Source organism: Nymphaea colorata, chromosome 12 (assembly GCF_008831285.2).
Source record: "Nymphaea colorata isolate Beijing-Zhang1983 chromosome 12, ASM883128v2, whole genome shotgun sequence".
NCBI lineage: Eukaryota > Viridiplantae > Streptophyta > Magnoliopsida > Nymphaeales > Nymphaeaceae > Nymphaea > Nymphaea colorata.
The window spans coordinates 7,482,171-7,553,942 of NC_045149.1; the positions used below are offsets into that span (position 1 = coordinate 7,482,171).

Sequence of the window (71,772 nt, forward strand, 5' to 3'; positions counted from 1 at the left end):
CCGCAGTTATACAACACCATGGACGACCAATTCTTCCGTGGATAAAGAGTCTGAATGGCTCCATCCATCTTCGTCTTCTCTTTAGGAGCATAATCGTGATGAACGCACATGACGGCGTACTTGTCATCGATCAAGTCCACCAGCTCCTTAATGTCAGTCGTGTAGAGGAAATCACAGTCGACGAACATCGCCCAGCCTTCGAAGCCAGCGAGGAAAGGAGTCAGGAACCTGCTGAAGGAGAACTCCGTGCTCTCCGTCGCGCCCCTTTCGCGCCAATACAGATTCTTCTTCCGAAGCTCCGACTGAACTATCGGGTGGATCTCTACAGGAATCGAAGCATGCTTCAAGATCGAGTGCTTGCATACATTGTAGGCCTGATCCTCGCGGGGATCGTACCCGATGAAGATCCTGAACTTCTCACTCCCCAAACTCTTGGCGACGCCATTTACCTCAACTCTTCCGTTCTCCGCCATTTCTCCTGGATCCTTCGACTTCTCGCAAGATCGGCACTCGTTTCCCTCCAAATTTCGCTAGCCCGAGAACGACAGGCACATTGGCCGACACGAGATCCGGCGAGTCCGTTACCGACAAGATCTGCAGATTTCGAGCGAAAACACAGCGAATAAGAGATCAGATCTAGAGTCAAATAGTCGACAAGACGACGAGTCAAGGTGAAGGAAGAACAAAGAAAATATATAGAGATGAGGCGTAGACCGCGGCCTCGCAAGGACATGGAGGAGCGAGCTCCAGTAACTACCTTGCCTTCTGCACCGGTCTCAGGGGGCCGAGAAAAAGGAAAATCCAACCAAAAACGAGAAGTATTCAGGACCTCACCGCAACCCTTGGGATCTTGTGGGTTCCTATTTTTGGGAGGGAAAGCTATTTATAGGCGAGAGTCCCGGGGATTAAACAGAGCCACCAGCTTAATTTGTGATTAAAGCTTCACTAATCGGTGGATTAATGGCGTCCGAATTCCTTCCGTGTTGTGGGAAGAGCAACCATTCGGTGGGCGCCGCGCTCACTTACGGTGGATGAGCGAGCAAACTTCAATAAATGTGGAAAATATCTGTTCCTGAACCGAATCGGTCTGCCGATTCACCATTGCACCTATTAAAAGATTTTTTCCCCAATATTTCGAAAAAAAAAAAATAATTTTAACTACGAAAATTGTAAGATATTTAAGAAACAGTTCACATAGATCTGAGTGGCCAACAATAATTTATGGCAGTAAATTTTTGCTTGCATCAATGTGAAATGCATCAATTTATGATCCTTTTTGAATGCAAATAATGAGAATAATTAGTGCTATTAAGGGGTTGTTTGGCAAAAAAAAAAAGTTTGTTGTGGTTTTATGAATTTATCTTGAACATTTGAACAAATTTACAAAACTAACACAATATTTTATGAATCTAAAAGAAAAAAATGAAAATAGTTGGCGATGTTAAGGGGTTGTTTAGCAATGAAAATAGTTTGCTACAGTTACATGAATTTGTCTCGAAGATTTGAACAAATTCATAGACAATATAATGCAATATTTCATGAATCTACCCAAAACTTTTATGACATTTATGTAATACTACCAAACTATAATAGTACTATGCATTTTTTCTAAAAAGTGGGGTAGATTTATAAAGTATTTTTTTAAAGTGTCCAATAAATTTAACTAATTTTTTGGTTAGATTCATCAAACAATAACATGTTGTTACTGTTTCTAGAGAGCCCATAAAGTTGTGCATAGATTATACTTTTAGAAAATGACATTTTGTGAAAGGTCATATGACAACATAGTTTTTAAACAGTTTTTATAACTTGATTTTGTATGTTTGGAAGACAAAACAAAAATCAACTTTACGTGGAAAACTTAAGAGGGAGGGTTAGATTAATTAAACCTTTTTGAAAATGTTGTTTTGTCAAAATTAGGTTTTACAAAAAAATTTAATTTTAGCTATTGCCCAAACAAATACTATTTTAGAAGCAAAACAATGTTTTGGATTCAAGAGTGTCGCCTAAACTAGATTCTACGTGAAGTACGTCACGTGCTTTTCCGATCATTGGGGACTAAGCTAAGGCTGAATACAAGAGCGAATTTTCGAGTTAGAAGGTTAAAATAATTTGAGGTGACTCTAATAACTGTTAAGCCTAGATATTAGGCTGACCCCACACTCGAAACCTAGATTAGGTTTGATAATTAAAATATTAGTTTGAGCTTGGTCCGATTAAATAAAAAATATATATTTTTAATATAAAATAATATATAAATACAATTAATCATAATAAAATATAATATTTTTATATAAAAATTAATAAAATAAATATTAAAAAAATTATCGAGCCCACGGAGGTGACCCGATAAATGATGGGGCCAATCAACAGGCTCGATCCGGTGGGCACGTCCGTTCACGTGCATTACTCAGCCAGGAACTCGGAAAGCGAAGTTGGGGACAGCACCAGAAAGCTGGAGCAGAGAGAAGCCATAGCGTACGCACGGCACTCACGTACTGAGGGTGACAACTCAACGCTCGGTGGGCCCCGACCGCGTGATCAGCTCTTTTCGACGGCCTATAAGCGCGCTCACCGAGTTCAGGTGAGGGCAACCGCAGCAAAAGGATCCCCAGGACAAAGTTCACCGACAGTGCCAGGTCCACCCGATCTTGGCCGTACAAAACTGGGTCCAATCAACGGCTCTTGGCGAGAGAAAATCTCGCTCTTGATTGCGCGCGTCCCGCGGGGAAGGGGAATTGCCAACCACTGCCCTTATTCTCTATAAATTAACGTTAACATCAAAAGGGGTGTATTTCACGTTAAGTTTTAAATGTCTTTCTATAGTTTTCTTTTGGGCCCTTGGTTTTCGTGCGAATGAGAAATTAAATTTGAGCCGATTTTTTGCAACGCTTCACGTGCCGCAAAGCCGAGGCCAGCTTTTAAATAGATTCATAAAACCATGGGAAGACGCAGAATTGGGATAACCATGTGCTTCTTTTGATTTGGTTTGTGTTCACTATTTAATTTTTTTATTAACAAGAAAAGGGGTTCGAAGGCTGTATTATTCAAGGTTTTGATGTCCATCAGGACCTAGTTAAAGATGGTATATTCATCCACTTAGAGTGTCATGATCTCATTATTTAACACTCACGAGAATCAAACACTTTTTATACAACATGATATATGATGATGATATGCAAATGGTCTAGAAAGGTATTTTTTATGATAACCCAAAGGAGGTTTTCACCTGTTTTTACAAAAATAGATTCACTTGAAATATGTGATGCTAAGAATAAAAGTAGCCAAATTTGTCTAAGCTCATTTTATCTTAATAAGCTAAAGCAAGGTTTTTTTTTTTTTTAATAAATTGAAGAGTGCTCAAGTCTCCCTTTCTCAGAGTGTCAGTGCGCCTTTAACTTGATGTCACACTCTATTTCTACAAAGCAGAGGTGAGTAGCACATATGAAAATAGAACGGAAAACATGCTCTTAAAATGCCACCAACCTCACTCGAACCTGAATTCCACACACGAGGATACATGTGCCTTAAAGGTGGTCGACTGTAACACTCTAAAACTTTAGTTAAGTACTGAAAGATCTTCAAAAGCTTATAAAGAACATTGTTAAAATGGTTGGTTGTTATGTTTTCTAGGATTTTTCAAGTTGAAACAAGAACTACAAGGAAGCAGATTAAGATCCGTCAGACCATAGACCCGAGTAGGTCGAGTTGTTACAGTTTTACATGATTCCATATGATATAATAAATTTAAAATACAAATGAATTAATATGGCTCATACAAGAATGTCCAATTGCTATCTAGGCATACTCTTTGATCTCACTTTTGCGAGCTTTTCTTAGATAGGATAGGGGGAAACTCAATTGTAAATCCCTGTGTGACTCAAATTAAGAAGCTCTAAGCGGCTGGCGTAGCCTCGTGGTTGATAGATAGATGGTTGGTAGTTCGAGTAGTATGGAGGCAGACCTAAAGGTTAGGGATGTCAACAAATCCGATTTAAATCCGACATTTAACCGAACCACATAAAAAAAAAATCTGACATGAAAAAACAAATTTATATTCGATTAAGAACTCAAATCAGATTTAGATATAAATAATGACATCCAATTGGATTCATATTCAGATTTTTAAGTTAATATTGACCGAATTCAGATTTAGATCAAATGTAGTTTTAAATAAATATCCTATGCTCAACATCTTTAATATGGTTTAGATTAGTTAGTTTTAAACATCAGTTTCAGATTCGGCTGTTAATCTAAAATTTGGATTCAGATTATAAATTTAGATTTTAAGTTCAAATATGGTACAAAAATATTTCATCCGTATGCACCGAATGTGATTCGTTAACATCTCACAAAAGTTAGGGATTGATGGTAAAAACCGTTTCACTGACGTTGGATGGTGACTGGGTGGGGTGGGCGCGCGTTGTTCACGTGTATTACTCAAACGGAAACGTTCAAGGGACGGACAAGACAGTCCGGACACGGGGACAAGAGCCAGAAGGCGCAGCAGACAAGGCATGGCGACGGTGCCTTGTTAATTATTCATTGGGACCACAAGGACGCCCCTCTGTTGGACGGCCCATGGATCGGCTCACCGGGTCTACGGTGAAGACCACCGCAGCAGAACAGTCCCCCCCCGATGCACTTCCACTCATAGTGAGACCTAGATCGAGCAACAAATATACATCTTAGAAATTTTTTATGATTAAATATATGTTTTAGTATTTTTCTTTTATTTTTTTACAATCTCATTTTTGTTTTTCTTTTTAACTTTTATTTACAAAAGTATTTTTAATGTCGGCAGTCTCATAGTTGGCAAACTCGCCGATCTAAGTCATGAATTGCCCGAGTCGGTTAGGATCATGTACTACTAGGTCATGCATTAGGGTTCACCAAGTCAGCTTGGATCATCAACTAATTACATGTTTTTGTTTTTTGTGTGTCGCTAAATACTGAAGTTTGTTATTTTTTGAGTTGTGCAATATCACTAACTTTACTAAACATACACAAATACTAATATTACATGCTATTTAGCTTTAGTTGATAGAAAAAATTGAACATGAAGTCCTTATAGACTTATCTTCTTAATCTATTTGTAAAAAAAAAAAAAATGCACTATCAAAATTTATTTATAACGTAACTCAACCGAGTAGCCGAGTCAACTTGCTGACCTAATGACTTAGTTTTCCGCCGATTCGACCCCAAGTCATGGGTTTGCCAACCAGAAAGGTAAGTTCAAGTAATAAAGTGTTTCTGAATCTAACCCTTATTGATCTAAATTTTTAGATAAAGAACACCAAAAAGATATGCTTGGCATGTCACTGAATTGGTGTATTTATAATGTATGAAGTTGTATAATGCATCAAACACGATTCATGCAACTAACTTAACACATGCTCATCCAACAACATTCACGTAATTTGATTGCTTTGAAAGGTTTCTTTGCGATTAACTTAAATTCAATCTCTCTTCGAGATGCTCCTTAAATTTCAATATGTTCAACACAACCAAGTTCTGGATGTTTAGCCCGATACTGGTGCATAACTTGATTGAAATCCCAGTGTGGTTTCATAGCGTCTGGATAACTGAATTCAAGTAATCAAATTCATGTTCTTTTGGATACTGAATAACTAGGGACGTCAATATATTCAATTTTGGTCGGGCATCTGGCGGAACAGTTTCGAAAAAAACAGATACGAAAAAAAAAATAACAGATTAAAAAATCAGATTGGATTCGTTTTTAAGAAATGACATCAGATTGAATCTAGATTCGCGTCGGACTTAGTTTTAAATAAATATCCTATAACCAATGCAACTACATTTTGAAAATCGGCTATATTGGGTTCAAAATTCGGGTTTTGGTTATGAATGTAAAAATCAGATTCTGATTGTCAAGTCTGATTTCAGATTTGGATTCAGATATGAATGTAAAAATTAGATACAAATTCTCTATCTGTGTGTGATGGGCAGAGACAAAGTTGAATGACAAAAATATGACTATTTGTCATAAAAATTCTCCATTAATCTAGTCAATTACCACAGATTTGCAGTCATCAAATTCACATCCCTCTAGCTAGATCAGGGGCAGAGTCAGGAGAGGCCAGCAAGGGCCTTGGCCCCCTCTCAGATTTATATAAAAAAAAAACAAACAAATTATATGTAAATTTGAAAATTTTTAGTTTAACGTATATAAAAAATTAAAATATTATGTTTCGGTTTTTGTTAAAATTTTGAATTTATGAATCGGCGCTTGCAAAGAAAAAATCTTAGCTCCGTCCCTGGTTTATTTATGACAATCAGATGTAGTTTTGAGGAGGAACATTCTGTCTCAATTTGGAACTCTCCATTCAAAGAACCAAATCGAGGAGTCCACTGGTCGGTGAATTGGATAAAGTATTTTAAAAATAAAAAATAAATAGAAAATATATAAAGTAAATAAAATAAAAAATCAAAATATAGGTTGCCTGTTTGGTCCACGAAAGGATGGGTGTGTTCAAATGCTCTAAAAACATAAGGTTTTAATTATTTTTGAAAACAATAAATGAAAGTGCTGTCATAGGCAATAGCCAATAAGATGGAATTTTACAACAAAAAAAAATCTCAAAATTAATTAACCATCTATTTTTTACATTTGAAAGAAAAGGAAATGCTCCGGCTCTCTCCCCTCCCCACCAAGAATCTCCCCCTTTGCTCTCTCTTTCAAAATCAAAGAACGATACCTCTCATTAACTAGGTGAAAAATGAACTGGGAAACTGAAGATTACTAGGGATTGAGGAAAATATTTAGTTTCGTAATCCGTTCAGATGTAAATATGACTATTTAAGAAATTATTCAATTTAACATCTAATATCAGCATAAATGGAAACCAGTGGCAGGCCACCCATCACTCATATCATAAAATATGTTCAACTAACCAAGGAAATTTAACCTCCAGTAAGCTTTGTTTCCATTAAAACCATATGAAGATGAAGAAGAAAGAGAGGAAGATATATATGTATATATATATGTATACCTGCTGATGATGCATAGTGTCTCAGTTACAAACCTAATCTTCCTTACGATCACATGTGTAGACATTACCCCTTCCCCTTATCTTCCTTGTGTCCCTGTTATTTCTCACATCTGGCCTTTGCTTCTAAGCTCAAAAGATCACCTGCAGTGGCTGACTATGCCGGTTGGTTGACGGCACAGGCGGAGCCAGAAAATTCTGGCCGGGGTGCTAGTTATATCAAGTTTTAAATTTTTAAAGGGCACCTTTATGTACATGTGAAAATAGTTCAGAAATATCAATATAAAAATAATAACTTTTTTGGGGGTTTTTGCCCACATGTAGTCCACACCTGCCTCCGGACGGCTGGACGACTTGGTATGGAAGTCCTGATGGTGCAAGAAATGGGTGGTACTCTACCACCTGCTTTTGGCCAAAAGCCCAGTCGTCGGCCAACATCATCACCCATATTATTTCATTTATATGTTTTTGCTTATGAGATTATATATATATATATAGCTGGTGCTTGAGCTATAGTTGCTGCCTGAGCAAGACGAGTCGCAAGCGTGGCGTCCATCGGCGGCGTTGAGAGGAAAAGGATTGAGGGAGAAGCGGAGGAGGTTTCATGGATCAATAAATGGAGAGAGAGAGAGAGAGAGAGAGAGGGGGGGAGAGAGAGAGAGAGAGGAAACTATCATTAACATAAGTCAACAAAAAGTTGAACCTGAAAAAGAGATTACATCTAAAAATCAGTTCTTAATTCATGTAAGAAGTTGGAGGTACCAACCATTTCCCCATAGGTTACGGGAAATTAAACATACATCATACAAAATGGAGGATGCCATGTGCTCCTCATTCTTATAAATAATATCGTTTCTGAAGTTCCAAATGACCCACCAATATGTAAACAACCAAATTCTCCAAATGGTACGCCATTTCTTTTTGTTTCTTACTATAGCTGGTCTATGGATCAGGTCCCAAATTGTAGATATGCTTGTGACTTTAATAAGAGAATAGACCAGGTAAGCACGTAAAGATCTTGAGGCATTTGACAAAACCACACCCGGTGAGTGGTAGTTTCCTTGGCACAATAACATAAAAGACACCTATTGACAAGGTGAAAACAAAATCTTTTGAGTTAGAAAGCGGTCCAACAAAATAAGCCATGCAAGAGTTTTGGATTGTCGAGTATGACCCCCACCCAAAGGAGATTATGAGAGAGAGAGAGAGAGAGAGAGAATGTATAGAAAGAGGTCGTCAAACGACTCTTGGACACATTTGAACTGTTGCGATGGTGGCCGACATGCTTACGTCACATCCACCACCTAAGCATGTCGGAGACCATAGCGACAGTTCAAATGTACCCAAGAGTCGTTTGGCAACCTCTTTCTATATATTCTCTCTCTCTCCCTCTCTGTATCCAGGGGGTTTCTTGTCCCCAAATTTTGTTATGCATTCCAATTTTATCGGCTCTCTCTCACTCCCTCTCTCCCTCCATTTGTTGATCTGTGAAACCTCCTCCACCTCACCCTCGATCTTTTTCCTCTCAATGCCGTCGATGGACGTGGATGCTTGCGACTCGTCTTGCTCAAGTAGCAACTGTTGAATATAAAAGCAGCGGAAATGCACATTCGATTAGCTCGTCTTCAATGCAGCATGTTCCCTGGCAGCGACTACCAAGCGACATACTTCAACAACAACAAGAACAAAGAAAAAAGAAGAAAAATAGAGATAGATTAGATTCACGGCTTTGCTTCTGGGAGGTGCAGCTAGGTCAATCGGTGATCAACTCTGAGTATAAGATAAGTTGGGCTTTTATAGACCGCCTCCTAGGGTTTCCTGATGCCCAGCAATCGTTACGACCAGAGGGATTTGTGGGCAGTTATCTTATTTAATCTTGTAACTGCAAGCGGCCTACCTTGCAGTTACAAGATGGAGCGATAGGGCTTAGGGTCACTATCCAACAACAACAACATTCACAAGCAACACTTCGAGCAAGTTAGTTTGACTACTTTGCAAGGTTTCTTTACGATCAACTTGAATTCAATCTCTCTTTGAGATGCTCCTTTATTCGCATCTCCAACATTTTTGTTGGTTTTTGGAGTGCTCCAGAAAAATGAAGTTTTGTTTCGAAAATGAGAGTGAAAGGGACTCACCCGTCAGTATGAGGATCGACCGTTCTCGGCACCTTTACCGGGAGTAATCAATCCAAGGGCTATGTTTATCTTTGATGCATTTCGTTTTGACTTAAACATTCTTGTCATTCTAAATGCGGTGTTGTGTTTGAGAAAATGTTGAAGATTTGATGTTTCAAACTTTTGAAAAGATTCTTGAAGAATTACTTGAGAATGTGAAATATTTTGGAGAAAACTAGAATTGAGAAATATCATTTGAAAAGCTTGAAAAATCATTTTTGAAGTAACTTTAGTGTTCTCTTAGTACCTTAAGCAGGTTTGACATTTTGGTTTAATTCGGTTACTACTTAATTAGAGTTTCATCTCATCTTACTTAAATTCTTTTGGAGAGGTGCTTGTGATCATAAATGATATTAAGTAAGTTTACATGCGTGAATCCATTGATCCTATATGATTGGAAAAGAAAATCATTCATTCCTACCATAACATACATCTAAGATTTTTGTTTCTATAATTATGATATACAAGAAGGAAAAATTTTTTAAAATTGATTGGGATTGTAGACCATCAAGTATATTGGATCATTACTTGATTTTTTGTTTTAGTGAAGTCGGTAAATAAAAAGATGATGAAAGGAAAATGTTAAAAAGAATGGAAAAGATGAAATACTCTGATAAAAAGAAAGAGAGAGAGAAAGGGATAGAAAAAGATATACATATATGTGTACATACAATCACATATGTACATAGATATGAAAGTTTAAAAGAAAAAAGGGTATTGATTTGAAGAGAAATAGAGATTTTAGAGGAAAAGAGAAATATACAGACGTATATGTGGGTATGTAGAAGAAAGTTTGTAAGAGAAGATATTTGTCTTGAAGAGAGAAATAGAAGATTCTAAAAAGAGAAAATCAAACACATGTATATACGCATTCATGTGCATATGAAAATTTGTAAAATAGAATGTAGACGTATAGAAGGAGAAGAATGAAGGGAATCATCACGTGCACATATATGTATATAACATATATATACATACACGTTTTCATGAAATTAGAAATCAAGAAATGACTTAAAATAATCGACTTCAAGTTTGATGTAGGCCGTAGGGGTGCTTGGACTCATGCAAAAGCCTAAACTAAGACTCCAAAGCTACATTAGAGAGGGTATCTGCTTTCGAAAATCTTTTGTAAAATATGATGTATATATAAACATAGAATGTTATTATTTGGTTTGTTACAAGGGATATATTTCTTCCACGTTGGGTATGGAAGAAAATTAAGCAACATAACGAGACACTCGTTAGGGTTTATAATTGGGTGATTAAGAAGGAAACTAAACGTAATGACATAAAAATGTATTTTTAACATGTACGTATTCGTGAAAGTTTTCTCCAGGTTGGACAATTCCCAACCTCAAAAACTTCCATAAAAATAAAAAGTCCCAAACCACACTCTCATTCTTGCTGTGCATCTACATATAAATGAAAAATCAAGCAACTATACACGGATAATATCAAAGCAATATTTAAGAAAAGAGAGAGAGAGTCTGATTCAATCATAAAATGAAATATCATCTCACATTCTCATGCTCTCAGTGCATTTGAGCATAGCTTCTTGACTCTAAAATAGAGATTGAGAGCTATCTCATATGGTCATGGGGAGATGAAGAGGAGAGGAAATGAGGAAACTGAAATAATGCAACATTCAATAAAAGAATATGTTCAAATCGTAAAATGAAATATCAGTTCACATTCTCATGCTCCCGGTGCACTTTAGAATAGCTTCTTGAGTCCGAAAAGGAGATTTTAAAACCACCTTGTATGGCGATGAAGAAGATAGAAAATGATGAAACCAAAACAATGCTACATTTAAGAAAAGAGAGAACATGTTTGAAATATTATTCTCGTCTTCTCATGCTTCCGGTGCATTCGAGCATAACTTCTTGACTCTAAAATAGAGATTTGAGAGCTATGGCCATGGGAAGATGAAGAAGAGGGAAACAATAGAAAGAATGAAGTGGAATGTTGGTTACTTACCTCTAAAGAAAATGATTTGAAGAAAAATGATCACCCTTGTTTCGAATGATCCTAGACTCACTTGAATAGAGCTCCAAGATGATAAAAAGAGGCCTTCAAGAAATCTTTGGTGCTCCCTTGTATCTTGATGAAGCTTGCTCGCTCTAAGTTGGAGAATAAGAGGAAGAAGAATGAAAAGGAAATAAAGAAAGAGAACTAAAAACTCAAAGTCCTCAAGTGAGAATGCACTAGAGCTTCTCCAAGGGCTAGCTCATTGCCTAAGAGGGAGGAAAATGAGGGTATTTGTAAAAAGTTTTGGAGTCAAAACTCAAAATTCAAAATTTTTTAAATTTCACAACATTTTTTCAAGAATTTCAAGTAATTTTGAATTGTTTTCAATTTTTTTGAAAAAAAAAAACGGTTTGAAATGAGTATGATTGGTCATTAGGCCTGTAAACCCATTTTTGAGGTTTAGGCATGGCTAATAACCACTTAAAATGTTTAAAATTGCCCTCCAACGATCGATTTTCGAAGGAAAAATGGAGTTTTTACTCGACAACGTGTGCCAGTGCAAAAAACGCCCTTGAGGGCATGCGTCGCGTGATTGCGCATCGCGGGATGCACACAAACTCAACTTTTTTTAATTTAAATAATATTAAAGTGAAATATAAACTGTTGTTTAAATAGGAAACACATTTTCTTTTATTATTTAAGATGTGTAAAAAAAGTTTTTATTAAAAATGGGTGGCCGACTCCATTTTGGGCCACTCCGGGCTCGTTTTGAATCCAGATTGAGTTTAAGATCTGAAGATTAAATTTGAATAGAGTATTTTAGAAAAATTTGGGGTGATTACGTCCTTAAATTTCAATTTGTTGAATGCAACCAAGTTCTGGATTTTTCGCAGGATTCTGGTGCATAACTTGATTGAAATCTAAATGTGATTTCTATTAGCCTCTGAATTCAAGTAAAAAAATTCAGATTATTTTGGATATTTGACATTGAATAATAGGGATGTCAATATATTCAATTTGGATCAGACATCGGACTGAATCGTTCAGAAAAATTCAGATACAAAAAATTAATAATAATAACAGCTTAAAAAGTAAGATTGGATTCGTTTTTAAGAAATGACATCCGATTGGATCTAGATTCGTGTTGGACTTAGTTTTAAGTAAATATCCCATAACCAATGCTCATACATTTTGAAAATCAACTATATTCAGTTCAAAATTCAGGTTTTGGGTATGAATGTAAAAATCAGATTCAGATTGTTAAGTCGAATTTGAAATTTGGGTTCGGATAAGAATGTAAAAATCAGATAAAAATTCTCTATGTGTGTGTGATGGGCAGAGACAAAATTTTTGAGGAGTCATAAAAATCTTCCATTAATCTATCACATATTTGCAGTCATGAAATTCACATCCCTCTGGCTCAAGGGTGGAGGCAGGGTAGGCCAGCAAGGGCCTTGGCCCCCTCTCAGATTTTAAAAAAATTCAAAAAAATTATATGTAAATTTCAAAAAAAATAGTTTAACATATATAAAAATTTGTTTCAATTCCAGTTAAAATGTTTAATCTATAATTTGGCCCTTGCAATGAAAAAAAATCCTAACTCCACCCCCCTGATTTATTCATGACAATCAGATGCGGTTTTGAGGAGGAACACTTGTCTCAATTTGGAACTCTTCGTTCAAGAACCAAATCCAAGAGTCCGTCGGTCGGTAAATCGCTTGTGAATTGAATAAAGTATTTTAAAAATATGTAAAATATATAACTAAATAAAATAAAAAAAAATCAAAATATAGTTTACTTGTTTGGGCCACGAAAGGAAGGGTGTGTTCAAAAGCTCTAAAAAGATAAGGTCTTCATTATTTTTGAAAACAATAAATGAAAGTGCTGTCATAGGCAATAGCCAATAAGATGGAATTTTACAAAAAAAATCTCAAAATTAATTTAAAAATTAAAAACCATCTATTTTTTACATTTGAAAGAAAAGGAAATGTCCGGCTCTCTCTCCTCCCCACCAAGAATCTCCCCCTTTGCTCTCTCTTTCACAATCAAAGAGCGATACCTCTCATTAACTAGGTGAAAAGTGAGCTAGGAAACTAAAGATTACTAGGGATTGAGCAAAATATTTAGTTCGTTATTCGCTCAGATGTAAATACGACTATTTAAGAAATTATCAATTTAACATCTAATATCAGCATAAATGGAAACCAGTGGCAGGGCACCCATCACACATACCATAAAATATGTTCAACTATTCAAGGAAATTGAACCTTCAGTAAGCTTTCTTGCCATTAAAACCATATGAAGATGAAGAAGAAAGACAGGAAGATACATACATTCATATATATATATATATATATATATATATATATATATATATATATATACCTGCTAACGATGCATAGTGTCTCAGTTTTGTCTATATATACAAACCTAGCCTTCCTAATGGTGCAAGACATGGGTGACAGTCTACCACCTGCTTCTGGCCAAGCCCATTCGTCGGCCAACATCATCACCCATTTTAGTTCATTTATATGTTTTTGCTTTTGAGATTATATATAGCTGGTGCAACCTGTTAGAAGATTTTGGATTTTTTTTTTTTTATTTGGGTCTAAGAACTTCAAATTGAAATAAGCTAGAAAAATTTTATTTCATTAATCATCTCTACTTATTTAGAGTTCAACTAGATCAAAATTTTCATTTAAGTGAGGAATGTCTAGACCATGGCATTCAAGAACTCATCCCAGTAGGATGCAAAAATGTGAAACCTGGGAATTCTTCCGAATGAGAGCTAGAGTTTATTTGCGAAAATTTTGACTAAGAGACATTAGTTATAAAACTTTAAATTTTTAAGGGGCACCAATACGTCAATGGAAAAAATTTCTCTGAAATATCAATATGAAGACATGTTTTTTTTTTTGGGGGTCTATGTGGGCAATTGCCCACACGGTGCCCACACCTGCCTCTGTCCAAGATCAGACCACTTGCACTGAAAAAATTTAATAACAAAGCATGCATGGCACAGAAATTTCTAAGGACATGTTGGCTTTTGCTAAATCTTTCATGTGTCATTTAATAAAAACTTGCAACAGCAGCTCATCTTTTTCTAAGCTGCTCTTGTCACTTTTTCCCAATGTTCTTTTGTCATCTATGTAATTTCTACTTTTACATTGTGGTCTCATGAATCTTTATTCACTGTCTTTTAAGACTGAGATACAAAATTGCAGGAAAATTGCTTAGATGCTTTCAGCCTTCTCATTTCCTCTCGAGTTACTGTTGTTGAATATAGCGATTTAAATTTTTCAGATTTACCTTTCCATGTTTTTTTCATAAGAAGATTTTCTTTATTAGGAAACAAAACTATACAAATTTAGGAATAAAAGCCATACTATTAATATTGGCAGGTGTTGGAATGTAGAGTCTGATCCATACTTAATACACTTCCCTAATTAACCTCAATTTTTTAAAAAAAAAATTACATGTGAATTTTAAAAGATTTTTCTTGCGCTATATAAAATTTTTTAAAGAAGATATTTCGGCCCGTGTCAAAATTTAGAAACTTTAGTTCGGCCTCCTCATGAAAAATTTCTGGTTCTGCCCCTACATAGATCTAATTTTGCGATAATGCCCATGTTTATGAGGGGAACGGTTTCTTCGCAGTAATCCCCATGTTTATGTGTAAGCGCATTCTTGTAATTTTATGTTTTACAGGTTTAACTTAATCCTCATGTTTATGAGAGATGTCATTTTTTTGTATTCTTAGATTCGTTTGTGGTAGTGGAAAACTATAGACGACTGTGAACATAGGAAAACTCTGTCTCCAAACCACCTAAATCCTTAGGTTCTCTTTTTGTTTCTCTTCTTTGGTTTCTTCTCTTGGTGTGTTGAAAGAGAGTGCGAGAGCAAGGGCGGAGCCAAGGGGAGGCCCGCATGGGCCCTGGCCTCATCTTAAAAGAAATTTAAAAAAAAAATTACATGTAAATTTTATAAAATTTTACTTGTCTTGCATAAAAAATTTGAAAAATGATATTTCGGCCCAATCAAAATTTAGAAACTTTAATTCGGCCACCCTCATGAAAAATTTCTGGCTCCGCCCCTATGTGAGAGAGTCTAGTTCCTAACAACAGACCCTGTTGGCATGTAGAGATGAAGGCCATTAATGGAAAATAAGTCTTTTCTTCTTCAGCTCAAGAAGGACTGCGTATCTGCAGAGATAGAAGATATTACAGACCTTTTTCTGCTAATCAGGAATCACTTTTTCTCTGTAGCTTCAAAAATGAGCCTCACTTATCTGAATTATTTGATGTGAACTCAACTTCAAGTGTCAGCTGCAGATGAGGATCACAGGTAGTACTTTGCCAAGTTGAAAAGTATTTGTTCATTTCTTATGAAGAAGAAGGGATATTTTACTCATTTTAGTCAATGGTAGCAGTAATTTTTACTCGTCAGTAAAAATTCAGCTTCAATGCAAAATCCATCTGTAAGAGATGATCATTGCAGGATTCCATTGAACTCGACCTGAGGATACAATTCCATAGAAGATAGATGGGCATTGAACCTTTCCTTTTTCTTTAATATTTTAATTCCCACATGCTACCATTAACATCCTTTCTACATGAAGAGAAAGTATCAAAATAATAAGAGAAAGGATTAAATCCTCTGTTTATCTAGAAAGGATGTTAATGGGAGCACATGGGCATTAAAATATCAAAGAAAAAGGAAAGATTCAATACCCATTCAGCTTTCATGGAATTTTATCCTTAGGTCGAATTTCATTGGAATCCCGCATTCATCTCTTTCACAAATGACGTAAATTAAAGAAACGGAGTTTGCATTTAAGCTCAATTTTTACTGCAAGTACAAATTACTGTTACTGTTGCATGCCCATTAGGAGCGCAATATATATCTGTTCTTCTTCAAAAGAAATGAACAAATACTTTCAACTCGGCAACATACTACCTATGATCAGCTGCCACTTGGAGCTGAGTTCACATTAGATGATTCAGAAAAATGAGGCTCATTTTTGAAGTTACAGACTCAAAGTGATTCCTCCTCAACGGAAAAAGAATTCCACTTTTCAGCTCCACTGTAATATTTTTTAACTGCAAGAGGTTAACAATTCACTGCCCCGAAGGTGATGATGTATGATTACCAAAAATATAAATATATTTAAAAACTGGCAATTGTCTAGCCCACCCAATTCCCTATTTGAAAAATATAATATTTTTCTATAAAATTTAATTTTGGTTTATTAACTAACAAAAACATCTTCGTAGTGTAGAATCTCTCAATTTACAATTTTGTTGTCAGATTTTTTTTTTTTGTCATGACTGAATATGAGGTCACTAACGTTTACTGTAAAGTCTATAACACATAGAATTGTTAATAAGGTACTGTTTTCCTGAAAAGAGGCTTGGATTTTCATGAGCTTGATACCCTAAGCATGTCTTTTAGTATGAACATAGTGAATAATATATGGAAAATGGAAATTGCGTGATTTGAAATGACCTCTTCCACAAGTAGCATAATCACCTAGAAGATTAGTATGCATAAACTTAAACTACTTCATATAGATACGGGTAATATGTCAAATAACAATTGCATATCAATTTCAACAGAAATAAAATTGTTGATTATATTGTCATTCCAACTTCTTCTCTTCCGCCAAAGTTTATAAAACTACTACAAATGACAGAATCTTTTTGATCTATGACATGGAGAACTTGATTAGATGTCTCTTTTAGCAATTGCCCACACATACCCCGCCCCTGACAAGACAGCTAATCAAGTATTGTGTCCATTTTCTAGTAAAAGTTTCATGAGCGTCTCAATCTTTTCAAGTCTATTGAAATCAAAACCTATGTCACCAGAATGCGAGGTGCCGGTGCCGGAGCAGCACATCCCAAAAAATTTAAGTGCGGTGAAGGTATTTTATTATTATTATTATCATTAATTTGTTATATATATATAAAATAAGCATGTGTATATTATTATTACAATTTAGTTATTAATGTATATAACATACTTAAATAATTATATTGTATAGGAAAATACCAGAACAACATATATTATATAAGTAATTTAGTAATATGACATTTTAACTGGGCTTGGGTGTGAGTCGGAGCTGCACTCCTGTCCGGTACGCACCCGACTCGATGCGACTCGGGTGCGACAGTAAAATAGAAGAGTCTGGTGACTTAGATCAAAACGGCTAGAATAGGCATACACCATTTCTTTTATGAGAGATATTGTCTTGACTTCTTATTCATATATATAACTATGCAACATGATTGTAATATAAACATATGAATCAACAACCCTCATAACTTACCATAGTCTAATCCAATAAAATATTATATTATTTTTTCCAATGACATATCTACCTTCAGCCCCACACTTAGCAACATTAAAAAATGTCAGATTTGCAAGAGCCATGTGCAGGTGCTCCATTAATAATAATATAGGGTATCATTTAATGACAATTGTTAGTTGTCCAATATCAGACCGCCTGGGTAAGAGATAAAAGCCAGACCTCTTAATCTAAAAATTAGCGTCAAAAAGTGTTTTGAACAAAATGTATAATGTGTTTATAAACACTGAGTCTACATAAATCATGTTTGAGTTAAATTAGTTTTGTAAAAAAAAGAATTGATCGTTCTAGTATTAAAATTATGATGTTATAAGAGCCATTCATTTTTTTTTTACTAATAACAGACATTATTGAAGTAAAAAAATGATTAACTTAGTATATGTTTTTCACCAAATCACTCTTTTATTTATGCAGTTAAATTGTAGAAAAATACTTTAATAATTAATTTTAGTGGGATTGGTTACTAAAGTGGTTAGGTGTTTACCAACTTCTCTCTCTCTCTCTCTCTCTCTCTCTCTCTCTCTATATATATATATATATATATATATATATATATATATATATATATATATATATATATATATATATATATATATATATATATATATATATATATATATATCAGATACGCATAGCCAATTTTAGGGCATAAGAATACGAACGAAGAAAAGTAACATCTTCATTAGAATCGGAAAATTTTATTTTACAATATGAATGCGATGTAGATCTGATTTTTAAGCTCACATATGAATCTCAACTTAAATTTTAAACTTAGGTCAGCCAACTTGCAAAATATAAAGGCATTGAATATAGAATATTTATTTAAAACTAAATCCGATCTAAAGTTGATTGGATATTTAAGTTTTAAACCTAGTTCGGCCGACTTTCAAAATATAAGGGTATTGGACATAAAATTTTTATTTAAAATTAAATCTGATCCGAATCTGATCAGGTACATATGCATGTCTGATGCAAATCAAATCTGATCAGATGGCATTTCTTAAATCAAAATTGGCCGATTGACAAAAAGTAAGAGCATTAGATATATGGAAAGCATAGTCGCACAAAACGTTTTTTGGGCATTAAACAAAGAGGTTTTTTTCGGGGATAATAGGAAGAGCTTTAAAAAAATAAAAAAATATGGTAAATTTTTAAACTTTAAAAAAATAAAAATGATGGAAAATTAAAGAAGTGAGAAACTAGTAACACAAACATAAAAAGAAAAGTAGATTAGACAAATAAAACTTAGAAAATAAAAAAAAAACAGTTTGGCACTAAAAAACGTGAAAAAAGTTGAATAAAATGAAAAAAAAAACTTTCTTTTTTGCATTTTTTATTTTAACAACTTTTTTAAAAAACAATGGCGTTTTTTAAAGTTTTATATTGCTAAGATACTTATCGCGTTCTTTTTCATGTTTTTTTCCAAGAAAATGTGTTTTTTGTGACTATGAATGTAAGTAACTTTAAAAAATAAGAAACAACAGGTGGCATTAATTACATCCAAGTTGAGGGACTATGCAATCTTAGCATACAGCAGCGATTTTCTTAACATTGCAAATCGATGCACTTACATATTTTCTTTGTTCAGAGCAGATTGAACTTTTTATAATATTAATCCATCATTTCATTCATAATAACTTAGGGTGATATGCAAATTATAAAAGCATTAACATGGAAAGATTAGGGTGGCCTTTTATAATTGTCAATTTTTTGACTCTGTTGAGAGAGAAAGAGAGGGAGAGAAGTTTTAATCAGCTGGTTACTAATGTTGCCCAATAATTTTTTTTATTTATACGGCTGAAATTGTTGCAAACAATGACCAATTGCTTGGTAACAATGTTTAAAGACGGAATATACATTTTCTGATAGTTTTTAGTGACATCATTTGGCCACACAATATATATATATATATATATATATATATTTTTGGGCCGTCTGCCCTTTATATTTTAGCCAAAACCTCGGGCTTTGGCCAGTTGGAATTTTTGGGTACATGCCAACTTTTTGACGGAAGGCATACTTCCCTGAACGATCCGTCCTACCAGACGGCTCCATGATAAGAAGACAGTGAAAAAAGGCGTGCTTGTGAGAATTCTACGAATCTACACATGCCAGGCCTTCGAAAGGGGAAAAAAAATCAACAGTTAGTTGCTCTCCCTTCTTCTCATGCAATAAGAAGATGCAGATGCCTTCCTGGAAGCTTAAAAATAAAGAAATAAGCAAGAATGGGCTTCCATGATTTAGCCACACAAGTAGCTGGCTGATTTCAATATATATATATATATATATATATCTATTACAAATCAACAATTAGTTGCACTCCCTTTTTCTCATGCAATATAAAGATGCAGATGCCTTCCTGGAATCTTAAATATAAAGAAATAAGCAGAGAGTGGGTTTGCAAATAGGAGTTATCAACATGTCCTAAAAACCATCTTAGGCAATTTAACAAACAAGGCATTTTTACACCACATGACCACCATTCTTGCAATTCTTCAAAGTATAGTTCTTGCATGATCCGCATCGGAAGACAATTGCAAGGTGCATAACGAGGTGCATCGTACATTTCTTCTGCATTCTGCACTTGTAAATATTGTCATTGGGAGCATGTTTTCTGCAGTTAGGAGGCATTTTTGAGCCATGGCATACTGCCCCTACCATCATTAGCATTAAAAAATACACACATACGCAATTAAGACACCACTAAATTTTTTTCCTATCAAGCACAATTTGATTAGGAAACGAAAACACATTTTTACATTCCCACAAAAAATAAGGCAACATTAATAATGTTTCCAAGATTCACTCCAAACAGGGACCATGAAGTGAATTCCTTCTGAATTACAAAAAGGAAAAAAAGGCAGAAAGCCATGATTCACCCTCTGCTTCTCCTTCCCGTTCCTATTCTTCATCCTCATCTCCATACCTGCGAAGCCAATAGTTCTTCCCCTCCGAACCATGAAAACTTCTATAGTAAAGCATACCACACCAATCTGTAAATGTTGAAGAATACTGAGCCATAACGAATGAATATCAGAAACCTTTTTGAAATTACGAATGGCCTTAGGAAGAGAAGAAACGACACAGTATAATGTCACAAAATCAGAATAATCAGAAATCTACCGCCAGCCTTTACATAGGCATGTCAAATTTAAAAACAAACAAAGACACACAAGCTGCAGAAAGAACAAAGTTAACGCTTAACACCCATATTCAACCTCTCTTCAACGAGAGCAGCAACACAGTTGTTCGAATCAATCTTCTCCCCTAGACGACACTATCACATACTACAACCAGAAGAAGCAATGGAATAAGAACGCACCCAAAACCATGGAAGAAAATTCCAGGTTGCCAGGAACGTGTAGCACAGTCAAAGATGCTTCAACTGAAAAACACAAATTGAATAGAAAAATGATTCAGGAATCAACCCAAATAAACAACCAGGGATCTTTAAAAGCCTAAAGTGAACTTGCATACTGAGGGATAAGGACCATCTGGGAGGTGGTGGCCAGCCACCTGGATGCCGCTGCTGTGAGCTCATGAGAGGGGAGATGGTGGGGAATGAAAGGGAGCTAGGGCAGGTTCATGATTATTACAATGGAGGCCTTCTGATTAGATAAAATCAGACAGCTGCTATTCATTGTAAGATCCGTTGGTTCAATGTTGCTCTCTCTCTCTCTCTCTCTCTCTCTCTCTATATATATATATATATATATATATATATATATATATATATGTGTGTGTGTGTGTGTGTGTGTGTGTAGAAATGCAGTGTAGCAGATGCTCTACACATCACCATTAAGCAAACACGGCCCCTCCTGGAGATGCATTTTTTCTTCCTTTTCTTGATATTCAAGCAACAGGGTGTTTTGTTCTTGGTGCTTCAAAAACATAATTTGTTATTAAGAAAAAAAATATATTAAAATGTTAAAATTGTTTTTATTTTGATTAAAATTCACTAATTAAATTCGTTGGATAGATGTCAGTGACAAGAAAATCAGTTTTTGAATTGTAACATGTAATATGAGTCAGCTGAATCAAATTGAAATCAGAATCGTCCTTTGAAACAATAAAAAAATATTTTTTTAAGAAATGGAATGCTACAAGCTGAATTCTAACTTAGCTCTGTAGCTAGAGTATCTAACCCTAAATTTGTCATCTTGACAGCAGTTACTTTTAAGTTCCTTCATATTGATTTGCTCTCATTAAGTAAAAGACAGGTTACAGAATTGCCATTTATTGAAGAAAATACATTGTAATAAAGATAAACTCCCTGTTTGTTAACTTCGCCAACAAAACCAGATCTGGTAAGTCACAACTTCTGAGATTAATTTAGCCCCTGAAAAGAATCGTGGTAAAATAGAAAAGAACAGAAATCTGTCAGCCTGGAGGTGCCTAATCAGTTAGTCCAAGACTCCAAACCCATTTTATTTGGCATCAGGTAGCCATGAAAGATGGCGATGGATTGATTTAAAATATATATCTAGTTTCCAGATTATATCAACTATTGAATAATACTAAATGCATCAAATCAGAAATATGCAGCTTAAGATGTACCAAAAAAGAAATCAAAAATAATTTTTTTCTTTCCAGAATTTAGCAATCAGAGGGTAAAGAGAACAGTTGAATAACAATTAAAAAAAAGAGAGAGAGAACAAAGAAAAAATAACCAGATTTAGAATGGGGCTAGTAATCGTGCAAGCTTTCAATAGATATAAGCCGTCAAACCTTTAATTACCAAAAAAATAGACAGAATGTATAGAAGGACTAGATATACTAAAAAGAAAGGAAACCAGCACTAGAAACTAACTAGACACGAAAAAGGCCAACAGGCCACTGGGAAGTCCGACCAGAAAGGGTGAGAGGGGTGATAACTAGTAGAGACAAAATTATTCCAGCTGCAAGAGCAAAATCTACCATACTGATCGAAGTATCCTACAAAGAAAAGTGGGAGACCAAACCCAGTCCCCCAAGCACCATTCTGATTTTGTGCCGGAACTGAATCCTCTAGAAATTCCAACCAACCTCCAGTAAACTGAATGCTCGCAAGGGAAAGACCACCGATTATATTTCTTGTTTCTTGTTTGGACTTTCTCCAGTTATTTTTTTTCGACCTTTTTATCCTATTGCACCTGCTTTGTACTATTTATAACTAATATGCTTCATCTACAAGATTTCCCAAAAGTGTTTGTGCATACATGCCTATCTTCATGGACTTATGTGCTGTGTCCATGTAATTTTACAATTAAAGAGTAAGCCGTGGGGCCATTTCTTAATATGCATGCACCAGCAATAAACACGTATACATATGTGTGTGGCATGTGGATGCTTGGGGCTTGAAATACATTTTCCTTGATGCACATTGATTTTTAATAAGAAAATAGGTAATTATTAATGAGAATCTTTGTTCCTATGAATACAAGTGAGAATACATAGGGGAACACTAACATTTTAACCAAGCCAAGTGCCGTCTAGTGGCTAGCCATGTTTTCTTGTTCAACTCAAAAGCAAGAAAAGGCAGATAGTGTTAACAACACAAGCTACAAACATATGAAACAGTGATCTACTAATATACTGATAAGGAGCATTCAGAAACAAAGGGAGAGTACACATATATAAGGTGGTACCACTTCAACGAAGTTCCCACTGAGAAGATAGTTACAGGCTATCAAAATGCATCTGCAGCCAAGAACCATATGCACTTCATAATTCATATCCAATGCAATCCCAAGTTTGCATCATTTGTGTTGGGAACTTAGTTTGATATATAACACTCATAGCAACAAAAAACCATAAGTATAATTAATCATTGAGAATGAAAATCAAATAAATCCAAAAATTCATATTTTTTTGGGGAAGATATTGCAGAAATTGTGGAACTACTGGGGAAATAATTTACTTTTATTAGGTGATTTCTTGGACTATCAGAAACCAAGGATTTCAAGTATTATTCACAAATCAAAAGAACTATACAGAGGAGCAATTAAGAAGCCTGAAAAAGCACAAGCTCACTTATGTAAGTGGAAACTGGAAAGGGAAGCAGAGAAATTTTGACTAGTAGAACGAGTTCCACAAATAAATTTTTCAGAACAAAATGTCACCATAGAGAACATAGCAACCTTATATTTCATATGATTCCCAATCCAAGAGAATTATGGAGTGGTTTGATGACAGCCCTCAATATCGAGAGGTTAGGGACGGTCAATCTCCAACCATCATCCACACACACACACTGGGCAGCAGCCCTTAATCTTAAAAATAGGATTTGTGCATTTGAGCAAAGAAGAAATAAGCTTCTTTCTTGCTGAATCGCTGATACATATATGCGAGAGTGAGAGAGAGACAGAGAGAGAGAGTGCTGACTCACCTAAATAATCAACAATCAGTGCCGACAAGTGTGGCAGTAATGGTGGACCTCGGCCAGCAAATGGAAAAATCAAGTGTGCACAGGGAGCACAAATACAGTGAGGTTAAAGGGAGAGGGCGTCAGGGGCTAAGGTTATCAAAATGTTTTCTTATAATAAACCAATAAACAAACCTGCGCCCTGATATGTATGCATCAGGCACGAGGCATGAAGTGCCGTGAGGTGAAGTTGTTACGATCCATATAGGGATCGTGGGGAGTAGTAGTAGTTTATTTCTACTAGGTCTTGCTATTTGATGTTTTCAATATGGATCTGATTTCAGTATGAGTCGGTCCAGTCCGGACCCGTTATTAATTGTACTTAAGCTCCAAATTTACCCTAATTAAGCATGCTTGTTGATTGCTTTTCTCTCTCTCATTCCTTTCTCCCTTCTCCTTCCTCCCTCTCGACTTCTGTTAGCCAACGGCTAACAAATGGTATCAGAGCCTCACATGGCCGTGCCGCCGCCGCTGGCTCAGCCGCTGACGTCCGCTGAGCAAGATGCACCAGTATTCCACAACGCCGCCCTGGCATCGCGCCTGGACGGAAGAAATGATCATCGAAGTGAACCGCAGGCTGCAGACCATGGAACGAGTGCAAGCCGAGGTTGAGGCTCGTCTCCACACCGCCATAGCAACCGGTTTTCGCGATCTGCTCCAGCAAGCCCCCACCCTTGGCAGCGCTCCGCTCAGCGACCCACATTCCAGCAACCGCTCACCAGCCCATGCGGTCCTCACCAGCTCGCTGACACTCACGGCGCCAGGCTCCCTCCACGCACCCAATACAAGTGTGTCGGGGCAGGATCAGTGTACGTCGCCGGTCAGCGCCATACCCTTTTTCCAACCGACCATCGCGACTCTACCTCAGCCTCCGATCAGTGCCGACGTCACATTTGGGTCTTTCGGATCGACCGTGCCCACTACCAACGTGCTGCCCACCGTTATGTTGAACTCCGTTACCGGCGGCACTAACAACGTAGCACTCCCGGGCCGCAGCAACAGCCGAACGGACGCCCCTGCGGGGTTCCTTCCGACCTCATCTCCTGGCTTTTATGGAGGTATTGAACCGGCGTGCTTCAAGCACGCCAAGATGGACTTTCCCCGATTCAACAAAGAAGATTTACATAGATGGATATTTAAAGCCGAGCAGTTCTTCGAGTGCCACGGGATCTTGGAGACGATGAAGGTGGCTGATGCTGCCATGAACTTCGAAGGGAAAGTCATTCGTTGGTACCGATGGCTGATTGATCAACACGGACGGCCAGACTGGAGGACCTTGATTTCAGCCATGGCGGCGCGTTTCGGACCTTCAGCTTATGTTGATTACAATCAGGAACTCTCCAAAATACGTCAGACGGGGTCGATTGAAGACTACCAAGAGCGTTTCGAAGAATTTAGCAATATGGTTCGGGAATGGCCAATAGAAGCTTTGATTGGTACCTTTGTTGGGGGACTCAAAGAGGAAATCCGTATTGAGGTGCAAGGCATGCGACCCCTCAATTTGCATGACTGTTTTGCGATAACCCGTATGGTGGAGGAAAAGCAGCAGCGATATCAGAGCCTCAGGCGAGGGGCAGCCGGGGTTCGTCCTCACGAGGCAGCAACTACGAATTCGGAAATACAACCCGACTGGACGAACTTAACCAAACCACCAAACCGCCCTATTATTCGCCGTCTGACCCCGGAACAAATAAGGGAAAAACAGCGTCAAAATATTTGCTTCCATTGTGATCAACCGTGGACACCGGGCCACGCATGTAGACGCTTTCATATGTACCAAGTTGAAGAAGAAGGGGAGGATGCCCCGACGGAGACTATTGGAGAACAGAGACAAGATGAAGGAGAGTTTGCCCAGTCGCCCGAAATATCCCTCCATGCCCTATCAGGACATGAAGTGCCTCAATTGATGCGAGTGGAGGGCCGACTCCACGGTCGGAAGGTCAGTGTACTTGTGGATACAGGGTCCACACATAACTTCATCTGTGAGAAGTCCGCTAGAGCCCTGGGGTGTGAAATCGATCAGCAAGCGGCTTTTGATGTGGTCGTGGGAGATGGAAGCACCTTAAAATGTAAGGGGCGGTGCACCGACGAGAAACTGGAGATACAGGGCCATGGGTTTTCGGTACAGTTGTATACACTAGCAATGGCCAGGGCGGACCTCGTCTTGGGCATCCATTGGTTGAAAGGGCTGGGCGAGGTCGTGTTGGACTTCGTTAACATGAGAATGCACTTTACACAACCGGATGGGAAGCGCCTCACCCTGTCAGCTACTCCAAGACAGCTAGTTCAAGAGACCGCCACCTCCAAAATGTTGCGGGGAGCGGCTGCTTCGTACGTGCTCCTCATGACCAGCACCGAGGGAAGGAGAGGTCAGAACCCGCTCTCACCAGTGCACGACTACCGGCCCTGTTGGAAGAATTTTCAAATGTGTTCAGTGTCCCTCATGGGTTGCCTCCTTCGCGCGCCTATGACCACCATATAGAGCTACATCCCGAGGCAAATGCAGTGAAAAGGAGACCATACAGGTATAACCCGACCCACCGTGATTCACTAACTCGATTGGTACAAGAAATGTTGGAACAAGGAATTATACAGCCTAGTCGCAACCCATTTGCGTCTCCTGCCCTCTTGGTGCGCAAGAAGGTTGGAAACTGGCGGTTTTGTGTAGACTACCACGCCTTGAATGCTCTAACAGTGAAGAATCGTTATCCCCTGCCCATCATGGAAGATCTCCTTGATGAACTCAGGGGGGCAGCCCTATTTTCAGAGTTGGATCTTCGAGCCGGGTACCACCAGATACAGATCGCACCACAAGATGTACCGAAGACAGCATTCTTAACTCCAGATGGACATTATGAGTTTCGAGTGATGTCGTTCGGCCTCACGAATGCTCCTGCGACGTTCCAGTCACTCATGAACGATATCTTCTGGCCATACCTGCACAGGTTCGTACTGGTCTTCTTTGATGACATCCTTGTATTTAGTGCAGACGAAGAGGTGCACTTAAAGCATCTGCGGGTGGTGCTCTCTACGTTGCGACAACACTCCCTTCACGCCAAACTCTCTAAGTGTTCATTCGGCATGAGTGAAGCCACGTATCTCGGCCACGTGATTGGCAACGGTAGCGTAAAGATGGAAGAGGCTAAGGTACTGGCAGTGCGTAATTGAGTCATTCCTCAGTCCGTTCGGGAACCACGCGGGTTCCTAGGACTGGCAGGATACTATCGTAAGTTCGTGCGCAACTTTGGGAGTATCACAGTGCCTTTGACCTACCTAACAAAAAGGGATCAGTTTCGATGGACTGACCAGGCCAAGGTGGCATTTGACAAACTCAAGGAGGCATCACCACAGCACCAGTTCTACGCATGCCCGATTTCAACATGCAGTTTGAGGTGGAGACAGACGCATCTGACACAGGGGTGGGCGCAGTTTTAAGCCAAGACCGACATCCGATAGCATTTTTTAGTCATGCCATGGGACCCACGTTCAGCAGCAAATCAGTCTACGAGCGCAAACTCATTGCTATGGTATTGGCGGTACTTAGATGGCGGCATTATTTGTTGGATACAAAATTTGTGGTGCTCACAGATCATCACAGCCTGCGCTATTGCCTACAACAGAAAACATTGGTACCGGCGGTGCAGCGTTGGGTGATGAAACTGCTCAGCTTCGATTTTGAGATTAGGCATTGCAACGGGAAGGAAAACCCAGCAGCAGACGGTCTCTATCGACAGGTGCAGGAGGGGTACGGCTTCTGGACTCTATCAGCCATTCAGTGCAACATTTGGACAGACATTCAGCAGGCCCACCAGTCAGCAGCGTCAGTTCAGAGAATACGAACTGACCTTCTACAAAATCCGACGAGACGATATGGTTACAAGTGGCGCCCTCCTTACCTCTACTTCTGTAGCCGCGTATTTATCCCGCCCGAGACAAGCCTACCAGGTATTTTAATCTCACATTATCATGACTCGAAGAGCGCAGGCCATGAAGGAGTGGAAGGGACTTATCGGTATTTAAGGACGGCGTTTTTCTGGCTGGGAATGAAGCGCGCTGTGCGGGATTATGTGTGACAATGTGATGTATGTCAATGCAATAAGTATGAGACCACGCAACCTATTGGCTTCTTACAACCACTTCCTCTTCCTGAGAAAATTTGGGAAGACATATCCATGGACTTCATAGAGGGATTACCCCGCTCTCAGGGAAAATCTGTTATATTGGTGGTAGTAGACAGGCTCTCCAAATATGCCCACTTTATAGCGCTCTCACACCCCTTTTCAACCAAAACGGTAGCACAGACCTTTTAAGAGCACATGGGGAAGCTTCACGGTATGCCACGCTCCATTTTAAGTGACTGTGACTCGATTTTCCTTAGTGCTTTTTGGCAAGAGTATTTCAAACTGCAGGGGACTCAACTTAAGATGAGTACCGCATATCACCCGCAAACAGATGGGCAGACAGAGGTCGTAAACCGAAGTCTTGAGACTTATTTGAGATGCTTTGTGGGGGAGCGACCCAAAACTTGGGTCAACTATCTATCATGGGCAGAGTTCGCTTACAATACTAGTTGGCATACATCCACGAACACCACCCATTTTGAGGTAGTCCATGGGCGCCCTCCTCCGACTATTCGCCGATATCAATTGGGAACAGCACGCGATGAGCTGGTTGATACGGAGTTGAGGTGTCGCGATGTGATTCTTAAGGATCTTAAGGAACACCTGTCAGCAGCACGGAATCGCATGGTGATCCAGTACAACTGTCGCCATCGAGAGGGGCAGGCCGAAGTAAGTTGTTGTCAAGGTCTGTTGGTCCTTATCATATTTTAAAGAGGATCAAGAATCTCGCCTACAAGTTACAGTTACCATTGGGCAGCACCATACACCCGGTCTTTCATGTTTCCAAACTCAAAGCGTGCCTTAAGACACCGACAGAAAGTGAAGTTGCAGCCGCCCCCGCCTTGGCGATCCCCTCTGGCATCCAACCCCTACGTCGAGTAGGAGTACGACGACTCAAAGTGAATGGAAAATGGATGGTACAGTGGCTGATTGAGTGGCTCTCTGAGGAGGAGTTATCCGCGTCATGGGAAGATTCGGAGGACATACAGAAGCGGTTTCCATCGTTCACACCTTGAGGACAAGGTGTTATTCAAGGGGGGAGTATTTTGTTACGATCCATATAGGGATCGTGGGGAGCAGTAGTAGTTTATTTCTACTAGGTCTTGCTATTTGATGTTTTCAATATGGATCTGATTTCAGTATGAGTCGGTCCAGTCCGCACCCATTATTAATTGTACTTAAGCTTGAGATTTACCCTAATTAAGCATGCTTGTTGATTGCCTTTCTCTCTCTCGATCTTTTCTCCCTTCTCCTTCCTCCCTCTCGACTTCTGTTACCCGACAGCTAACAGAAGTGCACACTATGCTTCAAGCTAACGCTTTGAGGTACATTTGTTTCAAAATGCCTTGAGGTGTACACCTCAAATAACATTTATATCTTCACAAGAAAAAGAAGCTTACCTAGAATTTACTAATTCTATGGTAGGGAGGGTAGTGGTTTAATAAAAATGAAAGGAAAAGAAAAGGCAAGAGAAAATGTGTGTGTGTGTGTACGTATATATAAAACCCACTACCTTTACAATCCTTATTTCTGCGTCAAGGATTTCATTGAATATTCAAAGGTAGACATTGAATAGCAGAGATAAAAGGAGAATACAGGTTGTCAAAATTGTAGAAGCAAAAAAACATGTTTCTTATGTACTTGTATAGAGAAATTATATTGCAGCAACTTCTCATCCTAATAAATCAGACCATTATATTTATCCCTCTGTTTTTTCTCTTATTATCAGACCACATTTATGAATTAGATAGATCAAAGAATAAGTTATCATGATTGTTGATAATAGGCATAGCGTGGCCCCTACGAACTACATATATATAGTTCCTATATCTTGCCATCTGGAAAATGCAGGTTGTGATGTCTACAATAAATTTAATATATTACACAAAAATATCTTCATATTTGTGCAACTGTACTAACAGTAAGACTATTATATTACATGAATCTATGCAATATGAATCAAATCTAAATCAGGCTATGATTGGTATTAAATCAAAACCTGGTCCAGCTCTTTCTCCATTCAAATATGAAATGGTATAAAAAATAGTCTCTATTTCATGAAAGAATTCAGAACCTGCTGAAAAAGTAATGGAAAATGATGTATTTACTTGTATCTTTTAACTAATCGAATAAATTAAAATTTTTAAAAAATAACACGAAATTGTGATCTAAAATGGCCTCTTCCACAAGTAGCATAATCACCTAGATTATTAGAATAGATAAACTTAAACTACTTAGCAATAGTAGACTAGTAACAAACATAAAATTTTACCATAAAACACTAGTCATCTGCCAAAGCCAATTAAACAATAATTGCATATCTGTTTTAGGCTTCAGCAGAGAAAGGATTGTTGTTTATGCTATCATTTTGACTTTTTCTCCATAGGCAAAGTTTACAAAACTATCACAAATAATAAAAATCATTATAATTAATAATAAGGAAAATGTGCCTTACCAGTATACTCATTTGGTGCAGAAGCATGACAACATCAAGGCTTCCCAAGCTTTATTGCAATGATATTTCTCATTCAATAGAAGAAATTCACTATGAAAAGAATGATAACGCATCCAATGGAATACCAAAACCTGCTTTGCACATTATCGTCAGTAGTCTTTCCATTTCATTTCTTTTGCCATATTTAGCATAAACCTTATACAGTATTAAGAATGTTTTTTTTGTTGGACTAAAGTTGTAGGTCTTCATCTCATCCAGAACATTCTCCATTTCGGCAAGACGACATTGTGCACCATACATAACCATCAAGCAGTGGTAGATTGATCTGCAAAGTTTCCATCCTGCAGACTCTGCTTGCTTCACAAATGAACTGAGATTATCCACTGCATTACATCTAAAATAACTTGATATAATTGATCGCATTACACTGGCCGTTACAACCACTGTATTCTGCTTAAAAGCTCTTGATATAGAATTTTCCATTCCCTCCACCAGGTCCTCTTGAGCGTAGACCCTAATCAGCAAGACATCCAACCAAGCCCTGTGTTCATTTTGTGGTAAAAGTTTCATGAGCTCCTCAATCTTCCTAACTCTATTGAAATCAGAACTCTTACAATAGGCACACACCATTGCTCTTATGAGAGGCAACTCTCTCTTGTTTACATGATCCTTCACCAATTCGTACATCTCTTCCATTTTGTCAAGTCTTCCCCAGTGTGCATAACCTCTAAGCAGCAACAAGTATGTATCAGTGTCAGGCTTTACGTTGCCCGCGGACATCTGCTCAAAAATTTTCTCCATATCCTTCCACATCCAAGCTGTGATATAACCAGCAATAAGAGTATTATATGTACTCACGTTTGGGGTCAAATTTGATTCCAATATCACCCCATAGACCATTTCCATGTGATCAACAAGCATAGATCGTCCAAAAACTGATAAAAGGATATTGTAAGTCACTATGTTTGGACTACAATGTGGATGTGTTTTCAGATCCTCAAATATGGATAGAACCTTTTTGGTTAGTCCATTATACATATAAGCCGTCATAAGCCCATTATAAGTTGAAGTTGTTTGTATTCCTCTGGAACATGCCTCTGTAAATAGCTCATGGGCAAGATCAAGCTGCTTAAGCCTTCCCGCAATTGACATAGCCTTGGAGTACTCCTCAATAGCTATTGAGACACCATCATCTATCCGCTGACGTTTCCAATTAAAAACCTGCATGAATATTAAGAAGCACAAGCAGCAAACTTAGGTAGGTCCTAAAATTCAGTAAATCGCATCAGCCATCCATAAAAATTCTACTTGGGTATTTGCATTTCCATGAAATTGTCCGTCGTTTTAACGGACGGATGAGAAGTTCCATACTTTGATTAACTGCGCTTAAATAAACTAAGATAAGCTCGCTACCCGCTTCTATCCATCTCCATTATTTCAAAGGATTGCAGAACACCAGTAAAATTCACATATTTGTACAATTTACCCATTGTGTCATTTAAAGAACATGAACGGATGAAGTCAAATTCATTATGCAGGATTTCTCCAGTGGTTAGCCATTTTCATCAGATAAATCACAAGCGCAAATTTCCTGTCTGCATCTCCTAATTTCTATCCATTTCACTATAATCTTGTATCGACGGCAGTGAAATTCCAATGAAAAAAGAAGCATCAAATTAGCTAAAGTCAGGCTAACGTGCAAAGCTAGGAACATTACCCGCAGTGCCAACTCAGGCCAACGTTCCAGGCGATTCAGGAGCCGAACAGAAAAGTCTCGATCAGACGCCACGAATATCTGCAGCTCCGCCTCCAAGATCTCCTTCACCCTGCCGGCGGCGGCCTCAGGTTCTGAACCCACGGCGGCGGCAACCAATTCAACAACCAGCTCTGATATCATGTCAACGGTGCCACTGTTTTTGCCCTTTCCCCGCCGACCTGCCTTCGCCGTCTTCAGAGTAAGTTCCTCCCCGTCGCCGCCGCTACAACAACAGCGAACGGTGACCGCGCGGTTGGCAGTGGACAGAGGGGGAAGGTCGGTCCGGTATGGGCCTGTAGTACGAAAGGAAGGAAGAAAAGAGCCGGTTCTCTCATCTGGGCAAAGGGGTCGGCAGCGGGGATGGTGGTGGTAGCGGCGGACACTTCTGGAGGACCTGATTAGAGCCTTAAATCTTAAGTATGACCACCTCATCTCAATCGTCCTCTACCAATGGGAGGAGAAGCACATTAGATGAGAGACCTGAAACGACGAGTGCTCTGGTTTTCCACCATGGCGGAACCCCTTCCTCTTACTCCCGACCTGAAACGACGAGTCCTCTGGTTCTCCACCATGGCGGATCCCATCCCTCTTACTCTCTGTTTGGTGCATTGACCGGGGCGGATGCCACTTTGTCTGTGCCTTCCCTCTATTGCCACTCGCCTCGTCCAACGGCGTGCACCGGGGACTCGGAACCTGCCAGACTCGGGCCTGGCCCTTACATAGTGGCCTTTGGACCAGCCTGATAAGTAAAGTCGTGTTGATCATTTACTTTTTAATATTATTTTATTCATATATATATATATATATATATATATATATATATATATATATATATATATTATAATTCATTAATATTTTTATTAATAAAAAGATTTTTTGTTCTAACCAGGCCGGCCTCTTCTTACTTTGTTTTTGGCTTGAGATCCATTCTGATTCCTGTTTGGTGTTGGTTGGTTTTCGATCAGTTTGATTGTTTCCCTTTACATGAAGCATAATTACTATTGTCTGTCAACATATTGCTATTGTCCAGTCTTTCCAGGAAGCATATTTACTAGTGCCTGTCTCTCATCTTGTCAGCATTAAAAATCATAGTTATGTTCAAAGTATAATGTTCCCATTTCCCTTGCCCTCACTACTGTATATCATTTCCACCGGGGAAAAGCGATCCAATTTGTTTTTCTTTTTTTCATATTCAAATTTGAATTTTCTATATTCGAAGTTTAAACAAATAGAGATGAAAATCTTAACTCATCAAAGTCCCATTTTAAAATATGACAAGAGTTAGATGTATATATATTGCTTTCGAAGAGCTCTTACTCGAACCGCTACTTAAAAGAAAATAAGAGCTTTGATTTTCAGGCACATGAGTAAAGTAAGGAAAAAGCTAGATTTTCGTCGTTAAATGCAGTTAAAAACACTCCCCTTTTTCTAAGGATGGTGGGTTATTATGGAACCGTATGTACATTGGGAGCAGATGTTTGAAGAATCATGTATATATTTCTCTAGTTTTGTAAGAATAGTCACCTTGTTGTATCCATCATTGCATGACAATCTTATCTTTTTCATTCAGGTATAGTTCGGGTTCTGTTAAATTTTTGAAACTATAGTTTGTTCCCTACGACAAAAAATTCATAGCTTTTCTCCTAACTGTCATTATATTTTCACCTACAATAGGAAGATACAATAGACAAATTACGAATACAAGGATACAATACAAGTATTTGGGAACTGCCATGGATGCTCGGTGCTAGGTAGTTAGCTCCAGAGAAGCGATACGCAGAGGGAGGAGGGTAGAAGGAAGAAGGGGCTATTACCTGTATATATAAAATCTAAAAGAATAGCATCCACAATAATCGAACTGATGACCGAGCTTTTACCCTTCCATCTTCTCAAAAGCATCCAAATTAATGAAAAAAGTATATCTTCTATAAAAATCCTTTCTTTTTTCAACTCCATGTAAAACTTTTTAAGATTTCGTTGTTGTTTGTGGCTAATGTTTGATCAAGAGAGATGTACAACAGTCTTGTGTTTTATTCTCCAAAGGAATGGAGTGCAGGTCACCCTATATGCACTTTTTTCCTAACCAAAAAGGGATGCGCTTTGGCAAAAACATTTCTCTTTTGCGTGGGACAGTAGTGCCTTAGAAAGAGGTTGTTCTACAAATGGAACAGTATGTGAGTGTTTCATAAATCTACCTTAAAGATTGAAAAAATGCAAGCATACGTAGTTTTAATATTTTATAAACCTGCTCTAAAGAGTTCACAGAGTGTTTCAACTACCAAACAATCCCTAAATATCTATTAAGACAGATTTATAAAACATTCACAAAGTGTTCCAACTATTAAACAACCTCTAAATATCTATTATTTTCTCTGACATAATATTGCCTTCTCATTTATTACTGAATAAATTGTTCCTCAATTTTTCTAGATTCCACTGACTCCTTGTTTCAAGCGTAAAATCAAAAGCACACTGTCAATATCCAAAATGTAAACCATGCACGTTTCACCCTTTGGGGAGTTTCACCTCCTTGTGGCCTCTTGGCTTTTTCTTTTTTTATATATCTAGCTTTAATTTTATGTTGCTTTTTCTTTATTTTTTAGGTTTAATTGAGTCTTGAGCAAGTGAATTAGTCACTTATACATGAAAACCGTCCGATTCATTGTAACTGAAAGAAAAACAAAAAAGGAAAATATGAATTAATACTCAGATCATGAAAATACCGATTACCTCTTTCAGGTGTATCACTTTGCATTATTACCAGTTCCATCGTGCTCTTCTTCTTTTGTTCTTTGTTTTTTACTTCTACAACTATTTCCTGTTGGTAAATTTTGAACTGTAAAAAACAACTTCTGACTTTTTCTTCTTGGAAACAAGGGTTACCCATTCAATTTTTATCTGCGTTCCAGTGTAAGGCTTGCTTTATTACCAGTCCCATCGTACTGTGTCTCTCTTTTATCTTCTCTCCTCTGTTTTTTCCTTTTACAATCTGTTGGTAAACTTTGAAAGAAAATTATTTTCCACTTCTTTTTCTCATCTTAGCCGCGTTTGACACATTTAGCACTACTCAATAGTTGTTATATATAACTTAAAATATATATATATATATATATTTGCATGTTCATGCAACCCATTTGGTTCAGTTAACATTACATAAATAAAAACATTTTTTGAACATTTTGCCATAAATCAATTCTTGTTAATAACAATAGGTCTCAAGAACTGCAGGAAGCTCAAGCGTACCTCCTGAAGGATCCAGACTCTCTATGATTGAAGGCTTGGAGAGCATTCTTTTTGATAAATCTCATTAATATGTATGAGTGAGTAAACAATGACTGGCTATTAAAGTCATCCAACCCATTTAATTGGTGTCATTCACATGAACGAAATTGATGGTTGAGAAAAAATAAAAAAGAAATGTGTAAACTGATATTAAATAAATATTCATCACCTTTTTTTTTCCTCTAAAGTCTAAATCATCTATTATGTTGGATTGGACGGTCCTTATCTGGTTGAATATATATATATATATATATCACAAAGCAATCTGAGACACGATGAAGAAATATCAAACAAGAAAATGGGATTCACTGGTGCACGGCTGTTTAACCAATCCAGCAAAATCTCCAACCTAGTCACGTTGCTTACAAAATTTACTTTATTTATATATATAAGTTTTTTTATTAATTTTTATTTTTTATATGTTAATGTTCTTCAAAGTTTGAAATTTAAATTTAGAGGCCATTTAACTCGAAATCTCTTCCCGTCTGAACCTGCCAAAAAAAGTCAGTATTTATTCAATGTGTATAACATTAGACTTAGAAAGGGTTGCAAATAATGAAATTCAAATATGAAACAAGTTCAGAAGCTACTTAAGCAATATCAAATTAATCTCGAAGTTGATAAAAATGAATTTGGATGTGGATCTGACATGATCAGATGCCTTCTTTTGGTGGCCATTAAATTCAATAACCTAACTGGTTGACAGATCAGTCGTCGGCTTCTACAACAAAGTGGGGATCAGCCGTCTTCATCATTCTTATTTGAGAAGCAAGCTTTGCTTCTTTGCATCAATGGCGTCTGATGGGTCGTCGTCCCAACTCCTCCAATCGCCACCTGCAAAACTCGGTCCCCTCTCCCTCGTGACCAACTGGGTGCGGCCATTGTGGCGCGCCTCGCCTCGCCGTGCGCCGGAATCCGTCAAACCGGAGGCAGCAAAGGCCAAGAGCCTGCAGCAGGGGATCGCGGAGTTCTACGACGAGTCTTCCAGGGCATGGGAGGATATCTGGGGAGAGCACATGCACCATGGGTTCTACCAGCCGGGCGAGAAAGCCTCGCTTTCCGGCCACCGGTCGGCGCAGTTGCGAATGATCGAGGAGGCCTTGTGCTTCGCAGGCGTGCCAGGTTCGCCTTCTTTTTCTTCAACTGCTCATTCCTTTTCATTGGTCGATCGACAAGCGAAGAAACAGCAAACGCAGTCGCTTGACATCAGCAGTAGCAGCGGATGATGTTCGATATCGGACATCATCTTCGATGGTTCGTAGATCAATATCTTCGTCTATTAGTTTGAATGTGACGCTCTAAGTTATGAAGATAAGAAAATAAGAAACAGGTTAACACAGTTTTCAAAAGTTCTAGAGTGAGACCCACGACTGGAAGAAAGCTCTAGCTGCTAAACAGCCCTTCTCAATCTCGTTGTGCCAACCTCCTTCAATATTAGTTTTCAAAGATTTTTATCGGTTCAGAAGACAATATACTGGCACATCACGGTCCTCCTAGTGTCAGTTCTCTGCTACCAATAATGGTGCTCAACTTGGTGAATAGTTGAGTGCTCGGAGACCAGCTTGCCATCAGCTGCAGTGAACTTATTGATCGCAGGCAGCAGTGAACTTATTTGTATACATTCATTCCTAGAGGATTCCAGATGGTGGTGAAGTTGCTAGATTTCTCTCTTAATAAGTTTCTCATTTTTAAGAAAATGAAAATTATTCTTATTTTTTCTTTTACATAACAGATCAGATCCTTGTGCTTAAACAATTCATGTTAAAAACATCAGGCGCAACAGCTATATATGCCATCAATTTTCTTACATCTCGGGAAAATGGAATGAATAGAACAAAAAAAATAAGTTTTAAACTCATTATACATAGAGTAAGTAAATGATAACTTGAATATCCAAAGTCACTTAGCCATCTAAAGAGAGTCGTACATAAATGGTGAGAAAAAACTAAGAAAGAAAGTGTAAATTAATAATAGAAGATAAAAATACCCATCAATTGTCTTGAATGAATTTGACGGTCTTGGGGTTAAATGGGTAGGTGACTGTGAAAAGCAGAGTCACCATTCAGTTTTTCCTAAAGATGTATGTAGAAAAGTTGAACGGTGACCAAAGTCATCTAGCCGTTTAACCAAGAACATCGGATTCATGATGCTGGATGGTTAAAAAAAAAAGTGATGGATATTTTTATTATCTAGTATTAATACATTTTTTTTTGTTATTTTCTCAATCATCTCTCAACCACTTGGCCCAATAAAAAAAAAAAGTTAGTGTTTAATTTGTTAGTCATGCGCTGCCAATAAAATATGCAGAGGATGACTGATCGATCATTTTGAAGAAACTAAAGACAAAAGAAGACAGGTCCTGCAAACTGCAATATGCTGCTTTCCAGAAGTGAAAGCAGTTTTTTTTATAGAGGATGATAACATGGAAAGCTCCCTTTCAGTTCATTGATCCCTAAAGTGAACGGGCCCCCAACATAAGTTTGTTATTTTTATTTTTTTTCAATTTAATAAAAATTATTTTTTGAAGATATAAAATTGAAAAATAAGATAATATTAGCCGATAAGCAATGATACATATTGGCTAATGCTTTTATCTACGAGCAAATCAATGCAAAGAAGATACCATTTTTTAGAAAACCAGTTTATACTCTCACGGCTCCATGATCAACGTCGATAAGTAAGTGTTCCCAGAGTTATCTTATTGCAAGAAAAGACGACAATATAAATGATAGTTCCAGATGACATTTTTATGAAGAGTTAACATCTCGAAGCTTTTGACGTGTCAGTTGATGGTATTTGCTGATGAGGGGAAAGACTCGTCATTGGCTTATTAAATTGCCCGCCGGATTCCACCACGTCAAATATTCCGGCCAACTCACCAAGTTTTTATGATTTGAAATTATATTTATACGAAATGTTGAGTTTGATAGCTTCGAATCTTACATATAAAGCTGTATTAAAAAACATGTTTTTGAGAGATCTTAAGTTTAAAGAAACTATTTAGATTGAAGATTTCCAAAACATGAATTTGTGTTAACAACCATGAATCTAAGATGGGAAAGGAGGAAAGTGTGACCTTAAATCTGCCGAATCACTATGATGAAATAAACAAACACAACCTGATATTGTTTGCCTATTCACATTCAATTAAATATGGCGTGGTAGATTGGATTTAATTTCTCAACATGCTTGCAACATGTTTGCAGGTGATGAGAAAGGGAGGCCGAAGAGGATTGTGGATGTTGGGTGTGGAATCGGGGGCAGCTCCAGGCACCTCGCCGGAAAATACGGGGCAAGATGCCGGGGAATAACCTTGAGTCCCTTTCAGGCACGAAGAGCCAATGAACTTTCATCATCCCAAGGGCTCGGAGATCAAGTCAGTCTGCAGCTTTTTCTAGCCATCTCCATCTTTCACGTGATACTAACTCCTGTGCAAGAGTCCTCTTTTCTCTTTACAAGTTTGTGGAAGCAAAGGCCTTTCAAGATTCCAATTCTTGTGCAGAAGGAAGTTTACGAGACTTCTAGCTTTTACTCTAGTCTGTTAGGCTGAGTTATTCATGTTATAGTCACAAAAGAACATGTTTTTTTTTAACATAAAAAAACGTGATAAATAAATCAGCCAATTAAAACTTTAAAAAATGTCATTTTTTGAAAAAAAATTATAAAACAAAACAAATGTAAAAACTCGTTTTTCACTTTTTTTCTTTTTTTGTTTGTTTTATTCATTTTTTATGCTTTTTAATACCCAACTGTTTGTTTTTATTTTCTAATTGTTATTGGTTGTAAATCTATTCATTTTTTTTATGTTTGTATTATTAGTTTCTGACTTATTTTATTTTTTCACTTAAAAAAATTACCATAATTTTTTGTTTTTGTTTTTTTTACCTTACCTTGTATATTCAAGAAAAAATTCACCGTTTAAAACCCAAGACAATTGTTTGTGATTATGCTTCTTGTTAACGATGAATTGAGAGTGGGCAATTGGGTGCAGGTGTTCTTCCAGGTTGCAGATGCACTGGAGCAGCCTTTTCCAGATGGGAAGTTTGACTTGGTTTGGTCCATGGAGAGTGGAGAGCACATGCCTGACAAGAAGAAGGTGCACTTTCCCCATTTTCTCTCTTGGATTTGTTTTCCATGGTCTGGTCAGCCCAGAACTTATGCTGGCAAGGACGTGGGAAAACTTTTCCACGTTAACTAGTGGGTCAGCAGTCCAAGGCTGGTACTAAGCATGAGAAATAATCTAAAGCATAATCCATTGTTGCATGCCCTTTAAGGGCGTGTTTGCATGTGCTGTGGAAAGGCGATTGTTTCCATGGAAAAGTAGGCATGATTATGCATTTTCATGGGCAGCCCTCACAGCATAGATGTTGCGATCATATTTGGAAATGGAGCAGGCCCATAAGACCTCGTTTGATAGCTAGAACACTATGTGAGTGTCCCATGAACATAGAACACTAGAACTACTGTTTCATGAATCTACTAATTGTTCCATTTATGAAACGGCCCCTAAGGATAACATGGACACAAGATGATTCTTACTAAACTTGGATCCACACTTCTTCTTGATTCCAATCTAATTACATAATTTGATTTGGACCCAGACTTAGATCGAGTCTGATGGAATTTTCAAATGAAACTTGTATATGTTTTGCATCGGATCCAAATTTTACATTCATTCAGATTTGGATTTAATCCAATCCAGTTTTCAGTTGAATATTTTTTTTTAACACCATTCCCATTCATAGGAGGCTTCTGAAAACTGCCTGCGACCTATCTGAGTGGGTGCTTGTTCCATAAATAGAGATGAGAAAAATTTTCCCATAAATCCGCTTGCTAAGACCCATATTCTTTTGGGACATGAATTGGTGATGCTAAATATGGTGACAAAGAATAATGTTGACATACTAACTTTTCAGGCTTATTATAATCAAGCCATTGACACTGGATGGAGCTATTGATTGTGTGACATTTTTTCCACTTCAAACATGAGAAAACATCCCATTTTCAAGTTTTGGTACTTAATCACCAACCCACCTTGACGTTTATGCGCCATGTAACACGACCGACCTGAAATCCCTTTTATGTGGCAGCAGGGGTGGCGAATTAAAAAAGTTTACATGTAAATTTTAGAAAATTTTACTTGTCTTATATAAAAATTTTGAAAAATGATATTTCGGCCCCTGTCAAAATTTAGAAACCTTAATTCGGCCTCCCTCATGAAAAAATTATGTCTTTACCCTTGTGTGACGGCCACCAAGCAATCAAACACTGGATTTCAGGTGCATGGAAAAGCGAAGAGTTGAGATCCTTAGTATGTGACCAAAACCTCCAATTTGAGGTCGGGGTCGCCTGACCTCAAATCCCCAGATCCTCAGTAACCTCAAATCACCTCAGATCTTTAACTGAAGTAGGGGTGTGATCTTGAACTGATGTAAGGAAATGTGCCCTCCGAGTATACGGTAAATGTTGACAGGTGTCATTTGACAGTTTGTGAACGAGTTAGCGCGAGTCGCCGCTCCCGGAGCAACGATCATCATCGTGACGTGGTGCCACCGGAATCTGCTGCCCAATGAGGAGTCGCTACAGCCGCAGGAGGTGGAGCTGTTGGAGAAGATATGTGATGCATTCTATCTTCCTGCATGGTGCTCTGCTGCTGATTATGCTAAAATTGCAGAATCCCTCAACTTGGAGGTAATTAATACACCTTCTCCTCTCTGAATTCCCAGAAGTGGTTTCATAAAATGCCATACACATGCCTCTACCCTCCACTTGTATCCATTCAACAGTTCTCTTCCAAGTATAGACCCTATTTTTATAATTTTTGGAAAAGCAATACCATACAAATGAAAAATTGGTAAAAGCAATACTACTTGGGTAAGAGACAAAACCAGATCTATTGAAATTAATTATTAATTTTTATTTTTATTTTTATTTTTGCAATCGAACTTTATATAATGATCTTAAGAGTGATTTAATGAAAAAATATATATTAAATTAGTCGTTTTGTTTACTTAAATAATTTTTTTAAATAATAAAAAGTGAGCATCTCATATGACATGGAAATTTTGATGGTAAAAGGATTACTTTTTAAAAAAAATGACTTGAACTAAAGCATGATTTATATTAAATTAACGCTTATAAACATGTTCGAAGGTTCATATTTTTGTTCAAAAAAAAAATCTTTTTAACATGAATACCAGAATTCTGGTTTTTATCCCCAACCCAAATGGTTTGGCATTTACCAATTACTTCATACAAAACAATATTTTTTGTCTACTAAAATTAAATATACTCACGAGCCTGCATTACATTTTTTAGGAAAATATCACATTTTTTTTTTGGAACCAGGATATCAAGACAGCAGATTGGTCTGAGCATGTGGCACCATTTTGGCCTGCTGTCATCCGATCAGCGTTAACCTTAAAAGGCTTCATTTCCATGCTTAGAGCTGGTAACCTTATGAAAATCTCCAATTTTTTCCGAGGAAAAGCATTCTCAGATCATCCTCATTCTTGTTTGTGTTTCTAGAATTCCAAGTAATTCATTTTCCGATGGTATTCGATTCCACAGGATGGAAAACCATGAAAGGAGCAATGGTGATGCCACTAATGATCGAAGGCTACAAGACGAACCTCATAAAGTTTGCCATAATCACATGCAAGAGGCCTCTATACCAGTAGCGGAGCTACATGCGGGCTGATGTAGGCCGCCCCATGCTAGCCAATGCAAGTCCTTGAAAAAGTTTATTACGAGGAAGCTGGACCTGGTTCCATCCAGATGGAGCGCTCACGCCAGACTCCTGTCAATGCCCCATAAACACCGAACCTACTAAGGTTAATGTTCTTTGGATAAAATTTTCTGGCTCCGCTACTGCTCTATAACCAACTTATTGCTCAAACAAATCGAATATCCTTATAGTCATTATTTGTTACCAACATCATGTATTGTATGCTTCGACCTATGAGTGGTTTAACCCAATGATATGAATCAAGTTATTCAAGAAAGAACTATTACATTTTAGGGAAATTTGAGGAAGGATGAATTATACATGAACTCATTTCATTGGCAAGATGAATTTGAGGGGCAATTATTTGAATATTCAATTAAAATCAGAGGTGGAGCCAGAAAATTCTGATTAAGGGGCACTAGGTATAAAATTTTCAATTTTTAAAGGGCACCAATATGTATGTGAAAAAAATGATTCAGAAATATCAATATAAAAACAAAAAAAAAATCGGGTTCATATGAGAATGACAATAAAAAAATTGTCTCATGCTTCTCATTAAACACAGACATTCCGGAATTATGTGCCCCGTTACTCGTTACTTGATAGGGTTGATTTGGACAAGGCCGTAGGATCAACCATTTGAGATCCATAGTTAGCCAAAAACTTTTTTGTAACTAAGATTTTATAAAAGTTTAACTATTAAAATTTTTTAGGCTGAAAAACTTTTTTTGTATGTCCTAAAAGAATATATATGAATTTTATGATCACTTTTATAGATTTAAACATGAAGAATGCATCCACATAATCAGTTTTCTTTAACACAAAAAATATGTAAGGTAGATGCTGGGAGCCGTGTTGTCACCTGCGAACTACATTTGCTGTACTTACAGGGTGATACATTATTCTTTCTTTTTTTTTCTAACATATAAGTGTCCCTTAAAACTTAAAATAATAGTGCCCATATTTAAAACTTCTTTTGCTCCACCAACGAAACATCTCTATATGTTTGTGTAACCAAGATGATCGAGCAGGAAATAGTAAGGTAATCAGTTTTCATTTCAAATTCTTAGGGCATTAACTCTCTATGTTGCAAAAGACATAAAATTCATAGACAAGCAAGTTGAAGCACGACAAAGGTGGCACCAAAAGCATGCAAAGTATAAGGAGATGAGGGGTTGAATGAGGGTTTTGGCTTTTTGCTGAGTGGTGAAAAACCCCACTTAAAAGGCATCCGGATCATCTCGTCCACAAAACAGGAAAATGAACATGTTTTTACGGCTCTAGAAAGAACCGTTTTTGTTTAATGTGAACGGACGATCCTGTTAGACAGGAATGTCTGTCTTTTGCCGTTCTTTCTAGGGAAGCCGGGCATCTGTTCCACGTTTGTTTGGCAATTACTGAACAATGGAGTTCCGGGTCATCTCCTTTGTGGTGATTCAAATTAAAATAGTTGGCAAACCCATGACTCGGACCCGGGTTAGCTGATGACTGGGTCATTGAGCCAGTGAGTTGACTTATCGACTTGGTGAGTTGACTCGTTGACTCGATCGAGCTTGAAAATAACCTGAATTGGGTGAGTCGTAGCCAAGTTGGGGCGAAGCAAGGATGGACTGAACAACCTTGACTCATGGCTAGGTTTTCTAGCGATCCGAGTTTACTCAAACAATTCCCGAGTCAACTCCGCCAATTATGCAAATTACGTCTGAGAGGTTGAAGAATGCAAATAGATCTGGATTAGATTTGAGATACTTCAAGTTAATGCAAATGGACGTGGTGCAGCAGGACTGGAAAATTAGATTCAACTTCTTATATGGTAGGACTAAAATTGGCAAATCCATACTTTATGATTTCACCAAAATGAAGCTATATTTTTTATTGATTACATAATTTAGAATAAGGAAAATGTTGTTGCTCCATATTTATGATTGGCACATTTGTGTTGGTCTTTTGTCTAATAAGTGTGTGTCTGTCTGTACAAGTATACACATGCATACTATATATATATATATTATTTGTCATGTGGGTCAATGGACGCTCAACTAGTTAAGAGATCATACGTGTGGTTGAAATTTATTTTTGAAATTATATTTTTTCAAATTACTTTTATCAAATTTTTTTGTTAGAATACATCTCCACCACAAATTTTTTTCTGGTTATTAGATTAAAGTTGATTGAATTTGAAATATTGAATAGCTTATATATATATTATATATATTCTAAACGGTGACTAGTTATAATTGAATATACAAAGACATCACATCTGCTCGGCCATTCGAGCCCCATTGGGGCCCCTTTGTAACAACATGAGAGAGGGAGAGAGAGAAAGAGAAAAAAAGGAGAGAGAGAAATGACATGGGGAGAGAGGAAGGGATGGGTAGACCTTGGCATCGGGCTGGTCCAGCCCGATAAGAGTTGGGTTTGAGTTGGTTTATGCTTTTGAAACTTAAGTCTGGCTCAGCTCGATTAAAATAAAAATATAATATATTTTAATTATATATATATATATTATTAAAATAATAATAAAAATTAAAAACAAAAAAGCAAATCGGGCACCGGCTAACTTGGTTTGGCTTTTTCGATCCTAAGCCCGATCGAACCAAGTACCAGGTACCCGTCAAGTACCCATGAGTACCGGTAGCATAGGCTTAAGGAGGGGTAGAGGAAGAAACATTTGACAAGTTTGATTTAGGATGAAATGGCTTAGATTTGATATTTTAATTATCATGCAATTATCTTATATATATATATATATATATGTATATATATAGTCTTTATTATGATACATTTCTTCATTATAATACTGCAACCTGCCGTTTGATGAATGTTAATAAATATCAATGAACTGACACATTAGATTGAGAGATTATTGTGGGGATGCTGACATGAGGGTATGGAGCAAAACATAGAAAGATAGTGGCCTAATAAGTAGGGACTTTAATGGATCAGATTAGAATTAAATATAGTTTTAACCATACTCATGTTTCACACATATTCATATATTTTGATTTTTATTTAGATTTAAATGCAAACAAAGAAAACTATTCGAATTCGAATCTGAAATATGATTTTTATATTAATATCTGAATCAATTGGTTTTCAAAATATAAGAGTATTAGATATATGATATTTATTTAAAATTAAATCCAATCTAAATCTGAATCTGATCAAACAATTATGAATATACGAATCTGATCCTGAATCCCATCGGATATCATTTCATAAAACCAACTTAATCGAATATTAATATTTCTTTTTCATATCCCATTTGTTCAAAAGAGTTTGATCGATTATTTGATTTAAATTGGATATATTGACATCACCTTTTTTCATGTGATTGATATTAAAGGTAAAAATTTGATTTATAGATATTGATGTAGATATTAAAATATCAGAAGGACATGTACTTGAATTGGTGGTACATTCCATATAAAGTGTCATTTATATGAAAAGGCACTATTTAAAAGTGCATTTCTCTTCCTTTCTTAAAATGATGAAAACGCTTGTAAAAAAAAAAACAGCTGTTCCTTGATATGCTTCATCAAGTACCTTAGAACACTAACAATATGTTACTATTGCCAAACTTCCCATTAAAAACTGGTATGGTCACACCTAGAGCTAAAAATTTTGATCCATGAAAGCACACACACTATATATATAACATAAATGATTAAGTGGTATTTGCATATAAAATATATAAATAGATAGAGTAAATGAATGTGTAAATAAGTAGTTTTTTTGGATGGGATTGTGTGGGCAACTACCTATGTATGCCCACATGTGGCTTCAGTCTTAGGTGTATCTGTACCAGCGACCATATTAAATTTGCGTTCTTGATCCAGTGTCAAGTCCGCGCCCTTTGGTATATGACACCAGGCCGACAGAAGTGCCATGTCATGCAGAGAGTACGGCACGCAATGCCAATTAATGAACTGACAGTTTGAACCAACTCATTATGCAGCTTGAGGGTTGTACATGTTTCGCATAGATAGGTGAGGGCTCCATAGGTGGGTAAAAACTTAAATTAGTGGTTTCTACATGTTTCGCATAGATAGGTGAGGGCTCCATGGATGGGTGAAAACTTAAATTAGTGGTTTCTACATGTTTCGCATAGATAGGTGATTTCTACATGTTTCGCATAGATAGGTGAGGGCTCCATGGATGGGTGAAAACTTAAATTAGTGGTTGAAAAATTAAATTAATAGGTCGAGACAACCCCACAAGACCCGGGTTACTGTAACATGGCCAATTGAAATTTTGTTAATAATTAGTACCCTATAGACAAAAATAAAATTGGCTCCCCTCTGCCCGTTTCCTTTATTTATGGCATAATTCCTTTTAGTGGCTAAACAAAATTATTAGTCTTTACCATAACACATTTCTTCATTAATATTTGGTGGCATGCAACAATGAACTGACACATAACAATGAGAGATTATTGTGGAAATCTGGAAATTAAGGTATGAAACAAAATATTGAAAGATAAGGGCTGTAGGGATGTTAATGGATTGGATTGAAATCAGATAATACTTTTAACCCACCTTTTATGATATTTACATATTCAGATTTCAACTCATGTTGGAATTCAAATAAAGAATAGTTATATCCAAATCTGAAATCTGATTTCATAATCTGAATTTGATCCGAATCCAGATCTGGATCTAGATCCATTTTTTACATTAAAATATGCATCCTAACCTTGAGCCAAGTCTGACCATTTTTCAAAATGTAAGAGTATTGGATACATGACATTTATTTGAAACTAAATCTGATCCAAATTTGAATCCAACCAGATATTTATGTATATGGGAACTTATTTTGAATATCATTAGATGTCATTTCTTAAAATCTAAATCCGACTTGATTTCTTAATCAATTTTTCTTTTTCATATCTGATTTTTTAAAAATAGTTGCACTTGACCTTAAAAGGCAAAAGAATGGTTCCTAAATGAAAGTTACTATCCACCACACTTCCACGAGTCTATTCTTCTGATGGGACGCTCAATTACATAGTTTTAGAATTTTCATTGACCTGTATTTCTTCTCTTTTTTGTTTTTTGCTTTTTTTGCTTCTTTTTTTCTCATCATTTTGATAGGCAATTCTCTACATATTAATTGACGAATGTACTTTTCAGATTGATTGAGCTGACTCGGCATACTGTTTGCATCCCAAAATTTGTTTTTGGTTTTGAGAGTGCTTTTTAAAAAATAGTTTTCATAATAAAAAGGAGATTTGCTCATCGGTATAAAGATTGGTCAACATCGGCACTTTTACCGGGGTAACTAATCCAAGAGCTATGTTGATTCCTAATGCATTTCATATTTACTCAAACATCTTTTTCCTGGTAAATGCAGTTTGGTGCTTGATATTAGTTTTGAAGATTGATATCTCAAAGATTTTTGGATTAAGAAATCGTTGCAAGTGCTATTTTAAAAATTTTAGAAATCTATGTTAATAAGTCATTAATTTATACTATAACATTCATTTAAAAGCACTATGTTTGGTTGCATATCCTCTAGCATTTTGTCAAAAAAAAATTCTAAAGAAAAAAAAAATTAAAGTGGAGTGGGTTGTAGATCATCAAAGGTTACCATTAACTAAGTTTTGGTCCTAACGAAGTCGATAAATGAAAAATCATTATTTTCAAGTCTTAAAAAATAGACATTTTGAAGAGTGAAAGAGAGAAAAAAAGAGGGAGAGAAAATTATATATATATATATATATATATAAAAAATCATAAATAAAAACCCATATGTACATACATGAAAATTTATAAAAGAAGATTTATATATACACACTCACACTCACACTCACTCACTCATATATAAAAGTTTATAAAAGAAGACTTTAAATCAAAAGGAGGAGAGAGAGACAGGGATACATATATATATATATGAGAGTTTAGAAAATAGGATTTTAAATCAGAGAGAGAGAGAGAGAGAGAGAGAGAGATACATGAGGTGAAAAGTTAATAATGTAATAGAGTGCTCCTTGAGATCCCTAATCGAGTAATTAAATTAAATAATCAATAGTAAACATAAGAATGTAATGAAAATGTGTTTTAATATATATATATATATATATATATATATATATATATATATATATATATATATAGATAGATATATATATATATAAGGGTTTCTTCAGACTGGTCAAATCTCAACATTAAAAATTAATATGTAACAAATGAATCTCAACCCAAGCACTCATCTTTGTCATTCATTCACATATTAATTGGAAAACAATCAACGCATGAACATTATCGTAAGCACAAGCAATGCACACATTCAATGAGCAAAGAAGGAAATATATTTCAAGCTTAGAAATGAATATCAAATTTTATTTCACCTTGCTTATTCTCCCTATGCACTTAAACGTATCTCTTAACTCCAGGGAGGAGATTTTAGAGTTTTCTTGAATGGCCATGGGAAGATGACGAAAGGAAGCGAATGAGATATTGACTACATACTTCTCAGTGGAACGGTTGGAAGTAACGAATCTTGTTTTTTATATGATCCCAATGAGTTGCCAAGGTATTGAGAATGTTTCCTAAGAGCTCTCCTCATGCTTCCTTGAAGAATGGAAGTGGAGGAAGAAGCTAGCACCCAAAGTTGGAAAAGAAGAAGAAGAGAAATAGAAAAAAACTCTAAATCTTAGAAGAAGAAATTCTAAATCTTCATGTGAGAAGACTCTAGAAGTCGTCCAAGGGTTAGCTTATATCAAAGAGAAAAGACTTGAGGGGTATTTGTAGAGAGTCTTGGAACCAAATCTCAAATTTTGAATTGCTTTTTTTTAATATAACAAGGTTTTCATGCTAATTTTAATTTTTTCATCTACTTTCAATTTAGAAAAAAAAAAAAAAAAGGCTTGACCAAAACCCAGGTTCGGCTAGCTCAGTCAGGATTGGCCATGCGTGTTGTGCACCTAGTGTGACAGCACTGCAACTGTAGCGAAAGCACCAGGACGCTGTGGCCATGCACCCTATTTTAGGGTGAATTTGGGCGCAAGGTCCAAAATCATATTCAAATCGACTACTATCAAAGTGAAAAATGGATGAAATCACTAAAACCTGTTTAGATAAATTGAGTGCAGTCTCTTAAAAACTTTTAGGGTAGTAGCATGTACTGAATCTTCTTGCTATTAGATTCAGAATCTGATATTTCTATAAAGTTGGCATCAACACATGCAAATTTTTATTGAAACAAAAAATGAAGAGCAAGAGAATTAAACTAGTTGCATGAACAAGAGCCAAAACCCCTGTCATTTCTCGTGCCTTCAAAGTCAAAAGTTGTGTCGGTGCCAGTGATCAGATCTCCATATACTTCAACTTGCACGTAACACCACAGGCCCTACCTCCGCCTGTTGGAGTGAAGATTGTACTTGAGGAGTTGTGGTAGGTGAGATGGACGGGATAATGAGCTACATTTAAGCATCAGTAGATCTTTGATTATCGAAATATCAAAGGACAAATACTTGAATTGGTGAGATATATCCATAAAAAGTGTTCATATATAAAAGGGTGCCATATAAAACTGCCTTTCTCTTTCTTTCTCAAAATGACGAAAGCCCTTGCGGAAAAAAAGTTAGGGCTAGCAGTTTCCTTGAGCTTAATTAAGCATCTCAACAATCCGTATATTTGTGACATACGATTGAGGTAGCTACTATGCTCAACAAAAAGTATTAAAAAGGTGTTTGGCAACACTAACATTTTGCCCATGCCCCAAAAAACTGGGTAAATTCATAGGATATTGTAACAAGTGTTTCATGAATTGTTCCAGTTTTTGGGGCAGATTCAATACAGTAACAATATGTTAGTATTGCCACACTGCCTCTAGAAGACTATTACAACCATATGCGAAGCTAAAAATTGTTGACTCATTAGAAATAACTGAGAAATTTTAGATCCATATATATATATATATATATATATATATATATATATATATAGTGTGTGTGTGTTATTGATCCAGTATCAAGTCTGCAAAGCCCCTTGGTATATGACAGATGGACTATATAAATGATGTGTCATGCAGAGGGGGTTTGGTAGACCGACTGATCGAGACCTGGCTAGAGAATGGTAAGTCAGGTAACTACGGGAACTTGTTTTTTCATGTTCATGAGTATTCATGCAATTTTGTTCTCTCAAACACGTGTGATATTATCACATACACTATTTTAGTGTAAAAATGACCAAAATGCCCTCAATCCCCGAGGAAAAGCCCTCCTTGGAGGGGAGGGGGGACAAAAAAAGGAAACATGAAACAAACAAAACCTAGAAAACGCATGTCCAAGAACAAAATCTCCAACTTCTTTTCTAAGAACAGGTAAAAGGGCTTTGATATTGTGACGAGATCCATCTTTTGTTGTAAATAGTTAATTCTTTTATCAATAAGATTGTAGAGGAGGGACGGAGTTAGGAATTTTTTATAAGCACGACGACTCTATAAATTCCAAAATTTTTGCAGATCAAAGGGTTTTGGGGTGTGCTCTCCATAATAAATATGATTTCGTTTAAAGAGTGAAGTTGATGGGTCTCATTAGTCATTAGCCAGTCAGAGCAGCTTTGAGTAGTTTACGCTCATTTATTCAATCCAGCCACATCCAAAACCCAACAAAAAAATGTATTATCTAATAATTAACATGATGACCAAAATACCACTATTTAAGTTTTTATAATAAAAAAAACTGTAAAATTGTTTAAAAAATCTAAAATATATTATTTTATAACTAATTTCGAAAATACTCCAACTGCATACTTTTCTTCAGCCTCCATATAAAGTGGGCAGCTGGGGTGCCGTCTCCAACCATCCTCGCCATCTTATCTCAAGAAGCTTTGTTTCTTCATAGCCGTCTCAATGGCATCTCAGACGCTCCAGTCTCTCCCAGCGCCGACTCCCAAACTCGGCCCTCTCTCCTCCATGACCAACTGGGCTCGGGCGCTGTGGAGCTCGCCGTCGGACTCCGATCCGGCCAAGCCAGAGGCGGAGGCCAAGAGGCTGCAGCAAGGGATCGCGGAGTTCTACGACGAGTCCTCCGGAGCATGGGAGGGTATCTGGGGAGAGCACATGCACCATGGGTTCTACCTGCCCGGCGAGAAGGCCTCGCTTTCCGACCACCGGTCGGCGCAGTTGCGGATGATCGAGGAGGCCTTGAGCTTCGCCGGCGTACCCGGTTTGCTTTCTTCTCTTGAACCGTTTTCTTTTCATTGCTCATGATCTTCAAGATTCGGCATCATCTCTTGAGTAGATAGATCTAGTGTATGATCGATATCTTCAGGTTAGTTTGGATATGATTCTCTTTTAGGTTACCAAGATGAGAAAACAGAGAGCAAGATTAACTAAGTTTTCAAAAGTTATGTGTAGAAAAAGAAGATGGATTTGAAACAAACATGAACTTTCACGTCAGTTTTCTGCTTGGGTCCATCACGGTCTTGCTGTAATTCGGTTCTCTGCTACCAATGGCGGGCAACTTGCATACGGACGGGAGAATCCGTGGAAGACAACATCACGTGGAGCTTGCGTCAGCTGCAGTATCAACTTGTTATGTATATTTGTGCATGGATTTCGAGTTAGGGAGTGGCGGAGATTCATCGGGCACATGTGGGCAGTGGTCCGGACTGCCCAATCAATTTTTCTTTTTCTTTTTTCTTTTTTTAAATTATAGTATATTGATTCAAAATTACATAGCCTGAACTGACAGTCCTTCAGCCAAAAAAAATCTACTTTCGCCACTGTAGGGCGGTGAAGTTGCTGCGTAACTCTTTAATATTTTTTTTATTTTTTTAAGAAAATAAATGGTTCAACTTTTTTAGTTTTTCTTTTACATAACAGATCAGACCAGATTCTTGCATTTTAAGAGTAAAATAAGTCATAATTAATATTTACATTAGCTGCACACAGCCGTATATGCCATCAATTTTTTCAGGAAATCCACCCTAGGGATTGATAGAGGGAAAAAAGTTATTATCTATATATACCTACTAATTTCTAAAGTTAACTTTATATATATATATATATATATATATATATATATATATATACTCTACCAAGAGCCTATGATGCTGCATATCAGCTGTATCAAGCACCATTACAACAATATTTTTAATTTCTTTTGCTTTTAAAATAAATTCATGACAATTTCAAAGGATCCGATTGATAATGCCTGCCATATGTGGATGCAGCCTTTAAGCCAATAAATGAAAAGCTGTCTTATCGACTGCCAATTATCTGAGGGCTGTATGTATCGGATCGCGTGCCAATTGTCTCTTATATATATATATATATATATATATATATATATATATATATATATATATATATATATATATATATATATATATATATATATATATATATATATATATATATATATATTAACAGAAAAAAATAATGAAAGTCCGGCAAAATGCATCCGGAAAGTGGAAAGTGGAACACTACTTTCAAAGATGAGATGAGACATATCAGAACAACTTTTTCTGCTCTCACTAATCCTTATAATTTATACCCATGTTATTATGAGTATCATTCATATTAAAACGCATCGGCCTATATATGTCGTATCGGCCATTACGAGGCCGATACAAGCTTTCTATGTTATAAATTTGATAAATTAGTTTAGAAATATTTAAATTAAGGTTTCAAATTTGAAAAATAAGAGAAAAAACAGAATGAGCTGATATGCAATGATAAGTATCAGCCAATATTTGATTAGGCTTGGCACCGAGCCGAATCACCGATGGGTACCTAGTACCTCGGCCCAACACGGGCTTGGGCTTAGGTACCTTTGCGGACTCATCGGGTTTCGACCTATCAAGACCGGCTCGACCTAACCCAACAAAATAACAGGCGGGCCTAGGTAGCGACCTGACCATCAGGGGCCCGGTAGGCCCATTCGGTCGAATAAACCGGACAGATTTGTAGCTAGCCGGGCCAATGTTAGTCCTATATTTACCAGTTAGCTTACCATTAGAGTGCATGCATCAATTCATACAACATGTTTTTGTAATTTCACAACTCCATAGTCAAGTTAGGTATGGGGCTATTGGACAATTCTTGTACTATGGAAAGTTGATTCCATTTCTAACTATAAAAACAAAACCAATAATTAAACAAGAGTAGGAAGTCAGCATCATACCAAATATTACTCAAGATGGTCATTCAGTAGGAAGTTTTTAATACCCTATTTGGTGACAGTAACATATTGTTACTATATATTGAATCTGCCCTAAAGTTGAAGTAGATTCATAAAACAATGTAACAAAGTGTTTGATGAATCTATTTTAATTTTTGAAACAGGGCAGACCCAAGTGGCACTAGAAAGGGCTATGGCTTCCTTCTTGATTTTAAATAATAAAAAATTTACTTGTTACTGTTTAAAAAAAAAATTAATTAGGCCCTTGTAAAAATTTTACAAAATATGAGGGTCTTTGTGAAATTTTTTAAAAATTTTGTTTGGTCGGTGTACAGCGCCCCGCTGTTTAAAATTTCTGGCTCCACTACTGGTCATGATTGTTCTATTCACATTTTACTATACAAAGCGAATTGGCTATGTAGAAAATGTGGTGAAATTCTCACCAATGCTTGCAAAATCAGCCTGAATCGGTCAATTCAAATCAAATTGGCAGCAAATCGACGAATTCCCCGAACCGGTTCAATGGTGCTGAGTGTAATATACTATTTATTTTCTAATCATTTTCAAATATTTTAAAGTCCTTATGATTTGGAATCACATTTACACTAATATTGTTGTCAATTCACACTGAGTTAATGAATATTCTTTGAATAAGCAGCATGGTAGATTTGATTCAATTCCACTAATCTATGGAATATTGCAGATGATGAGGAAGGGAGGCCCAAGAGGATTGTAGATGTTGGGTGTGGAATTGGAGGCAGCTCCAGGTACCTTGCTAGGAAGTATGGGGCAAAATGTCAGGGCATCACTTTGAGTCCCTTTCAGGCCAAAAGAGCCAATGAACTTTCATCATCCCAAGGGCTCAGTGATCAAGTTAGTAGCTTTTCTTTTCCCCTATTATAAAAATAATTGTTTATTAAGTGGTCTCTGGTAGTGAGATCCATCTGCATGTTACTCTCCTGTTATTAAAAGAGAAGATACTCAAACTACTCCATTTTCTACTTCTCATTGCCCTTATTATTTTGCTTCTTGGACTCTCTCCATGTGAAGGAGACATCTGACACCATCTTGTCTGATTCAGGTTTTGTTGGTCTGGGTTGATTAAAAAAAATGAGGATCAGATTAGTGATGTGATTTAAATTTGAGATATGTTTTTGGATTCGAATCCAAATATGGGTCTAACTCAAATTTTCGGACTTGACTACAGGCAAATGGCAAATATCGATTCGTTCAACGGCGGAGCCAGGAACTTTTGGCTTAAAAGGCATTTATACCATAGTCACAGAAAACGCGTTTTTTTTTTTAAATGAAAAAAAAACGTGATAAATTAAATGGACATTTAAAACTAAAAAAAACATGTTTTTTTTTAATGTTAAAAACGAAAAAAATACATTTTAACGAATTTTTAACACATTTTTTCACCTTTTTTCACTTTTTTCATTTTTTTATTTTTTATTTGTTGCAAATCTACCTATCTTCTGATGTTTCTGTTATTAATTTCTCACTTATTTTATTTTTTTCCCATTTTTAGTTTTTTAAATTTTTAAAAATTTACCATATTTTTTTATTGTTTCCTTGTTTTAAGTTTACTATATTATACCCAAGAAAAACCTCACGGTTTAAAACTCCGAGACGTTATTTGTGACTATGGTTCAACCAAACCAGCTTGAAATAAAACCCTAATTGTGACGAATGACAAGTTTTACAAAGCATAGTTAGTTTTTTCTGCAGATTGTGGAGAGAGCCTCTCTGAAAGGAAGATTCCAATTCTATCGCCGACCAACGTTGTCAAACAGTGGACTTGTTTTCTGATCTTCTAATTTCTATCTAGTTCTGGGTCATTGAAATCGGGTGACTGCGTGCAGGTGTTCTTCCGGGTTGCAGATGCACTGGAGCAGCCTTTTTCAGATGGGGAGTTTGACTTGGTTTGGTCCATGGAGAGTGGAGAGCACATGCCTGACAAGAAGAAGGTGCACTCACTTTCTTGTTTGATTGGTTTACAAGATCATCATTTTCTCCCCAAACATATGCTGGGTAGAATGTGGGAAAACTTTTCCATGGTATTAGTCAGTCAGCAGTCCAAGGCATCAAGCTTGAGAAAATCTAAAGCACAACGACCCATAAAGACCCGTTTGGCAAACAGAACAGCATATAACTGTTTCATGATTATGATCCAATGATCGAGATAAATTAATGAAATACTTTAAAAAGTGTTTTAGGAATATGCTTTGAATTGTTAGGCAGATTCATGGAACAATTACAAACTTTTCCATTTGCCAAACGGGTCCTGAGGATAACATGGACAGATTTCAATCCGGTAATCTGATCTAGATGCATACATGGATGAGTGGGGTGGAAGTTTTTCAGTTGAAGCTTGAACCAAATGTCTGACATCAGATCCAAATTTTACATGCAATCAGATCCAGATTTAATCTGGACACAACGTCGGGTTGTTGGATCTTTTCCAATATCTGGGCGGAGACACATTTGGGCTTGTGTGGGCAGTTGCCCACATGGTTCCACAAATTCTAGTTATTTACATATTGGATCCTTTCATAAAATTTGTTTTTCAGATATCGGTGCCCCATGTCTTTTGCTTATTTCCACTTTGTGCCCCTCAAACATTTTAGTATTACTAAAACAATTTCAATTTTTGAAAGGTTTAGAATTTAGGTGCTGTGTATAAATGCCTTTAAGCCAAAAGTTCCTGGCTCCGCCCTTGATCTGCTCCCGAGCTTACATGGGAAATCATGAAACCACTGCAGTGGCGACGTATTTAAATGGGTGTTTGTTTCATAAGGAAAGATGAGAATAGTTTTTCCCTTAAATCTGCTGCAAGTCCCAAAATCCACGACATGAGTTGGTGATGGGAAACATGGTGAGAAGAAGAGAGAGCTTGTGTGACTCAATATCTCGTGAAAAAGGGGATGGGATACACATTAAATTAAATGACGATCATTTCCCTGACAATCCTAAGTTATGTTGGATCAATATGTGTACAAAAGACCAACCTACACTTAAGAAAGAAAATCTTAAGTTCATTAGTTTGTATTATCTTTCCTAACTACTATATCCAATAATACAATTAAAACATGAATAAAGTTGCATTCAAATCTCTTAGTTTTTATATGACTCTTGTTAATGCTAGGAAATTCTTAAACCTTACTGATGCAGAAAAACTCTTTGGGTATTCTCTCTGCTCACAAGGTGTGTTTTGACAGTTTGTGAGTGAGTTAGCGCGAGTCGCCGCTCCCGGAGCAACGATCATCATCGTGACGTGGTGCCACCGGAATCTGCAGCCCAATGAGGAGTCGCTACAGCCGCAGGAGGTGGATCTGTTGAAGAAGATATGCGATGCATTCTATCTTCCTGCATGGTGCTCCGCTGCAGATTATGCTAAACTTGCAGAATCCCTCAACTTGGAGGTAATTAATGTCAACTGCTGTTTTCCATTTTTAAGTTGTTATCAGTAAATACCTTCTCCTTTCCGAATTCCAGATGTGGTTTCACAAAATGTGCTTCAGGTGTCAGTATTTTTCCACAAACTTTGAAATAAGTTCTGAATTGTGTAAAGCAAATGGTGAGAGGGCAGCTGTAAAGGGTGTTGTCATAGAGCCTTTTGCTGCCCACAAAGTAAAAGTTTGGAAATTTTACTCACCTATTGTCGAGAAAGGGAGGAACTCAAGATATGAGAATCAAGAGGAACATTATATGTAACTTGTTTCTTAGAAAAACAAGAAGTTTATTGAGAGAGAATTGATTGAATATAGCTCAACTACAATCAAACATGATTCCTAAACCCTTATTATAGTGTAGATGAAGAATATGGAATGTCTGTGGAGTATATTTGACAACATCATAAAGGTTCTTTGAAGGTCCAGTTTATCTGCACGCTTCTACAAACCTCCACCTTAGCCAAATAAGCATGTTTCTTTAATATTTCTACTTACTGACACAATACTCGAATTGTTTCGAGGCAGAATCTTTGTCAGCATATTGGCAGGTTTGTTTCAAGTTGATTTAGATCTAATATTGTTTACTAGCTCTTTGTGTGTTCCTCTTACCATCAAACCATAGTAAGCTCTTTATCCATCAACTCCCTAGAGAAAAGAGTTGTTTTCATCTCTTCCATAAAAATCGTGTCTCTTCCAATATACATGGGTCTTAGTGAACCTAAAGAAAAGAGACAGTCGGTTGCAAGTGGGTCTTCCAGAAAAAAGAAACTAATGATAGATACATTAAATATAAAACACTTCCGGTTGCTAAAGAATATAGCTAAATAGAAGGTATTGACTATAATAATGTTTTATCTCCTATCGTTAAACATACATCAATTTGTTTACTTTTGCCTGTAGCAGCAAACTTGATTTGGAATTAGAGCATTAATTACCTCCAAGTTGAGGAATTCTACAATCTGCTTACTCAAGAAATGGCTATATGGGCTGAAACAGTCACCAAAACAGTCGTACTGGGGATTCAACTCCTTCATACTTAGCCATGACTTGGTAAGAAACAAGTATGATTCTTATGTTTATTTAAAAGATTACCTAATAACTTATTGATCTATTTGCTGTTTTACGTGAATCACATACTTATAGTTACCAAGGAAAAGTCTGAAATTGACAAACTAAAGCAACTGCCTTACAAAGAATTTGAGATGAAAGATCTAGACAGACAAGAAGGAAAAGTCTATCTCAACCAAAAAACCCTATAGAAGAAGGTCTCACATCACTTCGGAATGGTAAAGACATCTGAAAACTCTTTGCCTTCAGATGCCCAATTCAAAAGGTTGTCTACCGAGGCCTCCCCACAAACTAGTCAAGAAGAACAGTACATGTCACATGTTCCTTATGCCGGTGCTATTGGAAGCATGATGAATGCAATGGTATGCACTTGACCAGATATTTCACATATTCTTGGTGTAGTGAATAGATATAAGTATACTCCAATATACTCCACCGACATTCTAGATTCTCCATCTACACACTATAAATAAGAGGCTAAGGATCATGATTGGTTCTAGGTGAGTTGTATTCAATCCATTCTCTCTCAATAAATTTCTTCTTCTTCTTCTACGTTCATCTTCTTCATTCTCTTGATTTTCTTCTTCTTCCTCTCCTTTCTCAACACCTACCCACTTTGAAACCAATATTCAAAATTTCCCGACTTGTAAAATTAAATATATAGAGAAATAGCACGAACTTACATAACATCTTCACCAACAAAAAATCACATTTTTCTTATTTTAATGTTTATTTTTCCTTGTGGTAAGCAGGATATCAAGACAGCAGATTGGTCCGAGCATGTGGCACCATTTTGGCCTGCTGTCATCAGATCAGCATTAACCTTAAAAGGCCTCATTTCCATGCTTAGAGCTGGTAATTGTCTGATTTTCCAAGGAAAAGATTGTTCAATCACCCTCATATTTGTTTTGTGTTCCGAAATTCCAAGTATTCATTTTCCAATGGTATTTGATTCCACAGGATGGAAAACCATGAAAGGAGCAATGGTGATGCCACTAATGATGGAAGGCTACAAGAAGAACCTCATAAAGTTTGCCATAATCACATGCAGGAAGCCTCTATAAGCAACTTATGAACGAATCTCAAACTTTTATGGTCTTTGTAATCAGATGACAAATATCAACATGCAAGAGCATTTCTAGGACATGTGAGCGGTTTAACATAATTATCTGAATTAGGTAACAGGAAAAATGGTAATTCCAGAAAAAATTTTGTATATGGCTCTTTTCTGTGAATGTGTGTGATTCAATTAGACATGAACTTATTTCATTTCGAGGATTTGGGAAGATCGATTTGAGGAACAGTACAAACTTAAAACAAGGAATTGATCTCATAAACACTACAATTGCAGCATGCCGAAATTACATAGTCCATGGAAGGTGATGAACCTGGTTGGTTCCAAACAGAACTTGACTGCGTTATTTAAAGAAGAAGAAAGAAAGAAAGAAAATGGAACAGAAATGGATCAACACTGCACTAAGCTCAAAAGTAGTAGTACTCAGTACCAAGCTCGGCCAAGTCAATATCTTGATGGCGTGAGACAACCTAGACTCAGCTGAATGAACCATACACTTTTACGCATAATAGTAACAGAAAACATCTCGGAGTTTTAATTGGCAAGGTTTTTTTCTACGTCCAGCTTGAAAAAAACATAAAAAATAAGGAAAATATGGTAAATTTTTTAAAAATTTTAAAAAGTAAAATGGGAGGAAAATAAAATAAGTGAGAAACTAATAACACAAACATAAGGTAAGTAGATTTGCAAGAAATAAAAATAATAATAATAATAATAAACTGAAAAAAATGAAAAAAAAAGTGAAAAAAAAGCCAAAAAACATGTTAAAAACGGGTTAAAAGCGAGTTTTTGTTTAACGCTTTTTTCAAAGAAATGCTTTTTTTTTTAGTTTTAAACGGCCATTTAATCTGTCATGTTTTTTTCGAATTTTTTTTAGAAAAAAACGTATTTTCTATGACTATGCTTTTACGTAATCAACCATTTAGTCATTTGACGTTTGCGAGCTGACAATCATAAATTATATCTTCACTACTATTTTGTAGACTTATCGTGTATATATTATGTTAATGCATGATGAAACGCGCAAACAATTTATCTTATACAAACACTATGTTAGATGTATTATTATTATGGATAGCAGAAAATTATCCAGTCATAAATTACAAACAGAATGATTACCATTTTGTTTTAGGAAACCGATTAGAAAACCACGATTCTCCCGAGGCCACGAGAATCCAGAACCGAGTTCAGAGATTGCCAACCAGAGAGAAGACACTTAGCCCCCCAATCATGGTCCCAAAATGCTGGATTCGCAGCAGCCTGCAACACTCTGTACATTAAGCTCCAGAAAACTTGTCCCATGGCCATGGACCATAGGACATGGGAAAGACATGTTCGGCTTAGATTCACGTGCACGGTTGCCGGCTTCCGGAGGGGAGCTACAGCAAAGCGACATCCATGGGAAAGAAAAATCAACAGAGATATGATTGTTACGAATTAAGCAGATCTGATCTTGGGTATATTTTTATTATCCTCATTCAAACGATTTACATTCATACAAAACCAAGTTCAAACTGTAGAACGGGGAAGCACGAGTAAAATAAGGCAAGAAGAAACTTACATCCGTCGGGCCGACCTATTCACTCTATGGTAACGATCTCAAATCATACATTAATTTTTTAATTAATAAAAATTTTTAAAAATAAAAAATAGAGAAAAATTTTAAAAACAAAAAGAAGTTTCAAAAAAATGTATTATATATATATATATATATATATATATATATATATATATATATATATATATATATATAACTCATACAGCCATAGTATATTAACAAAATATTAAAAATGAGATTCATAAATAGCATAATAAGAGTCTATCACAACTTTAACGTCCAAACTTTAAAGTGCTTTAGATTATATCATCTCCATGGGACCATGAGTAAACCTTCTTCCAGCAAATTCTCCCCTAAATCAATGATTTATCAAATAAATGGGCAATTTTTGTAAAAAAAAAAAAAAAGAAAGTAGTAAAATTTTCCCTTCTTTCAATTTGTAGACATGTTTTGACAAAAAAAAACAAGAGGTCTTTTTATAAAAACATACAAAAATTCATTTTATCCCTATATCGTACAATATAGAGGTGTATCAATCGTATTATAAGATACAACTCCCATATCACATACAACTCATACACTTACGTGTATCATGTATCATAGGTGATATAAGTTTTTCATGTATCGTGCAATAACACTAAGAAAGTTTTTCATGTATCGTGCAATAACACTAAGAAGGCACAATGCAAGGCCAGATATGGATGACATCGAATGATTTGACAAGATCAAAAGATACAGAAGATATTCTTATATTCGTTTTTTCCTTTTTCTTTAATCAACCTCTTTAACTCTACCAGTACTAATCATTCATATTAGTTATATCAGAGATATCAAATTCTTTTTCCAAATGTGTCTACGATGGTAAACCTAAGCAAGCAGAGAACAAGTGCAAAACTTGGCAACAATTATCAAAAGCTTCAGTTATTACCAAGGCGTGATGTGCGGTCTAAACTAAACTACCCTTGGGAAAAGGTGTTTCCAACTTGCACAGCATATTATGTGGATTTAATGTCATGAATATATAAATATCATTCTCAAATTATTTTTATCAACGAGGCTTCCCCCATGCATTTAGTCGGAAAATTTGCTCCTCAAAAGTCCCTGGAATTCAAACATTGGAAAAAAAGGGACAAAAATCAATAAAGAAACTTATGATTGTTTTCAACTAGTTTCTTAAAAACCATTGATAACAGTCGATAAAAATAACTACCAAAATATTGAAAAAAAAATAAAAATATGTTAAAATACGTTTTGAAAATTCTCGTGAAAATTACAGTGATATTTTATCTTGGTGGCATCCCAAAAGTATCCTGGTAAATTCCTTTTATTTCTTTCACTTTGTTTTGTCATTTTTATCTCAATATTGTGAAAAACATTATCGAAGTTCATGACCATGTGCCGAACCTTTCTACAGTATTCTGACGGCTGATTTGACCGTAAGAAAATCAAGAAGCTTCTTAAGCTAATCATCATGGTCTTTACAATGTTGCTAAGTCTTTGGGTTTGCTTTGAAGATTTCTCAGAAAAAATTGAATATCTTCTCATTTTGGTTAGCTCACTAAAAGGCTCAAACGAGTGGAACCATCACTTTTCCTTGCTCGTGTAATCAAGATCCAAGAAGCAAGAAATATCGACAACAAGGACTCATTGAGATGACAAGCCTGACCTCGATCACATGAAGCATATGAAGAAACATCATTTGCCTGGAACAATAGAAAACCATAGTCTTTCCCCTTGGGTGAGAATCAGACAACTTTGCAGCCTGGAGAGGAAAAGCAGTCTCACAAGATATGTGGTACCTGGGAATCCAGTCTCAACTGCAGCTCCTTCACCCTAGAGCAGAGCTCCATTTTTTGTTCCTTGTAGCTCTGCAAAATGCAATCTTTCTCCTTCATGACTTCCTTCAATTCTTCTGCTTCTTTCTTAAACATTATAGCTCTCTTCCTGTCAGCCTCCCTCTGCCCCTCTATCATAAGCATGCCAACACCATGCCAGCCTCCCACCTCCATCTCCCCAACCACACCATTAACATAACCATTCTTCTGCACCTCTCCATTTCCAGACGCAACTTGACCATCAGGTAACCTAGAATAACCTGATGCACAGAAGTCTGCTATAACCTTTCTCAACCGCTGAATCTCCCTTTCTGCTGCGAACAGGGCTCTGTTAGCAGCATCAAGCTGCGACTGCAGGTCAACGTCATGTATTATGTGCTCATTCACCAACTTCTGTTGCTCTGTTATCTGGCCTTGCATTTCAAGTATCATTTCATCCCTCTTCTTCAGCTGCTGCCTCAGCTTGTAGACAACTTCACGCTTGCTTAATAGGTCTGACCCAGATTCTGATGCGCAAGGAGAATCAGAGCCATTGGACTGGTGGAATGACCTTCTTGGGTTCTCAAGGCGCTCAGGAGAGACTGGCCAGATTGCAGCCGTCAGCCTTTCTGAATCAGAGGTCTCTGCTGGCAAATTTGTGACAACTGTTAGCTGCCCATGTAATGGATCATTTTCTCTTAGAAATGCCCCTGAAGAAGCATTCTTCCTCTCCATACAACCATCAGGTGCATCTGCATGACCACAGATTCAAAACTCAAATCCTGCAACCCCAAGCTCATAAAATCTTCGCTAGCTTTACAGTCTTCAGTTCAAAATTTTATAACTATTCAAGTTGGCACACATGTATGATTGGTAAATTTACAGGAATAACGACATGTACTTTGGGTTTAAGAAAGTCAGGCCATACCATTACAGGCAGAGGCTATTTCCCAATTTCCAGAGACTACATTTAAGTCACTTGTTTTAACATTCCAACTGTGTGCAATTCTCTCTCTCTCTCTCTCTCTCACACACACACACACACATGCGTGCACAAATATGCTCCTGTGCATGAAAGAAAAATATGTAAACGTGTTAAAGAAACACATGTAATTGGATTCAAGGTTAAGTTTATATAACATCAAATGCCAGCAGCTGCACAGCTGCATCCAAATTATCTTGGATGCAATGCCTTGGTTTGTCACATCCATGTGATAGAGCATAAATGGAAGTAGACATTAGAAAGACCCACCTATGTCAACATTTCACAGTCGTGATAACTACTTTAACCTAGTAAAAACTCCATTGCTGCTACGCTGTCAACTGTAAACCTACCAAAAAACAAAAATCATATCCTTATGAACATCCACTGTCCATCTCATGCTTCAAACTTGCAGCTGGCAACTCAGTCAGGTAAACATTTTTTCTCATGTATCAACCGAAAACTCACTAGTCTAGCATCTTTTATTTTTGCACTTCATCCATTATTCCATTGTTTCCCATCTGTCAACAATCAACATTGTCATGCAGTTTTCCTTCAATTACTCGTCCACTTTCACCTCAGTTTGATTAACTGATGGGACGTGGCCAAGAACGACATGTGCTATTAACCTTACCCTAGTCAAACTGTTATTTCCCATTTACGACCAATGAAAAAAAGGGTTGCTCCCTATGCAACCTATAAAATTACAAATTGATATGCATACTTCCCCGTTATGCCATGTACATCGTACTAGTTTCTTTTCTTTCAAACCTCTAACTATGTCACACAAACCGAAACAACAAAATCTATATATATATATATATATATATATATATATATATATATATATATACACACACATTCAACATAGCGTGTTTATTTGACGGATAAAATACTTATGCATCCCCATGAGAACAAATATCATTCTGTCTCCCAATGCACAGGTCACGTGGATGGCAATTACTATAACCAGATGGATAGTTTGGCACATCACTGATGCAATTTAGTTGTAGTTGTTCATTAGCTGCATTTATCATAACGAGGAGTCCACATTCAAAATGTTAACATGCATGTAGACAGTAGAAACACTAGCCACTAGTTCATTATTCTCTTCCTTCTTACCGTACCTGGAAGCAAAGCACTGGTTGAATACCTTTATAATGATTTAAAGAATTTGTGTTTATCATCCACAAAGATGTTAGAACAACAGCAGATAAATATCAAGAAACAGTTCAATATGAATCCTGTTTCTGGTTTGGCTCAAATATTATCATTCACAAAATCCATGAACTATCACAGGACTTGTTCAAAATTCAACAGAATGATTATGTACGCAGTCAAACCTGAGGGGCAATGTTGGGATCCACTTTCATCATGTGTGAAGCAGTAACCATTGGAATGAAATGGACAAGCTCCAGGTCTCCTTTTGTTACTGATGTGCCTGTGTTCTAGATGTGAGAGAACATCAATAATTAGCACAGCAGGACAACTGGAACAAAGAAAAGGTAACTAAGGCCAAATCAAGCAGACCATTCATCGTGGTAGCATTAGCTGTTTGTCTATCAAGAAAAAGGTTTTTCAGTTTGCAGCCAAGCCTAATAGATAAGGTGCTCAATAAAGCACCACCCGCAATAAGGATCCAATTCGGGCCTCCATACAGATTAGCAGATTTCTGAGCTCTTGAAAACTTGCAATCTGGCTTCGGATTCATCTTTACCAGGAGTTGGCATTCATTGCTGGAAAGGTTATGTGTCAGGCTATTGATCTGCCCACCAGAAGACCAATAAATCCTATTAGACGCATTCGCAACCACATAAAACTACACTACACATGCCAAAATACAAATGCAAATAGAAACATTTAGAAGTTAGAACACCGTGAAAAAATGCCTCAGTCGCAGTATCTTAGAAAAGAAAATGAAACTGCAAAGGCAATTGCAGATGCAAATAGACCCCATCAAGAGTTTGTTATTTTCTCATAGAAAAAACAGACCATAATAGAGATGTCTACAAACAAAAGAAATCTACTGCCATAACAAAAAGTCCAACAAAGTGAAAGGGGAACCTAGGAGTGAACTACAGATGCAAATGGAAACTATACAAGCTTCTAACCCTGATAATCAACACCAAGAAATTTTCGACCACAAAGAAAAGAAAGAAAAGTAACACAGTCTTCACACAGAAAATGCTCGTGATATAGTAAAATTTAAGCTTAAGCTTGTAGTAGACAGGAAAGCCAACAAAACTTCAGCAACAGCAGCCCCCACAAAAAGAAGAAGCACAGTCAAGAAGCCTTATCTCACTAGCCAAAATGCAAACATAGGAAAAGAGAAAAAAAGATGAAATGAGTCAAACAAGGAAACTAGCAGAGACACCAAAGCTCCAAATCTGAGCAACAACAAAGAAACAACTGATGGAAAATACGGTAGCTGGTCTCGTCACCACCAAAAACAACAAAAATCAAATTGTAGTTACATGTATTTCACGGAAAACAGAGAAAATGGGAGAGTGGTGGTAAGAACCCAACAACCCAGCAATCAGACCATACAGACAAAAAGTAATCAACCAACCCCCAAAAAAGGAGTTCAAAACATAACCCAACCAGGAATCAACAGAACACAAGCTTCAACTAATGCCCAAAAGCGAAATCTGAAAAAACTAAAAATAAATAAAACCAAAAATAAAAACAGAGAGAGAAGTTCACCGTTTTCTAATCAGAAATCACCAAAAAGAATGAAAGCAGCAGACGGAAGCGACATGTTTTGAGGGAATGAAACCCACAGAAGAAGATAGTAAGAGAAAAAAAGACTGAAGAACTCACCGCCAAACTAGAGAAGAGAAGGAAAAGGAGGGGGATGGTGGGTAGGGCCCTACTGTTCCACTCGATCTTCTCGTCTCACCATTACTATACCAACAACATCAACAAAATCTTTGAGAGAGAGGAGAGAGAGAGAGGGAGAGAAGGGGTTTGTTAAGAAAGCAGAAAGAGGACTCTTCGAGAGGAATTGGCGGCATTGCCTGCGGCAATTTCGAAAGGAGACTGCCACATCAGTCAACACGTTCTGTACAGATGTACAGACGCACGTGGGAGGGCATTGTGGCGGGGAAGGGAGCCATGTTGCTAAGTCAGCCAACCATGGCTGGTAGAACGAAATTACGAACGTGGCGTGCAGCCACTGCAACAGGTTGCTCAGAGACAGAAGCGCTCACAAAAAACAGGAGCGTGACTTCGGCCTTTCGCGGATGCAGACTTCCATTTTGTATCTTTTAAAAGATTTAAATCAGTTAAAATTTTCTTTTTTTGGGTTAAGGGAAAAGGGTCGAAAGGAGGGATGATCTTCCAAAAGATTGGACAAATTTAATCCTACTTTTTAAAGATATGGTGAATGTTCATATTTTATAATTTATACACTAGAGAGTTCTTGTCTTAAAATAATTAAGCCATTCATTTGCTTCATTAGCACTAAGTTAAACTTATTGTTATATTTATATTGATTGATGTAACCTTATAACACACTTTTTTAATACATTTTTAATAAGTTTCGATCAATAATACATTCTCCAAAGGTCCTTTAACGATGTGAACAACTCTTGAGAAAAAAAATTGAATCAATTTTCCACGATTCATGGAAAATGTTTCAATTTTTCTCTACAAGTTCGAAGTTTTGCTATTGTTGCCATGTGATTCATGTTTTAATGTCGTCAATGTCTGAATTAGTGACCTTTGTGATTCTTGGAAATATGGCCACCGTCATGTTACAATGACATGGCTTCTTTCTTGCTGTATTCTTTGGCATTGCTTTTATTTCCTTTTTTTTTTCTCCATACTTGAAAGCTTCTTCTTTTGCATATTCATTATTAACAAGATTCAATAAATATTGTCATGTACAATATGCAAACTCTTTTCCTATTTCTACTCCAAACGCTATATCGGTTTCCTTAGAGCATATAACCTGCAAAATCAAAATCAAAGAACTATGTACAAGAAGACAAATTGATGGGGAAAAAACAAAGTCATATTTATATCAGTGCATGTACTTTTATGTATGTATGATTACATTGAGTCCAAACCATTCTTGGCCCCTAAAGGATCAACTACATTGGGCGAACCCTTGGAAATTGCACTTAACTCGTGTTTGTAGTTTTGTTTGAAAATTCTAACTATATGAGTATGAGACCAAGGATATAAAACTTACAAATCAACTCATGTGTAGTTAAGTTTAATTAGTTGGTTTGATAAATGTTACAACTGCCGCGTAGAGGTAGAAGGCATACCGGTTGTAAACTTCTTTTTTGAGAGAAGAAGCAATGATGGTATCTGATGAATAAACATCGGCTAACTCTGTGCCAGCAGCCACGGTAAGACAAAAGATGCAAATGTTATCCGGAATGATTGGGCGTAAAACGTCTGTAGGTGGCTTTTCAAGTCCGCTGTCAAATCCCAAGGCTCAACCCTGGACAGACGGTGGAAACTACTAGGGGCAGAGGGAATTTTCAGTAGAGCTGTGAAATGGGTAGAGATCGGAACGAACACCAACTGCCAAAGTACTCTGCTGGAAACAGTAAAAAAATTGGAACTTTTCATATCCATTTCTATCTTATATTAATGTGCTGTTGACGTATTCATATATGCAAATTGTCCATCTTACTTGAGCACACCAAACCAAGTTAGTAATTTTGAGAATAAATTTCATTATCCGTCGATACTGTCTCCTCTAAAACATGAAAAAGAATACTCGAATCCGAAGAAAAAAAAAAGGATAATGAAGTATTTTCTAGAATCGCATAAACACAGAGATGAATTTTCCTGAAGGAGAATTTTATAGGAATTGAAACAGATACTAAATGTAACATTTTTTCATTGCAATAGAGTAAAATAAGGAGACTTAGGATCCCATGGATTTTTGTCACATCAGCGGAAGCATGTCACATTAAATTCACATATAGTCTATGGATTTCAAATCTGAAGCAATCAAACACCTCTTAACAATCAGGACCCTTCTTCCCCGAAAAAAAATATCCGACCTCAAATCAAATCTATGTTTTCTTATGGATTTAAAATCCAAGCTACTGAAGTCCCCATTTGTTTTAACAGGGCATCTTATATGGCTTATTTTGTAAAGCGGCCTTGAATTTGACATCATGACTATCAAACACGACAGAGATAAAACTTAAAAGATTTTGCTATTGCTAATAACTGTTAAAAAAGTTTCTAATATATATTAGACAAAAAAATATTTAAAAAAAAAAAAGTCATCCCTGACGTCGTGTACTGTGAGGAGGTCAGCTACATGAATAGCGTCATTGACTCAAAACACAAAGCATGCTTCGGCCCATTAGTGACGGAGTTACAATCTGACAAAAATTGAGATGCCGCAATCTTCCATCCATATAAAATTTTACATGCGGATCTAAATAAAACAAGCCAAATGTAGAAATTTATGGTTTCGTAAGTTGATTTTATGTTTCTTTCGAGCTATGGTAATCATTTCGTGCTTTTGAAATTATGAAAGACCCTCAAAAGATTTTGAAATTGTGAAGGATACGAAGTTCAGATCTAGGTTCTGTGCAGTTAATTGCATTGCACTAAGATCTGTTGCCCACTCAGAAGCACAAAAAGTTGAAAAGATATCGCCATATCGGTGCCACTTTCTCTCTCTGAATCAATTCAGGAAAAAGAAGAAGCATTGTTCTTTCTGTGCTTTTTCTTTTCAAGGCAAGGGATAATGAGGGTGTCATCTCCCATTAATGACGATGGCGACCTGCACCAGCAGGCAGTACCATCCCCTTTTCATGGAGGGGAGTCAGCAGCTCAACTTCAAACAGTTGTAGCGAGAGAGAAAGTGATTGTTTCTTTATTAATTTCCTTGTTCTTGGCCGGATATTATCTTCTTCTTCTTCTTCTTCTTCTTCTTGGCCATGAGAAAGGTGATCTTCCAGTACTTTGTCGTTCGCCTGCTTTGCTTCATTTATCTTCTGTTGCTTTACAGCTATGTCTTCCTCGATCATCTTCTTCCATGGAGGTTGGTAGATGAGCTTCTGCTGGCTCGCGCCTTCTCCTTCCCTTCCGCCGCCGCCGTCCTCTGCATCTACTACGGAAGCTACCTTCTCGAAGACAAGCACTCCACTCACGTCTCCCTTCTCATCTACGTTGGCTCCTACTTTGGCTTCTTCCTGTACCTTCGTCGCTAGCCGTATTCCGCCACCGGAAACAAATTGCAGTCGAACTGGAGGGCACCTTCTTCGATTAAGGATGCAGCAACAGGATGATCCTTGGAGAATTATTCTCAGGCATCCGATGTATCGACTAATTCCTCAAAACATAGTTTGTTGATCTGGTAAAGCCACGCGCTCGTGTTTCTCTTCTCTCTTTGGCTTCTTGGTGCTGCTCTTGCTGCCGACTCCTCTCTTTCTCGCTCTAGACATTATTGAAAGTCTGAAGATGAGATCTAAAAGTTCAAAATCTTTTGAACTTTGCCAAAGAAAAGATATTAGGCAACATTTTGGCATATACTGAATGATGGATGTATGTATGTATGAAAAATACCATTTGACAATTCAAATCATGTTAATATACCATGAAAAAATCTTTTTTTGATTTTTAAAACGTTTTTTTACAATCTAACCTTATTGAAATCATCTTAAGTAGAATGGGTTGATGCAAACATATATTAAGTTGATCATTTGTTGAACTTTAATAGTGTTTTTATAATAAAAAAAATAAATGACTCCCATAACATTGTTATGATAATAAAAAATCAACGTTTTTCATTAAAGCAATTTGAATCAATTGCCACCTTTACAAATTTCTGTTAGCAGTTTTTTTATATATACCATAACACTATTGGGTTAAGCCTGGGCAACCGGCTTGGGTATTCGTTTCATAGACCGATTGGGCGAGGTTAGGGCCCGAAAAAGTTAGTTCGGGTCGGCTTGATGAAGCCCTTCGACCCAATTAACATTTTTTTTAAATGTTTATTATTTATTATTTAATAATATATATTTTATTATTAAAAATGTATTTTATATTTAAATTTTTTTACTTTATTTAAAAATATTTTTTTATTTTAATGAAACTGAACCGAACCAAACCAAGCTCAGGCTTGAGTACTGGGTATCAGGACCGGGCCAAGCCCAAGCTTGGGTACCCGGTGTCGAGCCCAGGCTTGAGCTCGAGTATAAGGCATTGGGCCCACCCTGGCCCGACTCTTACAGGGCCCAGCCGGCCCACAAGGCAAAGGGGGAAATGGGGCGGGTTTTTCCCGTTCAAATTTAATCTGGGATCCAATATTACAATGTTCATGCCATTTGGGTCCAATTGTATAAATCTAAATCCAGAATCCAAAGCGTAATAAAGGTCCAAACCGCAACCAGTCAGGTTCAAAGTGTGGGTCCCAGCGTATCAAGTCCCGGCAGGCCATAGGTCGCTTCCCCGACGCTCTGGATAATGCCCGTCGGTCTGCTTACACCAACAGCAGCTGGCCTGGCCGTAGCTCACCTGTCCCGCATCGCTTCTGGAGCTTGGAGGAGAAGCCATGGCGGCCACACTCTCTTTCATTTCCACCCTCTCTTCCCTACCTCGCCTCCCTCTCCAGTCGTCCTCCTGCAACTCCACTTCCACCCGCTGCTTCACTGTGAGCTCCTGCCTTGCTTCCCTTCTTTTGTTTTCTTTTTGTCTTCTCCTCCTCCATCTGTGATAGCGTGTCCTGCGTTCTTCCGTTAGGAGGCTTAACACGATCCTCCACCAACAAGGTCTCCTCTTGATATTAAGTCCATCCATTTGAACCTTTGAAGACGATCATGCACCAACAAGGTCTCCTCTTGATACTAAGTCCATCCATTTGAACCTTTGAAGAGGTTAACATGGTCGCCCCAGTTTCCGACCTCAGGGTAGATTGGATTTCGTGATAAGAGTTGAAGGGATTTGTTTACCCTATTGAATTGGGACCTTTGAGACGTGGATGAATCCTACTTTTCACACCTCCAGTTATTGCTTCCTAAATTTTGTTTGAGACCATCCATTATCCACAATGGCCGGATAATGTGGGATACCTTTATCTAAGTTGTCCAGCTATTCAGGATAAATTGGTGAATAGTTAGATACCACTTAACTTCTCAATTTCTTGTCATTAGTTTCGTCAAAGTATTTGTCATATTCATTATGGTCATTTTCCATGTGATTTTTCCCCCTTTATTGTAATTCTTTTGGAAATTTAAGCATTAATGGGATTGATATCATCCATTACACGGATTATGAACGAATGCATTTGCTTTTCTTGTCATGACTATATCCATTCTTTGCACTAAATCAGCCCCTGCTATCCTCAGCTCAAAGTGCCTTTCGTTTCCTTGCAACGTGTCTCCTTTCTGCGTTTTTCTGAAAGCAGTGTGGTTTCTGCTTTTATCTGCTCCATTGATAAATACCTA

The 71,772-nt window shown here is 37.0% G+C and overlaps 7 protein-coding genes across 8 annotated transcripts in view; 4 read left to right on the top strand and 3 right to left on the bottom strand.

Annotated features, from left to right (window-relative positions):
• Positions 1–913, bottom strand: part of LOC116265984 (protein CDI-like) — a 1,685-nt gene extending 772 nt beyond the window's left edge. The window contains exons 1-2 of the mRNA XM_031647010.2: positions 758–913; positions 1–594 (exon numbers count right to left, since the gene is read on the bottom strand). The exon at positions 1–594 is cut by the window's left edge and continues 325 nt beyond it. Coding sequence (XP_031502870.1) covers positions 1–473 — 473 coding nt within the window. The 5' untranslated portion in view covers positions 474–594; positions 758–913. The remainder of the gene's footprint in view (positions 595–757) is intronic.
• A 19,335-nt stretch (positions 914–20,248) lies between these two features.
• On the bottom strand, positions 20,249–32,949 carry LOC116265666 (pentatricopeptide repeat-containing protein At2g30780). Of its 2 annotated transcripts, none has more exons than XM_031646448.2 (3): positions 32,216–32,949; positions 30,499–31,719; positions 20,249–20,512 (listed from the first exon to the last, which is right to left on the bottom strand). In XM_031646448.2, exons 1-2 carry the CDS (start codon positions 32,684–32,686, stop codon positions 30,589–30,591), a joined length of 1,602 nt encoding a protein of 533 aa, XP_031502308.1. In that variant the 5' UTR covers positions 32,687–32,949; the 3' UTR covers positions 20,249–20,512; positions 30,499–30,588. The 2 variants fall into 2 exon arrangements, with proteins under 2 accessions (XP_031502308.1, XP_031502309.1); XM_031646449.2 differs by having other exon boundaries at positions 20,249–20,531.
• Positions 24,425–27,106, top strand: LOC116265858 (uncharacterized). Its single transcript, XM_031646813.2, has 2 exons — positions 24,425–26,291; positions 26,339–27,106. The coding sequence occupies exons 1-2, from the start codon at positions 24,425–24,427 to the stop codon at positions 27,088–27,090; spliced, it is 2,619 nt and encodes an 872-aa protein (XP_031502673.1). The 3' UTR covers positions 27,091–27,106.
• Positions 32,950–36,268: 3,319 nt separating the features above from the next.
• On the top strand, positions 36,269–42,487 carry LOC116266046 (probable tocopherol O-methyltransferase, chloroplastic). Its single transcript, XM_031647116.2, has 6 exons — positions 36,269–36,658; positions 38,743–38,912; positions 39,528–39,632; positions 41,024–41,227; positions 41,885–41,987; positions 42,107–42,487. The coding sequence occupies exons 1-6, from the start codon at positions 36,328–36,330 to the stop codon at positions 42,214–42,216; spliced, it is 1,023 nt and encodes a 340-aa protein (XP_031502976.1). The 5' UTR covers positions 36,269–36,327; the 3' UTR covers positions 42,217–42,487.
• An 8,585-nt stretch (positions 42,488–51,072) lies between these two features.
• Positions 51,073–59,186, top strand: LOC116265400 (probable tocopherol O-methyltransferase, chloroplastic). The gene is made up of 6 exons (XM_031645981.2): positions 51,073–51,435; positions 54,098–54,267; positions 55,260–55,364; positions 56,616–56,819; positions 58,670–58,772; positions 58,878–59,186. The coding sequence occupies exons 1-6, from the start codon at positions 51,120–51,122 to the stop codon at positions 58,979–58,981; spliced, it is 1,002 nt and encodes a 333-aa protein (XP_031501841.1). The 5' UTR covers positions 51,073–51,119; the 3' UTR covers positions 58,982–59,186.
• A 2,801-nt stretch (positions 59,187–61,987) lies between these two features.
• LOC116265404 (uncharacterized) lies at positions 61,988–66,574 on the bottom strand. Its single transcript, XM_031645984.2, has 4 exons — positions 66,167–66,574; positions 64,877–65,111; positions 64,690–64,794; positions 61,988–63,116 (listed from the first exon to the last, which is right to left on the bottom strand). The coding sequence occupies exons 2-4, from the start codon at positions 65,055–65,057 to the stop codon at positions 62,332–62,334; spliced, it is 1,071 nt and encodes a 356-aa protein (XP_031501844.1). The 5' UTR covers positions 65,058–65,111; positions 66,167–66,574; the 3' UTR covers positions 61,988–62,331.
• A 4,227-nt stretch (positions 66,575–70,801) lies between these two features.
• LOC116266339 (thylakoid lumenal 29 kDa protein, chloroplastic) overlaps positions 70,802–71,772 on the top strand; it is a 6,611-nt gene continuing 5,640 nt past the window's right edge. The window contains exon 1 of the mRNA XM_031647506.2: positions 70,802–70,979. Coding sequence (XP_031503366.1) covers positions 70,881–70,979 — 99 coding nt within the window. The 5' untranslated portion in view covers positions 70,802–70,880. The remainder of the gene's footprint in view (positions 70,980–71,772) is intronic.

Bases quoted from the DNA above. Each gene is read 5' to 3' on its own strand.
- LOC116265858 (XM_031646813.2), top strand. From the start codon at position 24,425: ATGCACCAGTATTCCACAACGCCGCCCTGGCATCGCGCCTGGACGGAA. The intron at 26,292-26,338 runs GTCAGAACCCGC...CCCTGTTGGAAG, and splicing joins CAGCACCGAGGGAAGGAGAG to AATTTTCAAATGTGTTCAGT.
- LOC116265666 (XM_031646448.2), bottom strand. From the start codon at position 32,686: ATGAGGTGGTCATACTTAAGATTTAAGGCTCTAATCAGGTCCTCCAGA. The intron at 31,720-32,215 runs GTAATGTTCCTA...ATATTCATGCAG, and splicing joins GGCCTGAGTTGGCACTGCGG to GTTTTTAATTGGAAACGTCA.
- LOC116266046 (XM_031647116.2), top strand. From the start codon at position 36,328: ATGGCGTCTGATGGGTCGTCGTCCCAACTCCTCCAATCGCCACCTGCA. The intron at 36,659-38,742 runs GTTCGCCTTCTT...ACATGTTTGCAG, and splicing joins GTGCTTCGCAGGCGTGCCAG to GTGATGAGAAAGGGAGGCCG. The intron at 41,988-42,106 runs GTAACCTTATGA...TCGATTCCACAG, and splicing joins CATTTCCATGCTTAGAGCTG to GATGGAAAACCATGAAAGGA.
- LOC116265400 (XM_031645981.2), top strand. From the start codon at position 51,120: ATGGCATCTCAGACGCTCCAGTCTCTCCCAGCGCCGACTCCCAAACTC. The intron at 54,268-55,259 runs GTTAGTAGCTTT...GACTGCGTGCAG, and splicing joins CCCAAGGGCTCAGTGATCAA to GTGTTCTTCCGGGTTGCAGA. The intron at 56,820-58,669 runs GTAATTAATGTC...TGTGGTAAGCAG, and splicing joins CAGAATCCCTCAACTTGGAG to GATATCAAGACAGCAGATTG.
- LOC116265404 (XM_031645984.2), bottom strand. From the start codon at position 65,057: ATGAATCCGAAGCCAGATTGCAAGTTTTCAAGAGCTCAGAAATCTGCT. The intron at 64,795-64,876 runs GTCTGCTTGATT...TCTCACATCTAG, and splicing joins TAATGCTACCACGATGAATG to AACACAGGCACATCAGTAAC. The intron at 63,117-64,689 runs GTTTGACTGCGT...GTGGTCATGCAG, and splicing joins ATCCCAACATTGCCCCTCAG to ATGCACCTGATGGTTGTATG.